At 53.4% G+C, this 68,743-nt stretch overlaps 4 protein-coding genes across 8 annotated transcripts; 1 reads left to right on the top strand and 3 right to left on the bottom strand.

Annotated features, from left to right (window-relative positions):
• Positions 1–17,531: 17,531 nt before the first annotated feature.
• On the top strand, positions 17,532–24,518 carry LOC123369372 (ribosomal protein S6 kinase beta-2-like). Its single transcript, XM_045014889.1, has 15 exons — positions 17,532–17,641; positions 18,509–18,543; positions 18,807–18,927; positions 19,624–19,692; positions 19,784–19,931; positions 20,153–20,210; positions 21,195–21,295; positions 21,385–21,475; positions 21,678–21,768; positions 22,079–22,186; positions 22,516–22,578; positions 22,923–23,000; positions 23,467–23,574; positions 23,670–23,782; positions 24,231–24,518. Exons 1-15 carry the CDS (start codon positions 17,570–17,572, stop codon positions 24,400–24,402), a joined length of 1,428 nt encoding a protein of 475 aa, XP_044870824.1. The 5' UTR covers positions 17,532–17,569; the 3' UTR covers positions 24,403–24,518.
• Positions 24,519–25,146: 628 nt separating this feature from the next.
• LOC123369373 (protein tyrosine phosphatase receptor type C-associated protein-like) lies at positions 25,147–40,013 on the bottom strand. 2 transcript variants are annotated; one of them, XM_045014891.1, is made up of 2 exons: positions 39,906–40,013; positions 25,147–26,585 (listed from the first exon to the last, which is right to left on the bottom strand). In XM_045014891.1, exons 1-2 carry the CDS (start codon positions 39,906–39,908, stop codon positions 25,992–25,994), a joined length of 597 nt encoding a protein of 198 aa, XP_044870826.1. In that variant the 5' UTR covers positions 39,909–40,013; the 3' UTR covers positions 25,147–25,991. The 2 variants fall into 2 exon arrangements, with proteins under 2 accessions (XP_044870826.1, XP_044870825.1); XM_045014890.1 differs by lacking the exon at positions 39,906–40,013 and adding an exon at positions 34,597–34,663.
• A 1,819-nt stretch (positions 40,014–41,832) lies between these two features.
• Positions 41,833–66,776, bottom strand: LOC123369418 (coronin-1B-like). Of its 2 annotated transcripts, none has more exons than XM_045014992.1 (11): positions 66,731–66,776; positions 49,737–49,939; positions 49,196–49,318; positions 48,816–48,945; positions 46,959–47,140; positions 46,362–46,481; positions 44,480–44,584; positions 44,074–44,219; positions 43,865–43,922; positions 43,247–43,525; positions 41,833–42,813 (listed from the first exon to the last, which is right to left on the bottom strand). In XM_045014992.1, the coding sequence occupies exons 1-11, from the start codon at positions 66,759–66,761 to the stop codon at positions 42,688–42,690; spliced, it is 1,503 nt and encodes a 500-aa protein (XP_044870927.1). In that variant the 5' UTR covers positions 66,762–66,776; the 3' UTR covers positions 41,833–42,687. The 2 variants fall into 2 exon arrangements, with proteins under 2 accessions (XP_044870927.1, XP_044870928.1); XM_045014993.1 differs by lacking the exon at positions 66,731–66,776 and adding an exon at positions 50,860–51,015.
• LOC123369419 (probable G-protein coupled receptor 152) lies at positions 52,603–62,533 on the bottom strand. 3 transcript variants are annotated; one of them, XM_045014994.1, is made up of 3 exons: positions 62,355–62,532; positions 55,956–56,159; positions 52,603–55,222 (listed from the first exon to the last, which is right to left on the bottom strand). In XM_045014994.1, exon 3 carries the CDS (start codon positions 55,170–55,172, stop codon positions 54,216–54,218), a length of 957 nt encoding a protein of 318 aa, XP_044870929.1. In that variant the 5' UTR covers positions 55,173–55,222; positions 55,956–56,159; positions 62,355–62,532; the 3' UTR covers positions 52,603–54,215. The 3 variants fall into 3 exon arrangements, with proteins under 3 accessions (XP_044870929.1, XP_044870930.1, XP_044870931.1); XM_045014995.1 differs by lacking the exon at positions 55,956–56,159 and having other exon boundaries at positions 62,355–62,533; XM_045014996.1 differs by lacking the exon at positions 55,956–56,159 and having other exon boundaries at positions 52,603–55,219; positions 62,355–62,533.
• Positions 66,777–68,743: the final 1,967 nt, after the last annotated feature.

The raw sequence follows: 68,743 nt of genomic DNA, 5'->3' as shown, positions 1-68,743 counted from the left end.
TTTTTGGTGATTAAAAACTCCCCTGAGATGTATGATCTTATCTAGATTGAAGGTACCTTCTAGTGGACATTGTTTAGATGGATTTTCATGTGTGTAAAGATTCCAATTGTCTAAATACCTGCAGGTTTTAGGACCATAATGTATGTACATGTAATATGCTGGGGTACTCTTAGGTGGTGAGGGAGAATCCTTGGACTGTTCCCCCACCCATTTTCCAATCCCACACAGGGAAAACACCCTGTTCGCTAGCGGCTTTTAAACTAAGGATCTCACCCTACAGGGCACTCGCACAGGAGAGGCACACGGAGAGAAGAAGGGGGAGGGAAGATGGGTTCACACACTCCTAGACCCAGGTAGCTTCCTCACCGGATGATGCCAGGCTGAGTCAGCCCACCGTGGGTCGGATCTTCTACAGATCCTCTAGGTGGAGTTACCGGGCTTGCTTTAGAATAATTCTAGTCATAGAATCATAGAATCTCAGGGTTGGAAGGGACCTCAGGAGGTCATCTAGTCCAACCCCCTGCTCAAAGCAGGACCAAACCCAACTAAATCATCCCAGCCAGGGCTTTGTCAAGCCTGACCTTAAAAACCTCTAAGGAAGGAGATTCCACCACCTCCCTAGGTAACCCATTCCAGTTCTTCACCACCCTACTAGTGAAAAAGTTTTTCCTAATATCCAACCTAAACCTCCCCCTCTGCAACTTGAGACCATTACTCCTTGTTCTGTCATCTTCTACCACTGAGAACAGTCTAGATCTACCACTGAGAACAGTCTAGATCCCCCTTTCAGGTAGTTGAAAGCAGCTATCAAATCCCCCCTCATTCTTCTCTTCTGCAGGCTAAACAATCCCAGTTCCCTCAGCCTCTCCTCCTAAGTCATGTGCTCCAGCCCCCTAATCATTTTTGTTGCCCTCCGCTGGACTCTCTCCAATTTATCCACATACTTCTTGTAGTGTGGGGCCCAAAACTGGACACAGTACTCCAAATGAGGCCTCACCAGTGCTGAGTAGAGGGGAATGATCACATCCCTCAATCTGCTGGAAATGCCCCTACTTATACAACCCAAAATGCCATTAGCCTTCTTGGCAACAAGGGCACACTGTTGACTCATATTCAGCTTTTCGTCCATCGTATCCCCTAGGTCCTTTGCTGCAGAACTGCTGCCCAGCCATTCGGTCCCTAGTCTGTAGCAGTGCATGGGATTCTTCCGTCCTAAGTGCAGGACTCTGCACTTGTCCTTGTTGAACCTCATCAGATTTCTTTTGGCCCAATCCTCTAATTTGTCTAGGTCCCTCTGTATCCTAGCCCTACCCTCCAGCATATCAACCACTCTTCCCAGTTTAGTGTCATCTGCAAACTTACTAAGGGTGCAGTCCACACCATCCTCCAGATCGTTAATGAAGATATTGAACAAAACCGGCCCCAGCACCAACCCTTGGGGCACTCCACTTGATACCGGCTGCCAACTAGACATGGAACCATCGATCACTACCCGTTGAGCCCGACCATCTAGCCAGTTTTCTATCCACCTTACCGTCCATTCATCCAGCCCAGACTTCTTTAACTTGCTGGCAAGAATACTGTGGGAGACTGTATCAAAAGCTTTGCTAAAGTCCAGAAATAGCTCATCCACTGCTTTCCCCTCATCCACAGAGCTGGTTATCTCATCATAGAAGGCAATTAGGTTAGTCAAGCATGATTTGCCCTTGTGAATCCATGCTGACTGTTCCTGATCACTTTCCCCTTCTTTAAGTGGTTCAGAATTGATTCCTTGAGGACCTGTTCCATGATTTTTCCAGGGACTGAGGTGAGACTGACTGGCCTGTAGTTCCCTGGATCTTCCTTCTTCCCTTTTTTAAAGATGGGCACTACATTAGCTTTTTTCCAGTCATCCGGGACCTCCCCCGATCGCCATGATTTTTCAAAGATAATGGCCAATGGCTCTAAAATCTCATCTGCCAGCTCCTTTAGCACCCTCGGATGCAGTGCATCCGGCCCCATGGACTTGTGCTCGTCCAGCTTTTCTAAATAGTCCTGAACTACTTCTTTCTCCACAGAGAGCTGGTCACCTCCTCCCCATACCGTGCTGCAGAGTGCAGCTGTCTGGGAGCTGACCTTGTCTGTGAAGACAGAGGCAAAAAAAGCATTGAGTACACTAGCTTTCTCCACATCCTCTGTCACTAGGTTCCCTCCCTCATTCAGCAAGGGGCCCACACTTTCCTTGACTTTCTTCTTGTTGCTAACATACCTGAAGAAACCCTTCTTGTTACTCCTAACATCTCCGGCTAGCTGCAACTCCAAGTGTGATTTGGCCTTCCTAATTTCACTCCTGCATGCCTGAGCAATACTTTTATACTCCTCCCTGGTTATTTGTCCAATCTTCCACTTCTTGTAAGCTGTTTTTTTGTGTTTAAGACGAGCAAGGATTTCACTGTTAAGCCAAGCTGGTCGCCTGCCATATTTACTTTTCTTCCTACACATCGGGATGGTTTGTTCCTGCAACCTCAATAAGGATTCTTTAAAATACAGCCAGCTTTCCTCGACTCCTTTCCCCATCATGTTATTCTCCCAGGGGACCTTGCCCATCAGTTCCCTGAGGGAGTCGAAATTTGCTTTTCTGAAGTCCAGGGTCTCTGTTCTACTGCTCTCCTTTCTTCCTTGTGTCAGGATCCTGAACTCGACCATCTCATGGTCACTGCGCCTCCCAGGTTCCCATCCACTATTCCTTCCTCTACTATTTCTTCCCTGTTTGTGAGCAGCAGGTCAAGAAGAGCTTTTCCCCTAGTTGGTTCCTCCAGCACTTGCACCAGGAAATTGTCCCCTACACTTTCCAGAAACTTCCTGGATTGTCTGCGCACTGCTGTATTGCTCTCCCAGCAGATATCGGGGTGATTAAAGTCACCCATGAGAACCAGGGCCTGTGATATAGCAACTTCTGTTAGTTGCTGGAAGAAAGCCTCGTCCACCTCATCCCCCTCGTCTGGTGGTCTGTAGCAGACTCCCACCACGACATCACCCTTGTTGTTCATACTTCTAAATTTAATCCAGAGACTCTCAGGTTTTTCTGCAGTTTCATACTGGAGCTCTGAGCAGTCATACTGCTCTCTTACATACAACGCAACTCCCCCACCTTTTCTGCCCTGCCTATCCTTCCTGAACAGTTTATATCCATCCATGACAGTACTCCAATCATGTGAGTTATCCCACCAAGTCTCTGTTATTCCAATTACATCATAATTCCTTGACTGTGCCAGGACTTCTAGTTCTCCCTGCTTGTTCCCCAGGCTTCTTGCATTTGTGTATAGGCATGTAAGATAACTCACTGATCATCCTGGTGTCCCAGTATGGAGCAGGAGCCCTCCCCTCTTGCACTCACCTACTTGTGCTTTCTCCCGATATCCCACTTCCCCACTTAGCTCGGGGCTTTGGTCTCCTTCCCCCGGTGAACCTAGTTTAAAGTCCTCCTCACTAGGTTAGCCAGTCTGCTTGCAAAGATGCTCTTCCCTCTCTTCGTGAGGTGGAGCCCGTCTCTGCCTAGCAATCCTTCTTCTTGGAAGACCATCCCATGGTCAAAGAATCCAAAGCCTTCTCTCCGACACCATCTGCGTAGCCATTCGTTGATTTCCACAATTCGACGGTCTCTACCCTGGCCTTTTCCTGCCACAGGGAGGATAGACGAGAACACTACTTGCGCCTCAAACTCCTTTATCCTTCTTTCCAGAGCCACGTAGTCTGCAGTGATCCGCTCAAGGTCATTCTTGGCAGTATCATTGGTGCCCACGTGGAGAAGCAGGAAGGGGTAGCGATCTGAGGGCTTGATGAGTCTCGTCAGTCTCTCCGTCACATCATGAATCCTAGCCCCTGGCAAGCAGCACACCTCTCGGTTTTCCCGGTCAGGGCGGCAGATAGATGCCTCACTCCCCCTGAGGAGAGAGTCCCCGACCACCACCACCCTCCTCCTCCTCCTCTTGGGAGCGGTGGTCGTGGAATACCCAAACCTAGGACGGTGCATCTCATGCCTTCCAATCAGTGGAGTCTCCTTCTGCTCTGTTCCCTCAGATGTATCATCCACTCCATTCTACTCTCTGCACTAGTACCTGCGGAGAGAACACGAAAACGGTTGCTCACCTGCATCTGTGTTTCTGGTACATGGACGTTTCTGGTACTCTTTCCTCTTCTGGAAGTCACATGCCGTCAATTATCCTCGCTGGCCTTCTGTCCCCGCTGCGTAGCCTGCTCTGAATCTTCAGAACATTGTGCCCGCTGAAGCTGATCCTGACGTCTATCCAGGAAATCCTCATTTTCTTTTATGGAACGCAGTCATGAGTTTACGCTTCATAGAATACTCTGGGCGTCTTCCGGCAACTCTCATTCACACTGTGTACACACAGACACACACCAAGGCCTCTATTCTAAATACCATGATGCATCTGTACCTTATGTCCAGACTCAATACTCTTTCCCTTATGAGGTGGTAACAACCCCTCTTGAGGTGGTAAAAACCCCTCAGCACTGGTGCATACCTAATGCATTTCCCTTATGCATTAACCTTATTGGGGGCAGCCAAACTAACAGTTCCCCAGCACCGCATAAACTAACCTTATTGGGGGCAACGAAACAGTTCCCCAGCACCGCTCTGCATCTGATCTTGCTGCACAGTCAATAAGTTCAGATGGCATAAGCCCAATAGGGACAGACGGCCCCACGGACGGTCCTCCTCCGATACCCGAATAGAGATTTCAAAAGGTCTCATACCTCTATTGTGGTGCCATGGGGTTTGAAGGGGAACGATCCGTAGCAGCTGCCTGTGTCTCCGTGGGCGTTGCCATCCCGGACGAGCCCCCCAGTTGTCGGAGAAAAACTTAGTTCTCGCTTTTTGGTTGGGTGCAGCAAAGTCAGATACTTTATTTTCTCAAGCAATTGCATAGAGGGAGAGAGTGCGCTAGGACACACGGTTTCCCCCTCCTAGGCAGGTCTCTCTACAGGTAAACAATTCCAGCAGCATTTATACTTTTTGTTACAGACAATAATAAGCAACAGCTGCATTTTGTTTATACATAGGCCATCCTGATATCTTATTTTTCTCACTTCTATTTAGATGCTAGTCTACATTCCTCATGATCGACACAAGGTCCCAACAACTTCTCACACAGTTCTTTCCCACTCGCCTCACACAATCCTCGCTTCTACAAATCTCACCTTATTAGGGTTACAGCTAGCCTGACTCTTGCTCTACTTCCACCCTGCTGCTGAGCTGAAGTGATGCTGTGTTTCACAAAGGCTCGTTTAGGTTCCAAAGGCCTGAATACAGCTGGCCCTACTGGGAAATCACAGGTGGTACAGGGGACTGCCGCCTCACGATTACATCTAGATGATGGTGCAATTTGACCCCAGGGAAGTGAAGGCAAGGGAATAGTGCAGGGGCAGTGTGTGCAAGCCCCCCCAGCAAGGAGGATGAGTGACCCATTGTTCCTGTGGGTCCATCCCCATGTCAGCACAGTCCCCCATGCAGCCAGTCTGTGATCCCAGGCAATGCAATGAGCAATGTCCCTCAAAGGCTGCCCCTGGCCCCAAAGCAAGGGGAGTGTGCTCAGGGTCAAAGGAAAGGGGACAAGCCCAAGCTGGGGGCAGTGAGGGGGAGATGGGTTGGGCTGGACTGACAGACCCATTCTCCCCAGCCCTGAGAGTCACAGGGACTGAGCCCCAAGCTACCAGTTCGAGTCAGCAGGAGCTGGGAGAACCGTGATGCTCATACAGGGGATTAGTCCCCAAGCCTCATGCAGCCCCAAGCTGGGTGTTTTACTGTGACAGTCTGCACTCTTATGTTCACCACTTTTAGAGGACTATGATAAATCTTGTACGAAGTAGGCCTTGTGAGGTATTGTGACAGGACCCCCGGGGTACAACTGGAACTGTGGGACCGCTGTGCCCATTTAACTCTCCAGCCTGGGCTGTCTCTCAAAATGCTATGCCAGTGACAAACAGCACACTCCTCCAGGCGCTGTGCTCACTCAGCCATCAGAATGTGGACACCCACACCCAGCTAAATTACATGAAGGCTCTCCAAGCTACTCATGAATTATACAGAGAGATATCCTCACACACAACTATTTCAAATTTAATGACAATATATATCTCCAGATCAGTGGCACCGCTATGGGCACCCGCATGGCCCCACAATATGCCAATATTTTTATGGCTGACCTGGAACAACGCTTCCTCAGCTCCCATCCACTCATGCCCCTTCTCTACCTACGCTACATTGATGACATCTTCATCATCTGGACCCATGGGAAGGAGACTCTGGAAAAATTCCACCATGATTTCAACAGCTTCCACCCCTCCATCAACCTCAGCCTGGACCAATCTACACGGGAGGTCCACTTCCTAGACACCACGGTGCAAATAAGTGATGGTCACATTAACACCACCCTATACCGAAAACCTACCGACCGCTATGCCTACCTTCATGCCTCCAGCTTCCATCCCGGACACACCACAAGATCCATTGTCTACAGCCAAGCACTGAGGTACAACCGCATCTGCTCTAACCCCGCAGACAGAGACCAACACCTAGAAAATTTCCACCAAGCATTCTCAAGACTACAGTACCCACACGAGGAAATAAAGAAACAGATCAACAGAGCCAGACGTGTACCCAGAAGCCTCCTACTGCAAGACAAGCCCAAGAAAGAAACCAACAGGACTCCACTGGCCATCACATACAGTCCCCAGCTAAAACCCCTCCAACGCATCATCAGGGATCTACAGCCCATCCTGGACAATGATCCCACACTTTCACAGGCCTTGGGTGGCAGGCCAGTCCTCGCCCACAGACAACCTGCCAACCTGAAGCATATTCTCACCAGCAACTGCACACCACACCATAGTAACTCCAGCTCAGGAACCAATCCATGCAACAAACCTCGATGCCAACTCTGCCCACATATCTACACCAGCAACACCATCACAGGACCTAACCAGATCAGCCACACCATCACCGGTTCATTCACCTGCACATCCACCAATGTAATATATGCCATCATATGCCAGCAATGCCCCTCTGCTATGTACATTGGCCAAACTGGACAGTCTCTAAGGAAAAGGATAAATGGACACAAATCAGACATTAGGAATGGCAATATACAAAAACCTGTAGGAGAACACTTCAACCTCCCTGGCCACACAATAGCAGACCTTAAGGTGGCCATCCTGCAGCAAAAAAACTTTAGAACCAGACTTCAAAGAGAAACTGCTGAGCTCCAGTTCATCTGCAAATTTGACACCATCAGCTCAGGACTAAACAAAGACTGTGAATGGCTTGCCAATTACAGAACCAGTTTCTCCTCCCTTGGTTTTCACACCTCAACTGCTAGAACAGGGCCTCATCCTCCCTGATTGATCTAACCTCGTTATCTCTAGCTTGCTTCTTGCTTGCTTATATTTACCTGCCCCTGGAAATTTCCACTACTTGCATCCGAAGAAGTGGGTATTCACCCACGAAAGCTCATGCTGCAAAAACATCTGTTAGTCTATAAGGTGCCACAGGATTCTTTGCTGCTTCTACAGAACCAGACTAACACGGCTACCCCTCTGATACTATACAGAGAGAGGCACCACACATCACCCCAGCCTTAAGCCTTGCATCCCAGAAATATATTGTCTTACAATGCTCAAGACTCCCTTAGACAGTGCAAGCTCATTAATTAGTTTGCCACTCCAACAAAGGGTAGTGGACATGCAACAACCCTCGTTAAGGTCTTCTTTAGGTTTTGACAATATAACTCCCAAGTGTTGCTAAACATTGTATTGTTACCTATATGCTCTTGCAAAATTCTGTGGACCTTTTAACACTTTGTGGATCTGTTTAGTGATGTCAAAAGTTAGCAAGTGTGCTTTCTCTGAGTTGCTAGGAAGCTTCTACTTGTATGTTTGCAGCATTGTTAACGCTTCTGCTTCTCCAATTGGTGTTATCTACGTTGAGTTACTAATGTTTTCTAAAGTGTAGATACCTTGGCATTTAGCCATCAAAGCAATGAAGTGGTGTGCAGGGACAGCGAGTTGTATAGGCCTGTGGTGCCTGGGCTCCAGCAAATTCGGGGGGCTGGCCCTGCCTGCCACCCCCACATGCCTCCCTCGAGCATCCCTGCCTGCCCCAGGCAGCAGGCAGCTGCCCCAGGCAGCTCTGTGTTGTGGTCCCTCGCTGGCTGCTACTGCGGCTGGCTACAAGGGAGTGGCGCCTGGGGCAGGCTGAGCATGGCAACCCCCTCGCCCCCCAGCAGGCAACTTCGAGGTGATTCCAGGGGCAGGGGGTCTTATCCTGGCTGGACCTCCTGAGCAACAGCCTTGGGGGACTTGAGTAAGTATTGCTGCTGCCAGTGGGAGAGGGCTGGGGAGAGTTCTCTCTGGCCCCACATCCCAGCCCCAGGGCAGCCTGTGTGCTGCACCCCAAATTCCTCATCCTCAGCCCAGCCCCATGCCCTGCACCCCCTCCTGCACCCCAACCCTCTGTCCCAGCCCAGAGCCTGCACCCAGCACCCAACCCCGCCCCAGGGCCTGCACCCAAACTTCCTCCCAGAGCCTGCATCCCAAACCCCCTTCTGCAACCAAACTCCCTCTGAGCCCACACCCCAACCCCCTGCCCCAGTCCAGAGCCTGCACCCAGCACCCAAATTCCATCCCAGAGCCTGCACCTCTCCCACACCCAAACTTCCTTCCAGAGCCTGCACCCCAAACCCCTTCTTGCACCACCGGTTCTGGCCACCACCAAAAATTATACAAACCTGCCGCCCCTGGTGGTATGCTTAGGTTTCCCCTTTCACACAGCAAACAAGGTTTACTATGGCTCCAACTTTGTTCACAGGTATTAGCTGAAAAGCAGCATTACCATAGGTCTTCTTAACACACAGTGTGATCTTATTTACCACTCCGAGCATATTCAAAAGCTTTCTCCCAAAATCATGCATATTGCACTTTTCACCAGGTTTACCATCAGCCCCAAAATTTTTGTCATCAGGTTTACCATTAGCATCCACATTTTTATCAAGAGGTTTAACAGTAGCACCAAACCCTGTAACACAGATGGGCCTTTACAGGTAGCTTTTGTCATATTACGCCTTCTGTTTAGACAGTCTGGTTTGTTCAATTCCAACTGTGTTTTTCAACTCCTTCCTGAACCTTAGCATGTGTTCAGTTCCTGGCTTTTCTTTCCCTTCAGTGTCGGTTTTCAATCCAGTGATATCTCTGGGGATTTTGTCCTCCAGAGTCTGGAGAGGTAAGGCTGTAGGGAGATTCTGCATATTGGCTGGCCCTGTGTGGAACTGTCTCCCAACCCCAGGACTGCCCATATGCAAGAAATCCATCTCCCCTCCTGAGGTTACCCTGTGTTCCCCAGTCCCAGCATTAGCACTTTCCCAGCCCCCTTTTTCTAGATGGTTGTGATCTGTCCTCTCTGGGTTAAGAGTGTCACTCTTTGGTCAGATGCACCTTCTCTCAGCAACTCTCCCTCAGCTGCTTTCTATGAGTTACCAGACTGGAGGAAGACACCCTCCTCTCTGCCAGCTTGGTCATTTGCATGATCACAGACAACCACCACTTCCTCAGTAGAATCTGCATCCTGTCTTAAAGAGAGACAGTTAATTTCCACAAGCATATTAGGACTGGTGTCGTGGAAAACTGGGACTGGATTGGAGTACCCTCCATCACCCCCTTCTCTGTCCCTGAGAAGTTAGCCACGTGACTGCTATCCTCTAAAAGGTCAGTTACACAGTCCCCTCTTTGAACCTGAGTTACAGGTGGCATGCCTGGGTGCACAGCTGCTGAATCAGTCACTCAGTCCTGGGCATCCTCTTCCAAGTCACCTGTAAGGCACCATCATTGGGGGGGAGGGATAGCTCAGTGGTTTGAACATTAGCCTGCTAAACCCAGGGTTGTGAGCTCAATCCTTGAGGGGGCCATTTAGGGATCTGTGGCAAAAATCTATCTGGGGATTGGTCCTGCTTTGAGTAGTAGGTTGGACTAGATGAGGTCCTGTCTAACCCTGATAGTCTATGATCATGTGCTCCCACTATTCTTTCCCCATGTTACTGGCTAGACAATGCCAATTGCTAAAAGGTGTGCTTATCTCCCACAGAAATCCTTTCCCCATTTTCCTTCTCTGGGCCCCCATCTAGGACAGCTCTCTAGAGCAGGATCTTCTCTTTGTTCAGCTGCAAAGGGTTTGCAGCTAACAACGCAAACAGTTCTCTCAGTGACAGGCACTCCCCACCCTTTGGAGGAGGTGCTGCCTTCAGGTGCAGTGCAGGAGCTGGTCTCAAACTCCACCCCCACCCCCAAGGCCTGCTTATTCCCTTTGCTGCAGAAAAATCAGAGACTTTCCTTCAGCAGTTTTTGGGACTTTACCCTTTCCCTCTGGGGCCCCAGAATAATATTCCTTCTTGCTGCAGGAAGACACCTTAACAGCCTGAGCTACAGGGAAAAATCATTTCCCATAGCATGTCTATGGGGATATCATCCACTATCCCCCGCTTTAATTCACATTCTAACACACCAGTTTCTATGCACATTCTGGCCAAAGGCACAAGAATCCTGAAATCTCCTACTAATAAAAGCTCTGCCATCTGTCCTGGCAATGTGTCACCTTCTTGAATTACACTCTGCTTAACCACAGAAATCTCTGCACCTGTATCTTCCCATCCCAAATATTCCCCACCATTAATTTTGATAACTTTTATGTGTTCCATGTCTCTTTCTGCAGAGGCTAATCCCACAGAACCAATATTACAAGTGTCAGGCGCCTCAGGGGCTCCTGTGCTGAGGACAGCAGCATTAACATGGCTACTTGTTGCCTGCTTCCTCCCAGCAGGTGATCAGTAGAATTAGTTAGCATCTTTTGGTCTTTTCTATTTCACAGGCAGTTTGGGATGTGGAATAGAGGAATGGTTTTGGGGAGGTGAGAGCCCAGCCATCCTTTTTCTTCCCAGAGGAAAAACAGGATCCTCTCTTCCCACCAGGTTTAACCCCCCCTTTCTGTGACTTATTCTCAATAGGTGCCTGGGTCTGCTCAAAGCCATCAGGCAGAGATGCCATCTGATCCACAGTTTTCAAATTTTTATCCCATAGACACTGTTTTACATCATCTTTATATATGCTTAGGAAATGCTCCTGAGCAACAAGGTCAAACATTTGTTCAAAAACTTTCATCACCTTTTCCCCTCCCCTATTTTCCCATTAGATTCCTCATTATTCATACCAGCATTTCTCTTAAGATTTCTAAATGTCACCCTGTTTCAGGGGTAATCTGAAGTCATTTCAAAACTGTTTCTTTGAATTTACAATAATCTAAAGCATCCTGAATTGGCATTGCACTGAGTATATTCAGAGCTTTACCAGTTAATTTTGCAGTCAGGGTGGGGACTTGTTAGCAGGAATCACATGAGCTGCACACTGCTTCTCAAAAGTAGTAAAATATTCTGTGACATCACCTGTCTCTTTATGTACAGGACATAACTGCTCCCATTTGTGGATTTTTGGAGAGATGGGAATCATTAGGGTGGGATGGTTCTAGTTCTGCGTTTCTAGCAAGTCTAATTGGTGCCTCCGCTCTTTTTCCATTTCCTCAGCTTCTTTGGCTTGGAGTTCTAGGGCTCATTTGTGGGCTGCTTCCTTTCTGCCCAGCTCTCTCTCTACCTCCACCTGCTTTAGCTCCAAGATTTCTACCTGCAGTACAGCTCTAACTTTGCAACTTCACCACTATCACTATGCCTTTCTGCTGCTATTTCCCTTTCCTGAAATAAGCAAAGAGAAAATAACAAACTTGTAATTCTCTCTTGACTGTGTTCAGGCAACCCACTTAAAGTCTCACTTAAAATATGGACACTAGTGTATGAAGTGCAAATCTTGATTAGAACAACAAGCTGTGCATTTCACCTAGGGTGACCAGACGTCCCGATTTTATCGGGACTGTCCCGATATTTGCTTGTTTGTCCCGCGTCCCGACCGATGTTTGGTTGGGACACTGGACAAACAAGCAATTTTGCCCTCCGCTCCGGCAGAGGCAGAGCCTGGAGGGGCTCTTGCCCCCCCTGGCCCCGCCCCTTCTTTCCCCATTGGATCCCTCCCCAAATCCCTGCCCTGGCCCCACCCCCAGCCCCGCCCCATTGGATCCCTCCCCAAATCCCTGCCCTGGCCCTGCCTCTTCCCCAAGCACACCACATTCCTCCTTCCTCCCAGGCTTGCGCCACCATATAGCTGATCAGCACAAGCCTGGAGGGAGGGGGTGGCCCCCAGCACTCACCCTGCGAACTGCTCCAGTCCAGCTTCTAGCGGCTGCGACAGGGGGTGTGCGCGCTCCAGCGGCTTTTTTTTTTCCTCCACTCCCCCCACCCCACACGTCCTGATATTTCATCTTTGTCATCTGGTCACCCTAATTTCACCCTCCTTGCTGTGCCACTGTGATGGGATCCCCAGGGGTACAACCTGGAACTGCTGTGCCACTTTAACTCTCCAGCCTGGGCTGTCTCTCACAATGCTATGCCCATGACAAACAGCAAAACCCTCCAGGCGCTGTGATCACTCAGCCATCAGCATGTGGACACCCATACCCAGCTGAATTGCATGAAGGCTCTCCAAGCTACTCATGAATTATAGAGACAGAGGCATCAGCAAATCACCCCAGCCCTCAGCCTTGCACCCCAGAAATACACCTCTACCTCGATATAACACGACCCAATATAACATGAATTAGGATATAACGCAGTAAAGCAGTGCTCTGGGGAGGTGGGGCTGAGCACTCCGGTGGATCAAAGCAAGTTCGATAGAACGTGGTTTCACCTATAACGCGGTAAGATTTTTTGGCTCCCGAGGACAGCATTATATTGAGGTAGAGGTGTATACCATCTTACACTTCTCAAAACTCCCTTGGACAGTGCAAGCTCATTAATTAGTTTGCCACTCTGACAAAGGGTAGTGGACATGCAACAGCCCTTGTTAACCTGCTCTGAGATTCTCTAAGCACTTCAACCACAAACACACTGTTTTAGATAAAATAGGAAACAGATTTATTAATTATAGAAAGATAGATTTTAAGTGATTATAAGTAGTAGGCATAGACATTAAAGTTGGTTACATAAGAAATAAAAATAAACTCAGTCTAAATTCTACAGACTAAGCAAGATTTGAATCAAGCAGTTTCTCACCCTAAGAGAGATTATAGGCAACTTACAGTTCTTTATATATAGGCTGCATTCCCTCTCAAAGTCTTTGTCTTCCAGAGAGTCTTCCAGGTGTTGAGATGGTTTAGATCAGGGGTCGGCAGCCTGCGGCTCCCGGCTCGCCAGGGTAAGCACCCTGGTGGGCCGGCCCGGTTTGTTTATCCACCGCGTCGGCAACTTCGGCCGATCGCGGCTCCCAGACCAATGCGGGAGGCAGGAAGCGGCGCGAGCCGAGGGATGTTCTGGCCGCGGCTTCCTGCCTCCCGCATTGGCCTGGGACCGCGAACCGCAGCCAGTGGGAGCCGCGATCGGCCGAAGTTGCTGACGGGGTGGATAAACAAACCGGGCTGGCCCGCCAGGGTGCTTACCCTCGCGAGCCGGGAGCCGCAGGTTGCCGACCCCTGGTTTAGATAATGGCATAGAGAATACATTTATAACCTTTGCGGATGATACCAAACTGGGAGGGGTTGCGAGTGCTTTGGAGGACGGGATTAAAATTCAGAATGATCTGGACAAACTGGAGAAATGGTCTGACATAAACAGGATGAAATTCAATAAGGACAAATGCAAAGTACTCCACATAGGAGGGAACAATCAGTTGCACACACACCAAATGGGAAATGACTCCCTAGTAGGGAGTACTGCAGAAAGGGATCTGGAGTCATAGTGGATCACAAGGTAAATATGAGTCAACAGTGTAACACTGAAGCGAAAAAAGCAAACATCTGAGCGCCACATTTCAGGAAAGATGTGGACAAATTAGAGAAAGTCTAGACAAGAGCAACAAAAATGATTAAAGGTCTAGAAAACAGGACCTATGAGGGAAGATAGAAAAAAAATTGGCTTTGTTTAGTCTGAAGAAGAGAAGACTAAGAGAAGACATGATAAGTTTTCGTGTGCATAAAAAGTTTTTTTAACCTCGCCTTAACCTCTGAGGACAGGACAAGAAGTAATGGGCTTAAATTGCATCAAGGGCGGTTTAGATTGGACATTAGGAAACATTTCCTGTCAGGGTAGTTAAGCACTGGACTAAATTGCCTAGGGACGTTGTGAGATCTCAGATTCCTCACTCTGGCATTCCGAGTGCAGAAGGTGGGGGCCCACAAGGATTCTAAAAATTAATACTGGCCACACCAGGCTTGTATTAAACCCCCAAGGTTACAGTTTCTCTCTGACCTTGGATGGTAGATGCTGCCATCACCCAAATGCAAAAACAACAACAAAACCCTTTGAATCCAGGAAGGCATTCCTCCCTGTGGGGTACCCTCAAGCTCTTTCACACACACCCTGGGGAAGATCTGAGAAAGAAAACAAAGGAAATCAGCTTTCCACCAGCTAATTCCACCAGCTAATTACACAACATATGCACAAACCTCTTAGGGCGCAAAAACCCAGTCCTGTTCTTTAAAAAGGTAAATTTTATTAAAAACAAAAAGAAAGAAAATACATCTGGAACTTAGGCTATTGCTAGATTTTAAAAGAGGAAATATAATAATTAAGCATCAAGAATGGTTTTCTTGAGGTCCAGCTTAATGGTTACCAGCAAAACAAAAGCATTTGGGGGTTAGTACAAAGGAGTCCACAAGCCTTACAGAAATAAAAAAGAGAAACCTAATCACATCTTCCTAGACATTTCCTGATCTACTTACATAGCTGGGGTTTCAAATGAGTAATTCTAAGTATGATTTGATGCTTTTTCATACCCGGCGCAAGCTTCTTACAGCACTGCTGGTCTGTATCTCCTCTCCCAAGACAGCAACAACAGACAGACAAAGGGAAGATTTTTCCCAATTTTAAAGAGTTCTAGCCCTCCCATTGGCCCTTTTGGTCAAGTTCCCACTCCCTTCCTTTTACCTGTGGGCTTTTTTGTTTTAACCCTTTATAGGTAAAGCAAGTAGAGAATAGCTACTAACAGGAATTCTGTAGCTAACTGGCTGGCTGGGTGTACAACCATCCCTCCCCACCCCATTTATCACACCATTGTTGGAGATTTTTAAGAGCAGGTTAGACAAACACCTGTCAGGGATGGTCTAGATAATACTTAGTCCTGCAATAAGTGCAGGGGACTGGACTAGATGACCTCGCAAGGTCCCTCCCAGTCCTATGATTCCATTGGGGAGCAGAATGGCCAAGCGGTGATGTCATCAACCCTCATTTAGACTTTCTTTCCAGGGGCTAGAAAGATCCAGGCTGTGACTTGAGGGCTAAGCAGCCCCCATTGCGTACATACCCTCTCGAAGGAGTCATCAACACCTGTCTGGCTGATTCTGATGTAAATCTGCCTTATAGCTGCTCCTTTGTTGCCACTGAAAGGCTGTCTGTGGGCATCTCCCAACGTCACAACATATTTCAGTACCACACACATAGCAAAACTTAATAACTTCACATATAATGATAGAACACACAATCAAATGGACTTTCACCTAAATCAGCCATTCTTTGGTAGGAAGAAGGGTGTGAGTGAGAAATTTACATCTTGACAGACTGGCTGTCCCTGAACCCCAGCTGGAGATGATTCTCATAGAGGAAAAGATATAAAAATGAGGAACAGAGGCCTCAAATCACCTCTCTCCCCTCATCTCTCTCAATAATGTTTAAAAGGCAAAAGAAGCATCATTGAACTGGGGGAGGGCTGAAGGAATCCAGCCAGACCACTGTAAGCATATGGTGAGGGAAATCTTTTGCTTTAAAGTCACTTTGCTTGTTAAGTTACATATTAGTTTTTTACTTTTTATTGCTTTGTAACCAGTTCTTACTTTTATGCCTCATCACTTATCATTAATCTATCTTCCTGTAGTTAATAAACTTGCTTTATTGTTTTATCTAAACCAGCATGTGTTTGAATGGTTTGGGAAACTCCATTTGAGATAAAAGAGTTTGTGCATATCATTTTCAATGAATGAAATGACAGACTTTCTATGAGCTTGTACTGCCCAGAAGGAAAGAGCTGGACAGTACAAGATGCACAAATCTGGGACTGGGAATTTACTGGTGTTGCTCTGTAACATAATTCAGGAGTGGCTGGCTAGAAGCTCTCAGATAATGCAGCGGGGAGTGATTTTACATGTTGGAGGCTGTGCGTAAGCAGACCGGGAGTGGTTGTTCTCACAGTGAAGCACCCCTGGTTGGAGAGTTGAGAGGGCAGAGCTGTTCAGACCCAGATTGTACCGTGGGGAATATCACAGTTACCCCTTGCTCAGTCAAGGCTTTTGCTGGGTTAGATAGGCAGGCCAGCAAAGCCTCACAGCATTGGCACCCAGGGCATCTGTTTTTGTTACAGGCAGGGCCGGATTAATGTAGGGGCTGCAGCCCAAAGCCTCAGGCTAAGGGGGAGCGCCACGGGCCAGGATGCGGTCCGTGGCTTCTTTTCACCCAGACTGTGGCAAGTCTCCGTGCCAGAGGCCGCACACCGGTCCCTGAGCCTCGACACCCCCCCAGCCTGAGGCAGGAGCAACATGGAGCCAAGGCAGGTAGGGATCCTGCTGTGCCACCAACCAGGAGCTGCTCGAGGTAAGTGCATGCTGGCCAGAGCCTGCACCCTAGACCTCAACCCTCTACCCCAGCCCTGAGCTCCCTCCCACACCCAAACTCCCTCCCAGAGCCCCCACCTGCACCCCAGCCTCCTGTCCCAGCCCTGAGCCCCCTCCTGCAGCCAAACTTCCTCCCAGAGCCCCCACCTGCACCCCAGCCTCCTGTCCCAGCCCTGAGCCCCCTCCTGCAGCCAAACTTCCTCCCAGAGCCCCCACCTGCACCCCAGCCTCCTGTCCCAGCCCTGAGCCCCTTCCCGCAGCCAAACTCCCTCCCAGAGCCCTCCCCCCACCTGCACCCCAGCCTCCTGTCCCAGCCCTGAGCCCCCTCCCGCAGCCAAACTCCCTCCCAGAGCCCTCACTTCAAACCTCCTGTCACACCCAACCCCGCTGACTCATCCCAGGCCCCAGCCCCCACCCCACTGCCCCCAGGGGCCCCACAAAACCGGAGCGCCCCGGGCCCCAGGAGAGTGAATGCAGCCCGCGTTACAGGACCCCCGGCACGTGGCCGGGCTCTCAGCCGGGGCAGAAACACGGAGCGAGCCCCGCCCAGGGACGGGAAGAGGCAGCGGTGGGTGGGGGGACCCCTGCGGCAGGGGGCTAAGCGCACAGCTACACACACTCCGACCCCGAGGTCATGTTTCCCAGAGGCCCCCGCGGCCGGGTCTCTTCCCTTTCCGAGCCCCTCAGCGAGCCAGGACTACAGTTCCCAGAAGCTTTGGGGACGTCATCACACTGCGCCCGGGACGGTGGCGGGCGCGGGGCTGTAACGCAGCACTAGGAAGGAGGGGGCGGGGCCCGGCCGGGGAGCCCGGGGCCGCTGCCGCCGCCATGGCCGGGGTGTTTGACATCGACCTGGAGACCGAGGAGGGGAGCGACGGGGACGAGCCCGAGCTGGGGGTGGTGAGAGCGGGGAGTGGACAGAGCCACGGACCCGGGACCCCCCACCTGCCCCCTAGGGCCCCCATCTGTCCCCTGACTGGCCCCCAACCTGGTGCTCCAGGGCCCCCATGTATCCCCTGCCTGAACCTCTGGGCCGCGCAACCTGCTCCTCAGCCCCCCCTCTGCCCCCCGGCACCCTCATCTGCCTCTCAACCCTGCTACCTGCTCCCCTACAGAGTCCCCAGCCGCCCTGCACCTGCCCCCGCCCCCACCCGCTGGGCTTCTGGGCTCCTCTTCCCCCCCGCCCCTTAAGATCTCCCTCTGCACTTGCCCCCAGTGTCTGGGTAGCATGTGATTTCCCCCCCCCCCCCCAAGGAAGGGGCGCGAGCAACTCGGCCCCCTGCGTCTTGTCCCATCTCCCCACAGTCTGTGACTCTGGACAGCATGATGAGTAATGTCCTTGGAAGGTGACTGCACCCTGATCACGGAGCATCCTTGTTACCTGTGACTAATAACACCCCAGCGAAACCAGCACCTCACCCTGCCCCTGGGGAGGCTGTCATCTCCCTGTCCCCTTGCTATGCCACAGCCTGACCTTAAGCCTGGCACCTCCCAGAAGCCAGACCTGAAAACTGGTGCCGCCCACCCTATTAGCACTCTCTGGCAGTCTGCTCCTAGCCCTGGTACACACCTCACCTCTCTGCCCCATGGCCAACCTCTGGCTGTCTGCTCCTAGCCCTGGTGCCCCGTTAGACTCCAAGTGCCTGATCCTAGTTCTGATGCCACTAGCCCCTGTGCACTTGGGAGACTGCCCCTAACCCCTGTGACCCCTTGTCCTTGTGGGGGTTGTCAGCATGTGCTTGTCTGATTTCCCCTCCTCTGTCCTAGGAGATGGATTTGGAGCTGCGGGGGAATGGCCTGGAGTAAGTAGCCTAGGGAAGGGGCTGGGCGGGTGAAGGGGCTTTGGCCAAATGTCATTCTTTCTTTGGGGAGCTGATGAATCGAACCAGCCTCCCTGGGTGGAGGGAGCGGGCACTCAGGAGCCAGAACCTGCCCTATTCCCAGGGGCTTTCCCCCAGCTGTTCACTGGCCCAGTATGCCCTCTCCCTGGGTGGCTCTTCCTCCCTGTTCCCTATGGCATCTCCAGCATGTGCTCCCTGCTCACGTCTCTGCCCATCTCCTTCAGGCCGGTGGGGCACTATGAGGAGATCGAGATCTCAGAGAGCAGCGTCAACAATGGCCCTGAGTGCATCGGGCCCCACTGTTTCGAGCTGCTGCGCGTCCTAGGCAAGGGTGGCTACGGCAAGGTAGGGAAGGGACAGGTGCATGGGACTGATGGGGCTAGCTGCGGGGGATAAGGGTGTGTGCCTCACATGTCCCTACTACTCCACCTCTCTCTACTGGGGGATGCCACTGTGGGACTGACTCACCCCTATTTCTCTCCTGGACCCCTGCTAGCCAGAAACCTCTATGGAGGAGAACAAGAAGGGTGGGAGGGAGGGATTGGGACCCATGCCAGGGTCTGCTCTAGGGCTCTGTATTGGGGAAAACTTGTCTGGTGGAGAGAACTGGTCAGAAATTTAAATTCTGACGTGCCATTGTAGTGCCACATGGGTAGTGTAGTTCAGATGCTTCCTGGCCCTGTTCTCCTCTGTGGACTTGGGTCCTTAGCTGGACTACCTCTCCCAGGATGCACCATGAACTCAATTCTTGTGGAGGACAGGCGGTGCAAAGTGGCTCTCGTGTGGCCCCAGTGCATCATGGGAAATGAAGTGTGGTTGGGGAGCTTGGCTTATAAAGGGGCTGCATAAGGCCACTGAGCTACAACTCCCATGAGGCCCCATGGCTGCATTTCTGAATCCTGTCATGTTGTTTCCATCGGGGCATCTCCTCCCAGATGGTCCCCTGAGTTGCCGGAGGAAGCTGCCTGCCTGCCGTTGGCACAGCACTGGGGATCTAGCTGTACAACCGCCTGCCCTAAAGATCCCTCTCTTCCCTTGCAGGTGTTCCAGGTACGGAAGGTGCAGGGGACCAACGCTGGGAAGATCTTTGCCATGAAAGTCCTGAAGAAGGTAACTAGCTGGCCAGCCCTTCCTGCTGCTGAGCTTGGAGCTACCCTCTGCTGGTACCCTAATGCCCCTCTCTTTGTCTGCCTCCCCCCAGGCCAAAATCGCCTGCAACGCCAAGGACACGGCTCACACCAAGGCTGAGAGGAACATCCTGGAGGCCATCAAACACCCCTTCATCGTGGACCTGATCTACGCTTTCCAGACGGGTGGCAAGCTCTACCTCATCCTTGAGTGCTTGAGTGGTACGGGGCAGGGCTGAGCTGGGGGTGGCTTGGGAGGGTTCAGCCCTGGCAAGGGTTGGGGGAGAGACCAGGCTGCATGTGAGTGACCTATGTGAGAACAGTGTTGTCAGAGACTGTATAGTGCTGTCGGCCTGCAATCTGGCCAGAGCTGGCCCCTCTCTACCCTCATGACCTCTCAGGTGTGTGGGGAGCTCAGGTACCTCTTTGTTTTGGGTTTGTAGGTGGCGAGCTCTTCATGCAGCTGGAGCGTGAGGGCATTTTCCTGGAGGACACAGCATGGTCAGTGACTGGAGTAGCTGGGAGCACACTGTCCCCCCCACCCCCGCTCCGGCTGTGTTGTGATTGTTTTTGTAGGCTCCCGATCTCCAGCCCAGTGCCCGTCCCACCCTTGCTATGTTGACCAAAGTCTGTGTGGAAAGGACGTGCTCCCACTGTGCAAACACACCACAGAGCGGGGCTCTTCAGAGGGATCGCTGAGCTGTTGCCGAGTGCAGAGCTGTGTTTAAAACCAGATGGTGCCTCCGTGCCAGAGCACCAAGGCAGAGCCAACCTGCTGGTGCCAGGACCTGAGGGGAGGTGGGGGTCTGTGTGCAGCAGGGAATGGGGGCAGGTTGGAATACATAATAACTGGCATAGCTTAGCATCCCATGTTGTGTGCACACTGCCCGGGGCAGCCCGGGGCTCACTGTGACCTGCTGACGCCATGGTCAACACCACAGCCTTTGGTTACACAGTATCGGTCACCACTGGTTCGAATGGCAGCCAGTCTCCTCCAGGTGGAGACAAGCAAGGGCTGGGAGGAGGTAGTGGGGGTCTGGGGGGAGCATGGGGGTCCCAGCAAGGGAGAATAGTGGTGGGCTGGGGGGGGGGGGCAGGGGTCCCAGCAAGGGGGAGGCAGGTACGGGGGGAGGAACTGGGCCGCACAGGTGCAGAGCTAAGCAGGAGGGAGGGCACAGGAAGGCAGAGAGGAATGCCAGCCGGGGCCCAGCCAGCCTGGGAGAGGGGGACCGTACTGGTCTGTGAGTGGTGAAGAGGTTCTTCTTGTGCCATGGGGGTGCCCACCAGCATTTCCCAGGGCCTGACTGTAGCCCCTGGGCAGTGCCCAGTTCTCTGGCACGGTGGGAGCCATCCCACTGGTTTGATCGGGCATGTCAGCTGCGGCTCCCGCTGGGGGAGCTGCATGGCTGGCACATTAGGGAGCAGTGCCCCCATGAGCTGCGGGTGTCAGTGGTACTGACTGCTTCATTCCTGCTTGTGCCACAGCTTCTACCTGAGCGAGATCACACTGGCCCTGGGCCACCTGCACTGCAACGGCATCATCTACCGGGACCTGAAGCCGGAGAACATCATGTTGAACAGCCAAGGTATGGAGCCCGGGGGCAGCAGGGTTCGATGCGGGGTGCAGAGAGCCCTGGCTCAGGAAGTCTGATCCATGGAGTCTTGTCTCCCTCAGGACACATCAAGCTGACGGACTTCGGACTGTGCAAGGAGTCGATCCATGAGGGAGCCGTCACCCACACCTTCTGTGGGACCATTGAGTACATGTAGGTGCACCAGAGACACTCACCTCCCCTCACACTGCTTGCTTGTGGGACCTGGCCCCAGAGACACCCACCTCCCCTCGCACTGCTCCCCCATGCGACCTGGCCCCAGAGACATCCCCTCTCCCCTCATGCTGCTCTCCTGGAGGGCCTTGGGGTGGTCAGTGGCTGGCCCAGCAGCTCAGGGTGTCTGTGCTGCACCTAGGGCTCCAGAGATCCTGATGCGGAGCGGACACAACCGGGCCGTGGACTGGTGGAGCCTCGGGGCCTTGATGTACGACATGCTCACTGGATCGGCAAGTCCTGCTCATGCTGTTAACGGGGGGGTGGGGGGGCCGGAGCCACAGGCCGAGTGTTTCCCCTTTCCCCAGGTATAGTACTGGGCCTGGCTGTCGCTCTGTCAAACGGCACCTTCCCTCACACCAGCGCGGTCCCTCACTCTGCACCCTCTGCCCCAGCCCAGACCCTTGTTCTGCACCAGGTTCAGTGCCCCTCCCCCCGATGCTGAGCCATGCCTTGCCCCCACTTGCCCCTGGATCCCCCTTTTGCTGGTGCTCACCCCCTGCCCCATCCCCGTGCTCAGCCCCCTCTGTGCTTCCTTTGCAGCCGCCCTTCACAGCTGAGAACCGGAAGAAAACCATCGACAAGATCCTCAAGGGGAAGTTGGTGCTGCCACCTTACCTGACCCCTGATGCCCGGGATCTACTCAAGAAGGTACTGCTTGCATGCGCTCCCCCGCCCCAAACTAGGATACCGCCTCACGCTCCTGACCTGTGCAAGGAGGTGCCACTCCCCTAATAGGTTACCAGCATCTGCCCCTGTCTGACACTGTTGCCATCTCCTTCACTTCCGCTCCTCAAAGTTGCTGACCCATCAGCTCCAGAACCAGCAGGGCATGATCTTGAATCAGGGCTTTTGTGTGGGTCTCACCAAAATGGCTGCCACTAGATGTGGAATCAGGATGGGGGCGGGGAGAACCCTCTGTCCCATGTCCGTCAGGCTGTGTTTCCTGAGGGCCCCCTGACTCGGTTCTCTCTTTTCAGTTCCTCAAGAGAAACCCCAGCCAGAGGATTGGGGGCGGGACGGGCGATGCAGCTGATGTGCAGGTAGGTAGGTGGGGTGGGAGGGTGCCCTCTGGAGGTGGGGGAGGGGCAGTATGCAGCGCTCTGAAGGGGGGATTTTCTCCCCTAGCTGCACCCATGGGTACACTGGAGTCAGTGGCAGGAGGCAGCTCCCTTCCATGGCTCTGGGGAGGGGCCGGAGCCTCCTCTCCACATGGGCACAGTCTCGTGCCCCGCCTTGCCATGGCCTTCCTGGGACCAGGACTCGCCGCACCACAGGGCGTCTGCATGGGGAGCCCAGGAGAGGGCACAGGCCTGAGCTGGGCAAGGGGGGAGAAGGGAGCAGCTGCTGGGCTTCTGACTTCCTGCCTACGTATCTGTCCCTACAGAAGCAGCCATTTTTCCGCCAAGTCAACTGGGATGAACTGCTGGCGCGCAAGCTGGACCCACCCTTCAGGCCTTGCCTGGTACTGCCCTGCCCCCAGCCACCCCCCAATGGCAGGAGAGAGCCAGCCCATTGCTCCCTGCTTGCCTTGCCCAGCCCAGCCTGAGCTCAGAACAGGCCTGCCTTGCTCTCTCCCACGTGGCAATAGATGTCTCACCCCTAGGGGGCCTTGCAGCTCCCAGCACCCTCCCCCGGGTGGCAGTGCAGAGCACTTGCACCTAGGGCTCCTTGCAGCCCAGCCCTACTGACACAGTGTTGGAGAATGGGACCCAGATGTCCAGGAAAGCTGTGCAAGGCGCTCAGCCCTCATGAGGCCCTGCAGCTCCCAGCCCCTAGGGGGAGGAAAACCTGGATGGCAAATGGGAAGCCAGATCCTTTATGTGGCAAGCCTGGTTGCCATCCCCCCCTGCTGGTGGATGGCGCTGATGCCAGGCTGCCCCTCCTGTTCTGGGCTGACCCCTCTTTGTCCCCTCTCTCCTGCCCTGCAGCAATCGGATGATGACGTCAGCCAGTTTGACACCCGCTTCACTCGTCAGACGCCCGTGGACAGCCCTGACGACGCCTCCATTAGCGAGAGTGCCAACCAGGCCTTCCTGGTAAGGACTCCCAGCAGGGGGTGCTGTCACAGCTGGGAGGGGGTGGAGCTTGCACTATGGCATCCCTGCTGCTCTGACCTCTGTGCTCTCTGCAGGGCTTCACGTATGTGGCCCCGTCGGTGCTGGAGAGCATTAAGGAGGGCTTCTCCTTCCAGCCAAAGGTGCGCTCCCCTCGCCGCCTCAATAGCAGCCCCAGAACGCCTGTCAGGTACGGCTAGGGGCATCTCCAAAGGAGGTGACCAACAGGCATGGCTCCTTTCCCCTCTAGGGGGCACTGGCTCCAATCCAGCACCAGGCTGGGGGAACTGGTTGACTCGGGCATGGGGAGTGGGATATGAGGCCTTTCCCCTCTAGGGGGCAGTGGCTCTCGCATTCCCTTCCTGGGATTTCCCAACAGTAGATACCCCTCTCTCTGTATGGTATTGCCATGTGGAGCTGGGTGGGCAGGGAGGCAGTGCCAAGATGTGGGGTTGCTAACGGTTCCCGTGGAGGGGTTGGGATGCGGGCTGTGGATTGGGGTTTGGGGGAGTTGAGTGCCAAAACTTGGGGCTATTGATTGCAGGGTTCCCAGGCCTGGCCCCCTACGGGGGTTGGGATGGGGCCAGCTCACTCCCTTTCTATGGGGGTCTCACTCCCAGTTCCCTTGTTGCTTTCAGCCCGTTGAAGTTCTCTCCCTTCGAGGCCTTCAAGCCCAGCCTGGCGGTGGAGCCAATGGAGCTAGGGCTGCCGCTGCTGCCGCCCCAACCAGAGGGCACGGCCCCCCTGCCCATCAAGACGCCGACAGGCACCAAGAAGCAGAAGGGGGGCCGGGGCCGGGTGGCAAGGTAGCTTGAGGCAGGCATGGTGCCCCTGCCTGGGCAGGAGACTCAGCTTGGGCCGGCGGGAGGCTCCCCGTGGAGGTGCCCAGCCTGTCGGTGACCCATGGGGTGGACATAGCCCCCTGACAGCTGAGTGAGGCTGGGGGGTGTCGGGGTCCCCAGCCTGGATGGACTCAGGAGGAGATGCTTTGTCAGGGCTGCAATTCCAGCGGGTGGGGCAGCCCCGGCTGGGGAGGGCAGGGGGTGATGGGCATGTTCTGAGCGGCCCCATAGCCCCCAGGCTGCAGCTCCCACCCATGGGGCTTTTAACTCTTCCTTGGTGCTCTGTTTTTATTGCTACAAATCATGTTTCGGGTTCAAGGGGCTGAGCACAGCGGGGTGTGTGTGTGTGTGTGTGTGTATGCGTGTGTGTGTCAGTGCGAAATCATGTTTCGGGTTCAAGGGGCTGAGCACGGCGGTGTGTGCGTGTGTGTGTCAGTGCGAGAGGAGAGCAGAGCGTGGGGGGTAGAGCGTGGCAGGGGCATTGTCGGGGGGGGGGTCAGTGTGTGTTGGGGAGGGAGCAGAGCATGGCTGGGGGGCCTGTTATGTGGTAGGGGTTAGGGTGCTGGAGTGAGGGGGTGGGGCTCAGAGCCCTGGGAGTCTGTGGGGGCAGAGCCTAGAGAGGCATGGTGCGGGGTGGGGACAGTGGGGGTACTGAGTATTAGGGAAGTGACCATGCTCTGCCCCCTCTGGGTGGGAGAGTTGCTGGCTTGTTTGCTGTACGCTGTGTCACCTTGTGAGGTGTGGGGGCGCAGACAGCCCCTCTCTGCGGCTGGGTCTGTGCCAATTAAAGCCTGGATATGGCTGTACTGTGGCCCTCCCTTCTTGTTGCTGGGGGAGAGGAGGTAGTTTGCCACCACCCCCTTGCCAGTTGCTCCATGGTGTTTGGGGGAGGGGTGTCACTTCAGCTGGTGGGTAGCCAGTTGGGGAGATTGTCCAATGGGGAAGCCTCATACTCTGCTCCCACCATGTTGTAGGGCAGGGGGGCCTGGCGAGCCTTCCTTGAGGCCAAAAGGCTGGGGTCACCCTCCCTTCCCCTTCTTCCAGGAGTGTGGTTCACAGTGGGTTCTGCCCCTCCCATGCAGCCCCACCCCCAGCATTCCCCTCTGGGGTAAATGAAGCTGCAGATTGTGGCAGGTTATGAGCAATGCCGCTCCTTTATTGGTGCCTGTAGCGCTGCCTGTGGGCCAATCAGCAGCTCCCCATGGGTGTGGAGCCACACCCTCATGCCATGGTGTCACACCCTATATCCTGGTGCAGGTGGGGGCCTGGGGGGGGAGGAGTGCTAGAGTCAGTGCAGAGTCTGGGGGGGAGGGGGCGCTCCCTGCTCTGCTTGGGCTGGCTCTCCTGGTGTGAGGGTGGTGGTGGGGAGAAGTGGGGTGCAGGGGGGGCCATTGCAGCCCCATGGCGAGGGGTGAAGAGCTCTGCAGGGAGGGGTGGGGTGTGGGGAGCAGTTCATCCCAGCTCCTTGCAGGGGGCTGGGAGCAGTTGCAGTTGCTCCCCAGTGAGCAAGTGGGGGGCTGCAGTCCCCCCATAGTCTGTGTCCTTCCCTCAGCTCCCCTAGAGGGCAGTGACATGCTGGCGGCTTCCTCCCTCCGCGGCGCTGTCCTCCCAGGCAGCCGTCCCGGAGAAGGAGTGCAGGTCACTGAGCAGGCCTCCGGCGCTGGCACCCTCTGCCTCCCCTCCCTCTTCTAGGGCTCCCTCAGGGGCATCGTGGGGCGGGGTGCCCTCTGGCACAGCAGTGCCCTCCTCCTCGCTCTGCTGCTCCTGCCCTCCTCCACCTTCCTCCTCATCCCGCTGAAGGGTCTCCTCATCCTCCTCCTCATCGTCCTCCTCCTCGTCGTCCTCCTTGCCTTGCCAGTGCCTCTCAGGGGGCACCTGCCCTCGCAGCTCACGCCAGCGCCTGGCCAGGGCTGCTAGCAGGTGGTATGGCTGGCACAGGTGGCGTGGGTGATACCTGCCATCTGAATCATGGCTCAGCTTGCGCCAGGCCAGGGCCAGCACCAGGAGCAGCAGCAGGAGCAGGAAGACCAGGAAGACCACAGCCACGGAGTTGCTGTCTGGGTTGGAGTCTGAGCCCAGCGCGGGTCCCGGAAGCACCAGGAGTGCCAGCCCTGCAGAGAGCAGGCCCCATGGGGCACGAATGGCAGAGTGCTGGGGAAGGAGGGAAGGGGGATGAGGTTAATGACTGAAGATGTTCCAGGCTTGTGGGCATGCCAGGGACCTTGGCACTGCATGGATACCCCTTCCCCGTGCTCAATACAATCGCTTTGTGCTGCTGTAAGACAGCACCCTGGACCTCATATTCACCACTGGGATATGATTGTGATATGTTTTGTGCAAAGTACACCTTGCGAGGTATCATTGTTCCATTGAACATTGCCATTCAGTTGGATTGTCTGTACTATCATGGCATGCGAAGTTATGAAGTATTGCTCTAGGTTTGGTACTGAAATATGTGGTAAGTGGGACATGCGCACAGCCAGCCTTTCAGTGGTAACATAGGAGCAACTGACAAGACAGATTTACATCAGGCCACTGAGGGTTGATGGCATCACCACTTGGCCTCTCTCCTCCCCCATGTCAGCACCTGGAAGATCATTTGGAAAGCAAAGTCTTTGAAATGGGGAGATTGGTCCCAGGCTGGGAAGCAAATTCCCCCAGTGTAATAAGAACCATAAACTGCCTGAAACATCCAGTGGGGTGAGAAACTGCTTGATTCAAATCTTGCTTTAGTCTGTAGAATTTAGACTGCGAGTTTTTTTTATTTCTTACATAACTAACTTTGATTTCTATGTCTGCTTCTTATAATCACTTAAATCTTATCTTTCTGTAGTAAATAAATTGTTTTAGATTTTTCCTAAAACTGTTTTCGGTTGAAGTGCTGGGGAAATCTCAGGTTAACAAGGGCTGGTGCATATCCGCTATCCTTCATTGGAGTGGCAAACTAATTAATGGGCTTGCACTGTCCAAGGAAGTCTTGAGCTTGTAAGATGCTATATTTCTGGGGTGCAAGCTGAGGCCTAGGGTGATTTGTACAATTCATGAGTGACTTAGCATTCATGCAGTTTAGCTGGATGTAGGTCTCCATGTGCTGTTGGCTGAGTGATCACAGTAGCTGGAGGAGTTTGCTGCTTGTCACTGTCATAGCCTTGTGAGAAACAGCCTAGGTTATAGAGTTAAGGGGGCACAGTGGTCCGAAAGTTCCAGGTTGTACCCCAGGAATACTGTCTCAGTGGCACAATGAGCAGGATGAAATGCACAGCTTGTTCTGACCGAGATTGGCAATTCTTACACTGGTGTAGAGATTTTAAGTGGGCTGCCTCAGTGCAGTCAAGAAAGAATTACAATTTTATTATTTTGTGTTTGCATATTTTGGGAAAGGGAAATAGGAGGAGAAAGGCATAAGAATGAGTGAGTGACACAGTTGCCAGGTTAAAGCTGTACAGACTGCAGGTAGCAGAAAAAGAGAGAAACTGAGCATCAGCTGAAAATGAAAGAACCAGAGCTAAAGGAGAGGGGGAAAAGGCTGCCAGAGAGGAGACAGCACATCAAGTGACTGGAGCTGAAAACCAAGGAGGCTGAGGAAGGAGAGAGATTGAAAACACCAACTGGACTTACTAGAAAAGCAAAACCAGAACCATCTCACCCCACTGATTCCTATCTCTCCAAAAATCTACAACCAGGAGCAGTTATGTTCTGCACATAAGGAGATGGGTGATATCAGAATATTTTACTACGTTTGAGAGGCTGTGTGCAGCTCATGTGATTCCTGATGACAAGAAAGTCCCCAACCTGATTGCAAAGTTAGCTGGTAAAGCTCTTAATGTACTCCAATGAAATGCCAATTCAGGATGCTTTAGGTTACTGTAAATTAAAAAAAACAAAACAAAAAAAACCCTGTTTGAAATGATTTTAGATTACCCCTTAAACACAGAGGGTGACATTTAGAAATTTTAAGAGCAATGCTGATATGAGTAATGGAGAATATGTAAACAGGATGAAAGATCTAATGGGAAAATGGGTGAGGGAGAAAGGTGTTGAAAGTTTTGAACAAATGTTTGACCTTGTTGCTCAGTATATAAAGATGATGTAAAACAGTGTCTATGGAATAAAAATGTAAAAACTGTAGATGAGATGGTATCTCTACCTGATGGCTTTGAGCAAACCCAGGCATCTATTGAGAGTAAGCGGGTGGTGTGGGAGGTTAAACCTTTGGTGGGAAAGGAGAATCCCATTTTGCCCCGGGGAAGAAAGAGGGAGGCTGGGCACTCACCACCCCAAAACCATTCCACTAATCCCCATCCCAAACCTCCTGTGAAGATAGAAGAGCCCAAAAGGTGCTATCATCAGTGGAATTACTATCACCTGAGAAATAAATGCCCTATGCTGAGAAGAAGGCAACAAGTAGCCTATGTTAATGCTGCTGTCCTCAGCACAGGATCCTCTGAGGCACCTGACACTTCTTATATTGGTTTTGTGGGATTAGCCTCTGAAGAAGCAGACATGGAACTCATAAAGGTTGTCAAAATTAATGGCAGGGAAACTTTAGGATAGGAAGATACAGGTGCAGAGATTTCTGTGGTTAGGTAGAATGTAATTCAAGAAGGTGACACATTGCCAGGACAGATGGCAGAGCTTTTATTAGTAGAAGGTTTCCAGATTCTTGTGCCTTTGGCCATAATGCACAGTAATACTAATAGGTTAGAAAGTGAATTAAAGATGGGAGTAGTGGACGATATCCCCATTGATATGTTTATTGGGAATTATTTTTTCTGTATAGCTCTATTGTTGTAGCCTGCAGCAAGAAGGAATATTTTGCTGAGACCCCAGAGAGAAAGGGTAAAGTCCCAGAAACTGCTGAAGGAAAGGGAGAAAATCTCTTTGATTCCTCTGCAGCAAAGGGAAGTAATATTATTCCAGGTGTGTGGGTGGGGTGGGGGTGGGGGGGAGGGAGATTGAGACCAACTCCTGCACCACAGCTGAAGGCACCTTTTCAGGAAGAGAGGGGTGGAGTGCCTGGCACTGAGAAAACTATTCCAGCTGTTAGCTGTGAACCCTTTGCAGCTAAACAAGGGATAGATTTTTGTTCTAGAGAGCTTAGAGAGATGTGTCCTAGAGGGGACCCCAGAGAAGGAAAATGGGGAAAGAATAGTGGGAGCACGGATATCTCACTGGTCACTTGGGAGAGGATGCCCAGGACTGAGTGGCTGATTCAGCATCTGTGCCCCTAGGCATGCCACCTGTAACTTAGGTTCAAAGAAGGGACTGTGTAACTGACCTTTTGGAGGGTAGCAGTCACGTAGCTAATTTCTCAGGGAAAGGGGTGATGGAGGTACTCCAATCCAGGTCCCAGGTTTTTAGGACACCATCTTTATATGATTGTGAAAAGTCCAGTCAAGATGCAGCTCCCATGCCTGTAACAGCCAAGAAGCTGAGTCCCGGAAGCTTCCAGGCAATGGTGGTCTGTGAGCATGCAAATCACTCAGCTGGCAGAGGAGAGCTGGTAAGACACACAAAGCAGCTGACAGAGAGCTGCCGGAAAAAGGTGTGTCTGACTAAAGAGCAAGCACTTGTAACCTAGAGATACAAATCATGAGCCTCTAAAAAAGGGGGGTGGGGAAGCTCCCAAAAGGGGAGATGGATTCCTTGCATATGGACATACTGGGATTGGGAGACAGCTTCACACAGGACCAGCCAAAATGCAGAATCCCCTTACATCCTTACCTCACTAGACTGTGGAGTACCAAAGCCCCAAAGATATGAATGGATTGAGAACCCATACTGAAGGGAAAGAAAAGCCAGGAACTGAACACATGCTAAGGTTCAGGAAGGAGTTGAAAGACACAATGGGTGTTGAACAAACCAGACTGTCTAAATAGAGAACATAGTATGACAAAGCTACTTGTAAACACCCATCTGTGGTAAAGGGTTTGGTGCTACTCAAACCTCCTGATAAAATTTTTTATGCTAATGTTAAACCTTGTGAAGAAGAATTTGGGGCTGATGGTAAGCCTGATGAAAAGGTACAATATGCATGATTTTTGGGAAAGCTTTTGAACATGCTCGGAGTGGTAAATAAGATCAAACCATGTGTTAAGAAGCTCTGTGGCAATGCTGCTTTTCATACTTCCTGGGTAAGTATGCCCAGTGGTCTGTGATGGGATGTTAGATGGGTTGGGATCTGAGTTACTATAGATAATTCTTTCCTGGGTGCTGGCTGGTGAGTCTTGCCCACATGCTCAGGGTTTAACTGATTGCCATATTTGGGGTTGGGAAGGAATTTTCCTCCAGGGCAGATTGGCAGAGGCCCTGGAGGTTTTTCGCCTTCCTCTGCAGCATGGGGCACGGGTCACTTGCTGGAGGTTCTCTGCAGCTTGAAGTCTTTAAACCACAATTTGAGGACTTCAATAACTCAGACATAGGTTACGGGTTTGTTATAGAAGTGGATGGGTGAGATTCTGTGGCCTGCATTGTGCAGGAGGTGAGACTAGATGATCATAATGGTCCCTTCTGACCTTAAAGTCTATGAGTCTATGAGCTCATACCTGTAAAAAGACTTGGAGCTTGTCACAGCAGAGAAACCATAATAAACCTGTTTTGCTATATGGAAGGGGAAACAGACAAAGTTTTATCTTTTTAATAGCTAAATGCCAAAATATCTATGCTATAGAACACATTAATATCTACATTGAGCTAACACCAATGGGAGAAGCAGAAGGGCTAACAATGCTGCAAAAATACAAATAGATGCTTTCTAGCAACCCAGAGAAGGCACGGTTGCTAACTTTTGAGATCACTGGACAGGAAGAAAGTCAAGGAAAGTGTGGGCCCCTTGCTGAATGAGGGAGGGGGGGTGATGTGGAGAAAGCTAGTGTACTCAATGCTTTTTTTGCCTCTGTCTTCAAGACAAGGTCAGCTCCCAGACAGCTGCACTCTGCAGCACGGTATGGGGAGGAGGTGACCAGCTCTCTGTGGAGAAAGAAGTAGTTCGGGACTATTTAGAAAAGCTGGATGAGCACAAGTCCATGGGGCCGGATGTGCTGCATCCGAGGGTGCTAAAGGAGTTGGCCGATGAGATTGCAGAGCCATTGGCCATTATCTTTGAAAAATCATGGTGATCGGGGGAGGTCCCGGACGACTGGAAAAAAGCTAATGTAGTGCCCATCTTTAAAAAAGGGAAGAAGGAAGATCCAGGGAACTACAGGCCAGTCAGTCTCACCTCAGTCCCTGGAAAAATCATGGAACAGGTCCTCAAGGAATCAATCCTTAACCACTTAAAGGAGGGGAAAGTGATCAGGAACAGTCAGCATGGATTCACCAAGGGCAAGTCATGCCTGACTAACCTAATTGCCTTCTATGATGAGATAACTGGCTCTGTGGATGAGGGGAAAGCAGTGGATGTGCTATTTCTGGACTTTAGCAAAGCTTTTGATACAGTCTCCCACAGTATTCTTGCCAGCAAGTTAAAGAAGTATGGGCTGGATGAATGGACGGTAAGGTGGATAGAAAACTGGCTAGATGGTCGGGCTCAACGGGTAGTGATCGATGGTTCCATGTCTAGTTGGCAGCCGGTATAAAGTGGAGTGCCCCAAGGGTAGGTGCTGGGGCCGGTTTTATTCAATATCTTCATTAACGATCTGGAGGATGGTGTGGACTGCACCCTTAGCAAGTTTGCAGATGACACTAAACTGGGAGGAGTGGTTGATACGCTGGAGGGTAGGGATAGGATACAGAGGGACCTAGACAAATTAGAGGATTGGGCCAAAAGAAATATGATGAGGTTCAACAAGGACAAGTGCAGAGTCCTGCACTTAGGACGGAAGAATCCCATGCACTGTTACGGACTAGGGACTGAATGGCTGGGTAGCAGTTCTGCAGAAAAGGACCTAGGGGTTACGGTGGACGAAAAGCTGAATATGAGTCAACAGTGTGCCCTTGTTGCCAAGAAGGCTAATGGCATTTTGGGTTGTATAAGTAGGGGCATTTCCAGCAGATCGAGGGATGTGATCATTCCCCTCTACTCAGCACTGGTGAGGCCTCATTTGGAGTACTGTGTCCAGTTTTGGGCCCCACACTACAAGAAGGATGTGGATAAATTGGAGAGAGTCCAGCGGAGGGCAACAAAAATGATTAGGGGGCTGGAGCACATGACTTATGAGGCGAGGCTGAGGGAACTGGGATTGTTTAGTCTGCAGAAGAGAAGAATGAGGGGGGATTTGATAGCTGCTTTCAACTACCTGAAAGGGGGTTCCAAAGAAGATGGATCTAGACTGTTCTCAGTGGTAGAAGATGACAGAACAAGGAGTAATGGTCTCAAGTTGCAGAGGGGGAGGTTTAGGTTGGACATTAGGAAAAACTTTTTCACTTGTAGGGTGGTGAAGAACTGGAATGGGTTACCTAGGGAGGTAGTGGAATCTCCTTCCTTAGAGGTTTTTAAGGTCAGGCTTGACAAAGCCCTGGCTGGGATGATTTAGTTGGGTTTGGTCCTGCTTTGAGCAGGGGGTTGGACTAGATGACCTCCTGAGGTCCCTTCCAACCCTGAGATTCTATGATTCTATGATCCACAAAGTATTAGAAGGTACACTGAACTTTGCAAGAGCTCATGTGGGTAATACTACAATGTTTAGCAACACATGGGTATTATATTGTCAAAACCTAAAGAGGACCATGGCCACACTGTCTCTGCTTTAGGGATTAACACTCTTGCAGTAGGGGGAGGTGTGACACTCTGTATCTCAAAGTAGCACCCTGGATCCCCATATTCACCACTGTGATGTGATTGTGATATGTTTTTTACAAAGTATGCTTTGTGAGGTACCATTTATAAAGTCTTGATCCATTGAACATTGCTATTCGGTTGGATTGTCTGTACTGTCATGGCACATGAAGTATTGCTCTATGTTTGGTACTGAAATATGTGGTAAGCGGGACATGCCCACAGCCAGCCTTTCAGTGGTATCAAAGCAGTACCTAGTGAGACAGATTTAAATCAGGCCCAGCCAGACAGGAGTTAATGGCCCATCAAGAAGAAGCCACTCTCCCAGAGCCTCCTCAGAGAGGGCATGTAGGCAATGGGAGCTGCCTAACCCCAGTGTTGCAGCCAGGATCTTTCTAGCACCTGGAGAGAAAGTCTAAGTGAGAGTCGATGACATCACCACTTGGCCTGTGTCCTCCCCCATCTCAACACCTGGAAGCTCGTTTGCAAAGCAAAGTCTTTGAATGGGGGAGATTGGTCCCAGGCTGGGAATCAAATTCCCTCGTGTAATAAAAACTGTAAACTGCCTGAAACATCCAGTGGGGTGAGAAACTGCTTGAGTCAAATCTTGTTTAGTCTGTAGAATTTAGACTGTGAGATTTTTTATTTCTTATGTACCCAACTTTAATCTCTATGCCTGCTACTTATAATCACTTAAATCTATCTTTCTGTAGTAAATAAATCTGTTTTATATTTTACCAAAAAGATCACTTCCATATTGGTGCACATAACAAAATTCATGTGGTGGGGGTGGGGCTGAGGGGTTCCGAGTGTGGGAGGGAGTTCAGGGCTGGGGCAGAGGGTTGGGGTGAGGGCTCTAGGGTGGGGCGGGGGATGAGGTGTTTCAGGTGGAGGAAGGTGCTCTGAGGCTATGGTGGGGAGAGAGGACTCCGCTCAGCAATCTCTCTCCCCCACAGCAGCACCTGGGCTAGTTGGGACAGGCACCCTTCCTGGGCCATGGCAGATTCAGGCCGGGTGTTGGGTTCGGGCCTGGCTGCGGCAGGTCTGGGTCTGAGTAGGGGCCAGGGAAGGGGTGCTCCAGCAACGGCAGGTCTGGGCCAGGGCTGGGTCCAGGGCTGAGTTGGGGCTGCGGGAGGGGCACCCCAGCTGTTGCAGGTTCAGACTGCCCCTCCCCCAGCCATGGGAGGTCCAGGGCTGAGTTGGGGCCGGGGTAGAGGTGCCCCTCCCCCAGCCACAGCAGGTCCCAGTGTGGGGGTTCCTTGGGTGCCTGTGTGGTGCTAAATTGGCTGCTTTGCAGCCATGTACCTTACAGGGAACTTTGGCTGGCATGGGGGTAGGGGGGCATTAGGCATGGTTGAGGGGGAGGTCAGAGTTGGGTGCAGGGGGCTGTGGGTTGGCACTGGGTGGGGAGTTAGGCAGACTGTGTGAGTGTATGGGGTGCCTTACCCCCCTGTCCTCAGGCAATGGGTGCAGGTCGGGCTGGTGCATTGTTGTGTCCCATGCCCCTCGCAGGCAGTTGCCAGGCCGTTTGTGTCGGGGGAGGGGAGCGGTTTCTGCTCAGCTCGTTCTGTGAGTCTTGCTCTGGTGTGGCTTCCCCACCCTGCCGTGTGTGTGTCTGGGGGGTAGGGGAGGGCGGCGGTGGGTGGCGTGTATCACATGCTACATGGCCTGTGTGGGTGTCTCCTGGGGGTGCAGGTCTCACCAGGCTGACAAGGGTAACAGGAAGCTGCGGTCAGGCAGGTGACAGCAGTAGTGAGAGAGAGGTGGCTTTGCAGCTGGCAGCAGCTGCAGGGCCCAGCCCCGCTTGTTCCGAGCTCCAGCTCTCTGGGCTGGTACTGGGCCCAGCGCAGCAATCCCGGGCTCTCAGTGTGAGCTGAGCCTGGCTCCCTGGAGCAGCAGGCCAGAGTACTGACCACTGCGGAGCTGGGCCCCACTTGTCCTTGCCCCAGAGAGCAGCCCTTCCTAGAACTGCAGCCAGCCAGGCGGCAGGGCCCTGCCAGCGGGCACAGGGTCACCCATGTTGCCAGGGGGCTCTGAGAAGCAAGGAATAGGAACATAAAGAGCTGCCATAGTGGGTCAGGCCATGGTCCATCTATCCCAATATCGTGTCAGTCAACAGTGGCCAGATGCTTCAGAGGGACTGAACAGAACAGGGAAATTATCCAGTGAGCCATCCCCTGTTGTCCAATCCCAGCTTCTGGCAGTCAGAGATTTAGGGACACCCAGAGTGTGGGGATGTGTGTCCCTGACCCTTTTGGCTAATAGCCATTGATGGACCTATTCTCCATGAACTTATTTCTTTTTTTTAACCTAGTTATGCATTTGGCCTTCACAAGATCCCCTGGCAATGAATTCCACTGATGCATTGTCTGAAGAAGTGCTTCCTTTTGTTTGTTTTAAGCCTACTGCCTATTCATTTAATTGGGTGACCTCTGGTTCTTGTATTATAGGAAAGGGTAAATAACATTTTTCTAGTCACATTCTCCACATCATTCATTTTCTAGACCTCTATCATATCCCCTCTTAGTCATCTCTTTTCTAAGCAGAACAGCCCCCGACTTTTTAGTCTTTCCTAGTACGGAAGCTGTTCCAGACCCTCCATCATCTTTGTTGACCTTCTCTGAACTTTTTCCAGTTCAACCATATCATCTCTGAGATTTGTGGGTGTACCATGGATTTATTTAGTAATTACGATATTTTTGGTGTTAATATCTATTCTTTTCCCAATGGCTCCTAACACTGTTAGCCTTTTTGACCACTGCTGTGCATTGAGCAGATGTTTTCCGAGAATTGTCCACAATGACTCCAAGATCATTTTTGAATGGTAACAGCTAATTTAGACCCCATCATTTTGTATATCTAGTTGGAATTATTTTTTTCCAGTGTGCGTTACTTTGCACTTAGCAACATTCAAGTTCATCTGCCATTTTGTTGCCCAATCGCTACCCAGTTTTGTGAGATATCTTTGTAACTCTGCACAGTCTGCTTTGGACTTAACTATCTCAAATAATGTTGTATCAGCCGCAGATTTTGCCACCTCACCGTTCACTTTCTTTTTCTGGTCATTTATAAATATGTTCAACAGCACTGGCTCCAATACAGATCCCCAGGGGACCCTTCTATTTACCTCGCCTCATTCTGAAATTGACCATTTATTCCTACCCTCTGTTTCATGTCTTTTAATCAGTTACTGATCCATGAGCAGACCTTCCCTCTTATCCCATGAGTGCTTGGTTTGCTTAGGAGCCTTTGGTGAAGGGACCTTGTCAAAGATTTTCTGAAAGGCCAAGTACACAACATCCATTAGATCACCCTTGTCCACGTGTTTGTTGACACCCTCAAAGAATTATAATAGATTGCTGAGGCATGATTTCCCTTTGCAAAAGCTGTGTTGACTCTATCCCAACATACAGAGTTCATCTATGTGTCTGATAATTCTATTCTTTACCACAGATTCAACCAATTTACCCGAAACTGAAGTTAGGCTTACTGGCCAGTAATTGCCGGGATTGCCTCTGTAACCCTTTTTAAAAATTGGTATTACATTAACCATCCTCCAGTCATCTGCTACAGAGGATGATTAACGCAATACCACAGTTAGTAGTTGTGCAATTTTATATTTGTGTTCCTTCAGAACTCTTGGGTGAATAAGATCCAGTCCTGGGGACATATTACTGTTTAATTTACCAATTTGTTCCAAAGCCTTTTCTACTGACACATCAATTTGGGACAGTACTTCAGGGTAGGAGGAAGCAGGGTTTGAGCATTGGCCTGCTAAACCCAGGGTTGTGAGCTCAATCCTTGAGGGGGCCATTTCAGGATCCGGGGCAAAAATCTGTTTTAGGATTAGTCCTGCTTTGAGCAGGGGGTTGGACTAGATGACCTCTTGAGGTCCCTTCCAACCCTGATATTCTATGATTCAGATTTCCCCCCCCAAAAGGCTAGCTCTCAGGGCAGGATGGAGCAATCTCCCCCACATCCTCTGCAGTGAACGCCAATGCAAAGAATTCATTTAGCTTCTCTGCAATGGCCTTGTCTTCCTTGAGTTCTCCTTTAGCACCTGTCTCATCTCCTCACTGTTTTGTAGGCTTCCTGCTTCTGATGTACTTCAAAAATATGCGTGCTGTTATTTTTTGCTTCTTTAGCAAGCTGTGGCTCAATTTTTGGCCAGCCTAGCTACACTTTCACACTTAACATTTTGCTCGTTCCTATTAGCCTCACTATGATTTGATATAAAGGATGCCTTTTTGCTGCTGACACCTCCTTGACTCTGCTGTTTTGCCATGGGGCTGCTCATCTGGCCCTCAACTGGCTTTGTGGCATTGGGGTGTACGTTTAGTCTGAGCTGCTCGTGTGGAGGTTTGATATAGTTCCCCTGCTGCTTGCAGGCATTTACCCTTGGGAGAGCTTATTGCAATGTAATGGAGCAGTAGGGAAGAGTGAGGGGAGGGTGTGTGTATGTGTGTAGTTGCTCCTCCTTAGACCTGCATTTGAGAGGCTGTAACTGCCCGCTCTCCTCTTGACCCGTGCTGGGCCTGGGGGGTGCCCAACAGTGCAGGTGCTGGGAGGCCTGGTGGGACTGGATGGTATTCCTCACCTAGCAGCTGCTCTGCTGAGCTCCTGTGGCCCCCAAGCCCACCGCACTGCCAGCCACTGGGGCTCAGCCAGCCCCTTGGGGCCCTAGCCAGTGCCCAGAGAGGCAGAAGATCCCAGCTGGCTGGGAGGGAGCAGGGCCAAAAGCTGAGCTGCTTGGGATGGGAGGGCAGCTGTCCCAGGGCAGGCCCAGGAGCCCCTAACATTGAGGGCTAGGGTTGGGGGGAGGCCAAGAGAGGAGGTGGGGCTGCCCAGTGGGGGCAGAATGGGCTGCAGGGGGTCTATTGTAACACTTGGGAGCCTAGAAGGCCTATCTCTAATGCAGCTTTATCACCTTAACTTCGACTGCCCCCATGCCCCAGCCTGTCTCTGCCTCCAGCTCCCTCCTGGGCAGCCGCCTTGTGCAAGGGGTGAGACCAGGGCTGGGCTAGCAGGAACTTTGGCAGAGGGGGCAATTGATCTTTGCCCAGATCCGCTTCTGCTTTCAGTGGACAGCAGCCCTGTCCTCAGTGGGGCAGGTGACTCTGGCTAGGGCTCTGGCCTGTCTTAGGTGGCTCGGTCCTTTGCTGGGCCAAGCAGAATAGGTGTGCGGCCAGCCCGAGAGGCAGGGGCAGCGCTGGCACTAACTCATCACAGCGCTGGGGGCGCAGGGGAGGAGGTGGGCTGGGCTGGGCTGCTGAGAAATGAGTCTTTACAACCCATGGCCCGGAAATGGCCTGAAGAGCAGGGTGCCCCGTGCTGGCTTGTGCTCTTCCTGGGCAGGGAGAGACTAAACTTCAGCCACTGCCAACCAGGAGCAGAAGCACCGAGCTACCCACCTCTCTGCCATGCAACCAACTAGTTGCCTTCTGAGCAATACCCCAGGACCCCCGGGCTGGTGCTCGCTGCTCTCAGGTCGGCACTCGCTGGGCCTCAGGCCAACAGCTTCTCTTTAGGACAGCGACTAGGAGCTGCCTACCCTGGCTGCTGTGCCACCGCTCAGCTATGCTAGGGCTGTTATCTCCCCGCCTGGCCCATTCCCTTGAAGCATCTATGGCACCACAGAGTGGCCAGACCCCAGGGCAAGACACCCCCTGCCCAGCTACTGCAGAACTCAGCACTGAAACCAGGCAGACTGGTGCCTTCATGCACCCCAGGCACACATGCATTGAAAGGGGGAGGGGGAGCAGGGCTCAGGGTACCTCAGGGACATATATCACAGCCTGCCAAGCTGCTCCAACTAACCCCCCCTCAGCACAGAGACTGCACGTCTCTAGTGAAAGCTGGGGAGCACAACACAAGCACAGGCACCGTCCCCTCATGTTTAAGGGCTACAGATTACAGTCCCCTCGCCCCACTTCCAGAGCAGCTCCCGAGGGCTAGCAGCAGCTCCCATGGGGAGGGACAGTTAATAGGGAGCCGGGGGAGGGGGAAGAGGAGCAGACCAGCGAGCAGGGGAGGGGAGGGAGCAGTAGGTTTGGTGGGAGCCCGTTGGTGTTAGCAGAGCAGCCCGTGCTGTGGTGAGGCACAGGGAATGGCAGGGGCAGAAGTGGCCATTACACAGCTCTTTCCTCCACAGACCCAGGAATGGATCTCCTTCCCATTTTACAGAGGGGAAACTGAGGCACAGCAAAGGCAACCCCCTCCACCCCCCCGGTACATGGTCCCTTCACCTAGATGGGGGAAGGGGGGACAAACTTTGGGCTGAGTGCCAGACCTTGGGAGCAGGGCCTCGGCAGGGATGGGAGAGGAGTTAGGATACCCCATACTCTACCCCACTGCCCTAGAGTTCCAGCTCCAGCCTCCTGACCCAAAGGAGAGGCCTGGCAATCAGGTGGCAGCCTCTGTCCTCCTTTGCCAATGCTCCTGCATGGGGACGGCCCCGCCCCAGCTGTCACTCTGTCTGGGGCAACACAGACCCAGGCCAGTCCCTGCCCCTGTTGAGTTCCCAGCTGGTTGGTGTGTGTTTGTGGGGGGTGCCCATCTCTACCCTCCCCCCCGGACCATTCCTGGCTTGAAACCAGCCCCCTGCCTCGTTTCCCTCCAAACATACCTGGCCCAGCCAGGGGAAGAAGCCCATTAACCTCATCTAACTTCTTGCTCCCGATCGCCCCTGGAGTTTTCCCCCCTCCTACCCTGGGGGTGGTGGTGGTGGGGGTTCAGCCCCCAGAGAGGGTCCTTACCATTGTGAGGTGATGGCAGCTGGCAGCTCCTGGCAGGGTGGGGGACTGTGCAACTGGCGGGGAGCAGCAGAGGCGCGCAGGCGTGGGCGGGCGTTTCCTGCCAGCCCATCCAGCCCGCTGCGCTGAGGAGCAGCTGCAACAGCGGCCAAGGGCTGTGCAGCCCTGATTTGCATCGAGCCCTCAACTGCTGATAGACCACAGGTTTCATTCACCTCCAGGGAAGGCAGCCAACTCCCCCCCCCCCCAAAGATCTGGGCAAGGGGGCTTGGTCGTTGGCATCTTTGCCCATCCCACCCATTTGGGCAGTGCCTGAGGCTGAGAGCGTAGGAACTGAGGCCCACCCAACTCCTCATATGTAAGGGGTTTTCCCAAAAGCCAGTAGAGGGGCACTCTACTACCACCCAAGCAGGGCTGGATTCAAACCAGTGACTGGCAGGGGATGGGGTACAACTCATCTGCTGTGGCCTCTGCCAGCCCAGTCTGGCCCATGTGGGGAAGGTGGAGCTGCAGAAAGACAGGGCACAGAGGAAGCCCAGTATCCTCCAGGTTCTGCCTTTGGGAAATTGCTGGGTGGAGGACAGGACACTTCTCAGGGAGTTGGGGCTCAACTACCCACAATCATCCCATAGCCCTCCCATCAGCTCACACCCACAGGTTCCCCTCCGGACCGACAGCTGCCATGGGGGGGAGGGGGAAAGGCAAGGCAGATGGTGCCCACAGACAGAAGCTGGGAGGTGATGCTCATTTCCTCTTTTTTCCCCTCCTAGGCTGGTCAAACCCCCACCACACATCTCTTCCCCTGGGCACAGAACAGGCACGGGTAGCAGCAGCAGGCTGTTATCCTCTAGTCTAACAGGTCCAGGAGAGGGACAGGACAGACTTGCCCAGGGGGATAAACAACTGTAGCTGCCCCAGGGAAGTAAGATGGCTGGGTTCTGTCCGGGTGCCACAAGGGAGGCATGGGCTACTGCTTAGAGACAGTGCTCAGCAGATGGGCCCTGAATTCACCCTCCCAGCACCACACTATGCTCACTGCAGCCTCCTTTCCTGCCTGCCCCAGCCCTGCTGCGTATCGGCTCGTTAGCCCCAACCACTGGTTTCCTGTCTCCCCTGCACGGCCCCTGCCTGCGCCTGTGACAGGAAGGACCCTGAGCTCAGCACGCGGGGGGGGGGGGGGGGGGGAGCCATCTCTTCCCCCTTGTTCTCATGGCCCTGAGGGGCTGGGGGGTGGGGTGGAGGGGAAGAAAGGGGGACGATGTGCTTGCCAGCCACTGCATCTCTGCCAGCCCCAGTGGTGGGGGCACACTGCCCTGGGGGCTGGAGCTGAGCTCTCCTTGCAACAGACACAAGTCAGCCAAAGTGGGAAATGGTGCCAGAGCTCCTAGGGACTGGGGAACAGCCCAGCCTGAGTAACAAATGAAATCAGGAGGCACCTGCCACTGCCTCCCTGCTCAGCTGCCCCCAACTGGGCACTTCTGGGATAACCAGCCCCGGCAGGAAGGATCTAGTCCCCCCCCCTCCCCACCACCACATTCACCTGTGGCAGGAGGGGGGCTACCCCTGGCAACGCACTGCCTGTTTTCATTCTCCAGCAGAGCAGGCCTTTGCAACTGGCTAAGCACTTCTGTGCTGTCCAGTGGCAGTGAGTTACACACGCCCACATGGGCAAAGCAAACCATTTCTTTTCAGCTCAGCTATATGGGTACTGCCTTCCCAGGGCATCAGGCGCCCCTTGCTGGTACAAAGGTCTCCCCTCCTGCCTTGTATATACCCACTGTCTGCCCCCCAGCCAGCTCTCCTGCTCATGTCCCCCTCTGCCCCGGTTTCCCAGCAGGGCCCTGGTTAGCTGCTGCAGCTCTTGGCCCCCAGCACAGTGGCTGAAGCATGGGGCCCACAGGCGCACAGTAAGACATACCCAGCCCAAGGGTTTATTATAAAGACCTTTTATTTGGAATGAAAATATAGATCTGGCCCTGCACAGGGCTCTGTGTGTGGTTTTTTTCTTTTCCTTAATTGCATCTAGGCAGAAGCCACTTTGCTGGGTCTGAATGGTCCCTGCTATGACTGCCCCCCTGTGGCTATTAAAGAGGGCACAGTCACATAAAAACAGGGGTGGGTTCCAGGGCCCGTGCCATGCTCTGACCCCACTGCACTGGCATGGTGGTGGCAGCTGCAGACCCAAGTCTGATTTAAAGGGGAGGGCTGAGCACAGCGACCCATCGATCTCGCCCCCTGTGCTCCCATGGGCACAGGAAGACGGGGGTGGAGCCAGGCTGCACCCAACCTCCGCCAGCAGCATGGGCAGATGGGGGTGGAGCTTAGCATTTGTTTCCCCTAGATGTGTGCTGGGAGGGGAGGGGGTTGCGCAAGCAGAGAGGGGCCCCTGCATGAGGCTGGGAAGAAAAGGACAGAGCTGAACCCAGCACCATCCCCCACCATGGGGCTGAGAGGCAGGAAACCACCCCCCAGCACATCAGCTTCTTGGGGTGAGTGACCCCACTCACTGGGAGGAGCTTCCAGGAGGGGGTGATGCTGCCTAAGGCAGGGGGGGTGTGAGAGAACCAACCACTCCTTTAAGAGGTGGGGTGTTTTGGTCAGCCATATAAAAGAGGGAGAAGTTTCCCCATGGCAGAGCAGAAAGGGAAGAGGTGGGAGTGGGGCCCAGGGCCCCCCCCTCACCTCAGGGGGGGGCAGTTACTGGCAGCGCCGAGGTGAAGAGTCAAAACCCTGGTTTATGCGATCCCTTTAAGGAGGGGGGCACCGCGCCCCCCCCACCCCCACCCTAGACATCCCCATTCTCGATGCGGCTCAGCTGCTCCTCCAGCCTGCTGATGCGCTCACCCTGCTCCTTCACCTGCAGCCGCAGTGCCTGCAGTTCCTGCAGCACCTCCTCCAGCCGCCCACCACCCTGCAGACAGACAGACAGACCGACCATCAGCCACGGAGCCAGAGCCCAGCCCCCACCCGCCCGCCTCCCTGCAGACCGACTATCAACCATGGGGCCAAAGCCCAGGACCCCACCCCATGGGCAGTGGGTGAACCAGACATGGGGAGGCTAGCCCCCCCAGCCCCGCCCCCCTGAGGCCCCGCCCCTTCCATACCCACCAGAGCCCAGCCCCCACTGTAGCCGCTGGCCCCTGCCCCAGGCTAGCGCACCCAGACCCCCGGCTGGCCTCCCCGCCTCTGAAGGCACAGGCCCAGGGTTGTGGCTGGAGCGGCCCCAGGTCAGCATCACAGCCCCGGTGTCACAGAGCGGGGCCAGACAGCACAGGCTCATGTCACAGGGTTGGGCTGGGCAGGCTCGAACCCAGGTCAGGACAACAGTGGGATGCTGTACATACCCCGGGGGCAGTGCTGATGCTGATGCTGGGCACCGTGGCGGGCGCGGCCGTGGCACTGAGGCGTGTGGCACTGCCGGTGCTGGAGGCAGGAGCTGGGTGGCTCTCATGCAGCACATTCTTCTTGCTGATTTTCAGGTCCCGCTGCTTGCTGGGCACATAGGCTTCGCGCAGTGAGATCAGCACGGGACCTGCTGTCTTCCCGGCCACCCATTCCTCGGCCTCCATGGCTGCATCTGGCCCAGCCGTGTCTGGGTACAGGTCGTCCTGGAACAGGTCCGACTGCAAGGGGGAGAGACACAGGGTCAGCCATACAGCACCAGCCTGTGGATCTCCCAACCACTGGGGAGGAGGCAGCCCTCCTACTATGGGCAGCCCCATGCCAGCAAGAGCTGAGGCTGGGGATTCCCAGCTCCAAGACGCTGGCTTGGAAAAGGACTTTGTTGGGGGGAGTTAACTCCTTCCTGTGAGGGGCAGCAGTAGCATTCCAACCGGACCTGCTACAGCCACTGCTCTGCACCCAGCCCTGCTCCCAAGGAGGGGGACAGAACAGGGATGTCCCCCACCCAGTCTGACCCCCAAACACAGTATTCCTCTCCCCCTGCCATGCCAGGCACTCACCTTCCTTGGCACTGTCATGATGATGGGCTCACACTTGCGCTCGTGAAGCTTGTAAAACCTGCACATTTGGGGAGTATAGGAGTTAGCGGAGCAGAAGTCACCCCCCCCCCATTTCCTCTAGATTTCCCCCATCTCCAGGATCACTGCCACCCCCCATCCCTCTATCACTGCCAGCCACACCCCACATGCCCTGTTTCGGGAGCCCGCACCTGGCGATCTCACACTTGCTGACGTCCAGACCCCGCTTGGGCATCCAGCCCATGCCACGCTGGGGCTCCTTGCTGGTGAAGGTGTTCAGGAAGTGGATGTAGGGTGGCTCCTCTGTGATCTCAAAGTACCGGATGCTTGAGTCCCCCTGTGGGTGAAGAGGGAGGCAGAGAGAAGTGTACATGCATGTTTGGGTGGTGGGGGGCGGCGGCATATGGGCATCATCACACCACCCAATCCCCATGGACACTGGCAGTGCCACCTGCCCCCACCCCCGACCCATCCTCTACTTGTAAGGATCAGCACTCGCTGGTCCCAGCCCCTTCCCTGTGGGGCCGCAGGCTGCTCCTAACAGCGTTAGCCTGGGGTCAGCAGGGGCATGACATCCCCCGACGGTTGGACCCCTACCTTGCCACAGACATAGATGACATTGGTATCGGGGTCGTAGAAGGGCAGCAGGGCTCCGTTGCTGGAGTCCAGCTCCTGCAGCGCCATGGGCTCTTCCAGGTTCTCCTGCAGTGGAATGGGGAAGGGAGGAGATGGTGATGGAGAGAATAAGCCCCTCCAGACTCCTCCTGTCCTGAGACCCCCTCCCTCCCTCCCGTCAAAGCCAAGATATTACCTACAGACATGCTTCAGGGCTCTGGGGTCAGGAAGGGATCTCATCCTTATGGAGAACTGGCTTGGGGAAGCCAGCATCTCCAAGATCACTGCAGCCCCCTCCCATCTCCCCCTCCAGTCCCCTACATCCAGGATCACTGCCCTCCCCCAAACAACTCCCCCTACCTCTAGGATCACTGTCCCCCCTCTCTCTCCCCACCTCAAAAGGGAGTCCATCAGCCCCTCTCCAGCATTATCACCAGTATAGCTGCCAATGATGGATCCCTGGCTCCAAGTGGTTTTGGGAAGGGGCAGGGCTGGGCTCCTGGCCTTGCTGGTAGCAGGAGACGGCGGGTCAGCATCTGTGCGGCAATCCAGGACCTTGCAGGGCAGCCAGGACATCACTACTCTGCCCTGGGGCAATGCCATGCAGCCCTGTTGGTGCAAACTGGCATACCTCCCATCCCAGGGGACCCTCATAGAATATCAGGGTTGGAAGGGACCTCAGGAGGTCATCTAGTCCAACTCCTTGCTCAAAGCAGGACCAACCTCCAATTAAATCATCCCAGCCAGGGCTTTGTCAAGCCTGACCATAAAAATCTCTAAGCAAGGAGATTCCACCACCTCCCTAGGTAACCTATTCCACTGCTTCACCACCCTCCTAGTGAAAAAGGTTTTCCTAATATCCAACCTAGACCTCCCCCACTGCAACTTGACACCATTGCTTCTTGTTCTGTCATCTGGTACCACTGAGAACAGTCTAGATCCATCCTCTTTGGAACCCCCTTTCAGCTGCTTTCAACTACCTATCAAATCCCCCCTCATTCTTCTCTTCTGCAGCCTAAACAATCCCAGTTCCCTCAGCCTCTCCTCATAAGTCCTGTGCTCCAGCCCCCTAATCATTTTTGTTGCTCTCTGCTGGACTCTTTCCAATTTTTCCACATCCTTCTTGTAGCGTGGGGCCCAAAACTGGACACAGTACTCCAGACGAGGCCTCACCAATGTCGAATAGAGGGGAATGATCACGTCCCTCGATCTGCTGGCAATGCCCCTACTTATACAACCCAAAATGCTGTTAGCTTTCTTGGCAACAAGGGCACACTGTTGACTCATATCCAGTTTCTCATCCACTATAACCCCTAGGTCCTTTTCTGCAGAACTGCTGCCTAGCCATTTGGTTTCTAGTCTGTAGCAGTGAATGGGATTCTTCCATCCTAAATGTAGGACTCTGCACTTGTCCTTGTTGAACCTCATCAGGTTTCTTTTGGCCCAGTCCTCTAATTTGACTAGATCCCTCTGTATCCTATCCCTACCCTCCAGCATATCTACCACTCCTCCCAGTTTAGTGTCATCTACAAACTTGCTGAGAGTGCAGTCCATGCCATCCCCCAGATCATTAATGAAGATATTGAACAAAACCGGCCCCAGGACCGACCCTTGGGGCACGCCGCTTGAAACTGGCTGCCAACTAGACATGGAGCCGTTGATCACTACCCGTTGAGCCCGACGATCTAGTCTGCTTTCTATCCAGCTTATAGTCCATTCATCCAGCCCATATTTCTTTAACTTGCCGGCAAGAATACAGTGGGAAACCATATCAAAAGCTTTGCTAAAGTCAAGGAATAACACATCCACTGCTTTCCCCTCCTGGGCACCCCTGCCCCCTGTATTCACGAAGCCCCCAGCTCACCGGGTCCCAGAGCGCCAGCTGCCGCTCGCTCATGCGGCTGAAGCCTGTGGTGAAGATCTTGCCGTCAGCCAGGAAGATGGCACGCATGGGCCGTGCTCCCTCATGTGCACGCTCCTTCTCCTGTAGGGTGTGTGTGTGGGGGGGAGACAGCAGGGTGAGGGACGGACTGACAAACAGCCCCCCGCCAACCACCAGCTTCCCCCTCCACCCACCAACTGTTGCATGGCAAGAAGAGTCCTGGGGCCACCCCCCCAGAACTTCAGCTCCACTAGGGTAAAGGAGTCAGGTTCACCCCCACCACCAGGGGGCAATGACAAACTTACTGCCCACCTCAGCATTGATGGGAGCAGCTGGTGCCTTTAAATACTCCCCGCTCCCCAGATCAGGCTTCTAACATCTCTGGGCCCCACATTCAGCCAGGGGGCAGAATGGGTCTGCAGAGCACAGGAGGGAGGGGAACCCCCAGGCAATGCTGCCAGGGTGAGGGAGAACCCAGAGGCCATCATGTAGGAACTGGGGGTCTGGGGTCCAGGGTGGATCTGTCCCACCAGCTACAGCCCACACCGGGGGGGGGGGGGGGCCTGGAGGGGGCCGTACCGCCACGACCACCCCTCGGCGGGGATCCACGATGCGCACGCTCTTGTCCTTGCAGGCGGAGCAGAAGAGACTCCCGTCGTGGCTCCAGCTGACGTTGTAGATGAGGTCGGGGTGCATGCTGTCCAGGTGGTACAGCTCCTCAGCCGTGCCCACGTTCCACACAATCACCATGTTATCACAGCCTGTGGGGACCGGTCCATCACTCCTCGACCCCCAGAGACAGCTCCCCCCAATCCCCAACTCCTCGGACATGCCCATGTTCCACACGACCACCGCATTACCCACCCCCACTGTCCCCACTCCAGAGAGCACAAGAATGGCCACTGGGTCAGATCAATGGTCCATCTAGCTCAGTATCCTAGCCACTGCCAGTGACCAGATGTTTCAGAGGGACTGAACAGAAGAGGGAAATTATCGAGGGATCCATCCCTGTTGTGCAGTCCCAGCTTCTGGCAGACAGAGGTTTAGGGACACCCAGAGCATGAGGTTGTGTCCCTGACCATCTTGGATAATAGCCATTGATGGACCTGTACTTTGGCCTTCACAAGATCCCCTGGCAATGAGTTCCACAGGTTTGACTGTGTTATGTGAAGCACTTCCTTATGTTTGTTTTAAACCTGCTGCCTCTTAATTTCACTGGGTGACCACTTGTTCTTGTGTTATGTGAAGGAGTTGGTAACACTTCCGTATTTTCCACATCATTCGTGATTTAATAGACCACTATCATATTCCCCCTTAGTTGTCTCTTTTTGATATCTCCTTATATGAAAGCTGGTCCAGACCCCTCGTTGTTTTTGTTGCCCTTCTCTGTATCTTTCCCATTTCTAATTTTCTTTTGGAATGGGGAGACCAGAGCTGCACACTGTATTCGTGGTGTGGACATACCATGGATTTATATAGAGGCATTATGATAAGACAAACTATCTATCCCTTTCCTAATGGTTCCTAACATACTGTTTGCTTTTTTTGGCTGCTGCTGCACATTGAGTGGATGTTTTCAGAGAACTATGCACAATGATCCCAAGATTTCTTTCTTGAGTGGTAACAGCTAATTTAGACCCCATCATTTTGTATGTATAGTTAGTATGTTTTCCAATGGACGTTACTTTGCATTTATCAACATTGAATTTCATCTGCCATTTTGTTGCCCAGTCACCCAGTTTTGAGAGATCCTTTTGTAAATCTTCACAGTCTGCTTTGGATTTAACTATTTTGAGTAATTTTGTATCGTCTGCGCACTTTGCCACTTCCGTTTATCCCTTTTTCCAAATCACTTATGAACATGTTGAACAGCACTGAACACAGTACAGATGCATGGGGGGGCCTGCTCTTTAGTCAGTTTTCACAGTGAAAAACAGTATTTATTCCTACCCTTTACTTCCTCTCTTTTAACCAGTTCCTGATTCATGAGAGGAACTTCCCTCTTATCCCATGACTGCTCAGTTTGCTTAGTTTGGTGAGAGACTTCTGACAAAGGCTTTCTGAAAGTCCAAGTACACTATATCCACTAGATCACCCTGGTCCATGTTTGTTGACCCCCCCGCCCCTAAGAATTCTAATAGATTGGTGAGGCATCATTTCTCTTTACAAAAAACGTGTTGACTCTCCCTAACATATCATGTTCATCTATGCGTCTGCTAATCCTGTCCTTTACTAATTTGCTTGAGATTGAAGTTAGGTTTATTGCTTCAAAGCCATTTAAAACCAAAGCAAACAAACAAGGCTTTACATTAACTATCCGCCAGTCATCTGGTACAGAGCCCTCCACATACAGCCCCACCTGCTCCCCTTGCTCCCCTGCAGGGACCCTGCCCCACCCCACCCCACCCACAGAATCATGGGGAGGGGAGGCTGTACCTGCGCTGAGAAGGACATTGCGGGCGGTTGGGTGCCAGGTGACGATGCCCACGCGCTTCGAGTGCCCCTCCAGGGCCACCACGGGCTCTGTCAAGGGCTGTGTTAGTCCATTCTCTGGGATCTGCCAGACCTGTCAGGGCACAGAGGTTAGAGGGGGCCTGTGGGAAGCCTGCACACCCCCCCCCCCACTGTGCCCCCTCACCCCACCAGAGAACGCTCTTGGCTGACACAAGCATCTGCTCCACCTGCCACCACGGGCATGCCCTGACACACACGGGGAGGAGACAGATTGCTAATCACACCGAATCCAGACAGAGCTGGCTGCCCCTGCCCCAAACCCTTCTCCCACATAGGGCCACCCCTGCCCTCAGCCCTCTCACCATGACGGTGCAGTCCTCGGAGCCGCTGGCGATGACATGGTCATTGTGCGGGCACCAGTCGATGTCCAGGACAGGGCCCGTGTGCCCACACACTGTGGGGTACGACTTATCGATGCGCCCTGTCTGGGGGAGAAGGGCAGAGTCACAGGAGATTTCTTCCCAATCTACCCTGACCCGCAGTCCCCTACTAATCCAACCCTGGACTCCTCCTATACACTTGCAATCCTGTTGATTTTGGGGGGGGGTCGAGGGGAGGGGCATATTTGCAGGGATGCACATGTGATGCAGCTGAGAACAAACTCATTACATCTGTGAACTACAAAATTCCAGGACATCACCTTCCCAACTACACTGTCCCCTTAATGCCAGGGGCAAACAGCTGGAGGCACGGGGGAGAACAGTCCCTCACAGACCCATTCTCCACCCACACTGCTAACCACAGCTCTCCCATTTCCATCTGTCCTGAGGCTTAAAGCACATTAGTGTCACCAGTGCAATGAGCTGGTAGGACTCAGCTCCTGCCCCCCGCTATCCCAGTCACCTTGAGCACTGGCAGCACCATGAAGGCCCCTCCCCCGCTGGCCTCCACGATCACTGCCACGAACTTGGGGTTGACGGCACAGAAACTGCTGTCCCAGGTGACGCGGGAGACGCGGATGTCATCATAGCACTGGTCATTCTTGACGGGCTGCCCAAAGACATGGCGGAACTTGCTCTGGCGCACAACCTTCCTGAACGACATGGCTGGGGGTGGGGGGGGCAAGAGTCAGAGAGGGCAGGCCTGAAATGCAGCCACTTCTGGGGTAGGACACGGCAGTCGATTTATAAGCACAGGACCCTTCACCCAACGCTGAGTGGCAGCTGTCTCTGAGGTGGAGTGCATCTGCTTTATATACAGGATCCCTTGCTCAATGCCAGATGCAGCTGCCTCTGGGGTGAAGCCCGGCAGCTGTACCAGCACAGCCATATTATACAAGAGTCTAAAGAGCAGGAAGTGAATGAAGTATCTGGTGCCACAGTATGGGGGAATTGGGAAGCGGAGACAAGGTCTCCTAGAAACTGCTGCTGGAGCCTTGTGTGGGCAGTAGGGTTGGGCTAGGTCCCGCCAACTCTGATCTACAGGATGTGTGTGTGTGTGTGGGGGGGAGCATCAATCCTACTACTTGGGGCATAGCCAGGAGCATGGGGCCCATGGGAAAGGGCAAGGGGTGAAGGCCTCCCCACAAAATAACCCCAAATTCCTCCCTTACCAGCCCAGAGCTTCGCAGGGCAAAGGGGCCTGCTGGGTCCGGGCTGAAACCCAGCCTGATTCCCACCCGCAGCAGAAACCGATGCCCAGGAAATCAGACACGCCCCAGAGCCAGCCAGGCAAACCCCGCCCCTGCCCCAGCCGCGGGGGGCACACCCTGGAGACGGGAGGGCAAAATGCCATGAACTCTGCTCGGCCAGAGGGAGCGAAACTCAAGGGTGGGGGAGGAAGCACGTTGTAACCTGCGGCCCCCCCCCGGTTTCACCATTTACCCGCAGGATTTCATTTCCCACTTCCCTGTACACCCCCCCGCGGGGCCGGGGCCGCCCCGGAACGCTCGGCGACCCCGCCCCGGAGCGGGATTAAGGGCCCCCCAAAACCCCAGCGCCCCCCCTCCCCTGGGGGCCGCACTCACCGGCCGTGCGGGGGGCTGAGGGTCGGGGCCGCTGCCTGGCGGATGGAGGCGCCGGGCCAGGCCGGCAGGAAGTAGCGGGGGAGGCCGCTCCCTCCACCTGCGTGGGCCGGGCCGGGTCTGGGACTGGCTGCGCCGAGATCGGCCCGCCCCGCCCCGGGCAGCGAAGGGGGGGTCAGCTGGAGGTGGGGATGGGCCAGCAGGAGGGGCAGGGAACAGCGATGGGCCAACGTGGGGGGATGGGCCAGGACAGTAGGAGGAGGATGGGGGGCGGGACAGGGAATGGGGATGGGCCAATATAGAGGGATGGGGTCAGGACAGTGGCAGGGGGATGGGCCAGTGAGCGGGGGATGGATCAGGACAGTAGGAGGGGGATGGGCAGGGCGGAGGGAATGGGGATGGGCCAGCAGGAGGGGTGGGGAACGGGGATGGGCCAACATAGGGGGATGGGTCAGGACAGTGGGAGGGAGATGGGCCAGTATGGGGGGAATGGGTCAGGACTGGGAGCAATGGGTCAACATGTGGGGGATGGGCCAGTTCAGGGGAGCCACAGGGAGGTGAGGATGGATCCTGTCATCTCAGACACCCATGGGGGGCTGGGACTGACTGCTGTGAACCGCCCCACACCCCAGGGACTGAGGAGATGGAGCATCCCCTTCTGGGCTCCCTCTGTCAAACCACGGGGGGAGAGAGGCCAGTCTGTGATGGGGACTGGTTGGCTCCAGGAACCAGGGAATGAGAGCCAGGGCTTTTCCCCTCCAGGCGACACTGGCTCCAATCCAGATACGTGGCTCTCCACGTCCCTTTGCGGAGGTCCCCAAAGAAGCACAGGACACCCTCTCCAGGAACACATTTAATAAAACCAAAAAGAGGACAAACGACATCACACCCGTGGAGCCTGGGCCAACAGGGGGCAGACCCGCTGTGGGCTGTCAGACACAGGATGTCCCTCTCAAGACTGGCGTGTGATGCCTCCTCCCTGGGGGTGACAGCAGCTTTATTGCTACCGCGTCCCTAGCTGGACTGGCATAGCGACCTCAGAGCAGAGCAAAAGCTTACTAACATATGGGGTGCAGCAGGTGGCCAAGCAGCATCTGTACCAGTCACTCCGAGCCACATAGCTACCAAATCCACTGGTGCTGGACATGGCAGCACAGCAAATGCAATGAACGATCCCAGTCTCCTTGCAGACCAGGAGGACACACACAGATGGGGTCCTCACCTTAGCTTGGCATCACTGGGTAAAAGGAACCCTGAGATGGGGCCGTGAAAGTGCAGCAACTGTGACTGTAGCAGGCGACTGGTGGCCTGTGGGATGCAGGGGGCAGAATATGGCCCCAAGGAGGGGAGTGGAATTGGACTGTGGGGAGCTGTTGTGACTCAGGTCCGTTCTGCATGGTGCTCTGCTCTTGCTGGGGTGCCTGGGCCTTAGCTACAGCTCGCTGGGCCTGCTCCACCTGTGCTAACAGAGTAGGGGGCAGGTTTAGGAGGGGCAGCTGTGTTAGTCTGTCTCAGCAAAAACAACGAGTCCTTGTGGCACCTTAGAGACTAACAAATTTATTTGGGTATAAGCTTTTGTGGGCTAAAACCCACTTCATCAGATGCATGGAGTGAAAAATACAGTAAGCAGAATATAATAGCACATGAAAAGATGGGAGTTGCCTGGGTGGGAGGGGTCAGTGCTAACAAGCCAATTCAATTAAGGTGGAAGTGGCCTATTCTCAACAGTTGACAAGAAGGGGTGACTACCAAGGGGGAGAAGGGAATTACTTTTGTAGTGCTAAGGAGGCCAATTTCAAACAGTTGACAAGAAGGGGTGAGTATCAGCAGAGGGAAAATTACTGTTAGTAGCAACCCCTCCCCTCCCAGAGTAGGGAGGTTAGCTCAAGCAGTTGAGGTTTATGGTTTTAGCTCCCAAGGTCACGGGTTCAATCACTCCTGCCAATGGCCTGTGTGGGAAAGAGGGGCTGTTGTCCTGCTTCCTCATTCTTCACTCCAGGAATGAATTTGCAGCTCCTGTCTTGTCCTACTGGGGTCACTGGGCAGATCCAGACTAACTGGGGTCTGGATCCCAAGGCCCCCGATGGATCCCCTTTTGCCATGCAATTGGGCAGTTCCTTGGAAATGTGGGTGAGCCCCCAGCTGGAGGTAGGAGAAAATCACTTCCCCCTCCAACACCTTGTGATGCAGCTCTCAGCCCCCTAGCCCAGTGTCAGTGTGGCTGAGATTGCTCAGCAGGGGGAATCCTCCTCCCCTTGATCCCCCATGCCCCTACCTGCGGTCACTCACCTGGGAGCCCCTGGGCTGACATGAGCTCAGCGCATCTCCAGGGCACCTCTCTTACCCCACTCCCGCCTGGTGGGGGCAACGGTGGCTCTGAGTCGCTAGCAGGAGGTGCTGGTGGGCAGCCAGGCCCACACAATGGACACCCTGCTTGGGCAACTGGGGGGAGCACTGTGTGTGTTGGGGGGAAGGTCAGAATTAACCACATGCCCAAGGGGTCAGAATTAAAGCCATGGGGTGTGGCCCTCTTTGGTGTGTCCTGCCCCCATGGAGTGGAGGGGGGGAGCAGTACCTGTGCCCTGGTGGGTGTGGGAAGGTGGGGATCCCCAGGACAGCCCCGTGGCCTTAATTCTGACCCTTCGGGTGTGTGGTTCTGATGCAGCCCCCTCCCCCAACATACACTTGGGCTGCAGCTTCTGTGTCATGGTCATGTGTGCTAAGAGGAGCCTGGGCCTGCTTTTAGCAGGTCAGAACGGTCAGGCTGCAGGGGCTCAGGGGGACAGAGTTGGGGGGCATCTGTACCCTCAGCGCTGAGTATCTGGCTGTAGTGTGCAGAACAGCCATTGTATTAGAACACAGTGACCTTGGAGCCACACCTAAAGGCAAGATTGCTAAGCACAAATAGGCCCAAAGGGGCAGAGTCCCCTTCACCGCAGTGTCTCCTGGCACCTGTGGGTTGGCAGCTGCAGCCACGTCAGTGTTTACATTGCCTTGCCTAGGGCCAGGTGTTCCTGGGCCATTGACCTGTGTGGAGCTGGGCCTGCTTTGCATCTGCTGAGGATCTGTCCCTGCTGGAGCTTGTCTAAGCTGGGGAAATGGGGCAAACTGGGCCTTGGCACTGGTGTGACTTCTCCTGGTAGCTTCCAGGAGCTGATTGCTCCTAACCAAACCCCACCTTGCACCAATTTACACAAGTCTTTGCACTAGTGAACCTACAATCGTGCACAGAGCCCACCCCCCGCATTGTGGCCAGGCCCTGTGAGGGGAGCCAGTGATCACTCGACTGGTAACTGGAGCTGTGCCAGAGCAGAGGCTGGGCCATGGAGGGAGAGGAGAGCAGGGTCTTGTTGGCAAGGCTAGGCTGAGAAGGACATGCTGGGCGTGTCCCCAGGGCTCCTCCCTTGCTCCTCGGTGAGGGCCGTGGCAAGGGAGGAGGTTGTGTGGCGGCCGCAGCCCGTGCAGAGGTTGGAGCCGAAGAAGATGTAGATGAGAGGGTTGATGCTGCTGTTGAGGTTGATCAGGTAGCTAAAGTAGACCATGAAGGGGAAGATGCGCTTGTTGAACTCCTCATGCTCCCAGGAGACCAGGAAGAGCAGCTGGACGATCTGGAAGGGGAGGTTGAGCAGCACATAGGCTGACAGGGTGGCGGCCACAATGCGGTAGAACTTGCTGGGGGGCCGGGTGTGGCGCCGGAAGGTGCGGGACAAAGTGGCGACATGGGTGGTCACCATGACAACGAAGGGGAAGAGTCCCTCCACCAGCACCTCCAACAGGCGCAGGGGCCACTCGTACTCTCCCCGGTCGCTGTAGCAGACGAGCATCCCGTCTGGATACCGGATGACATCGGCGAAGACGAAGCTCTTGATGGTGAGCAGGGCGGCCACCAGCCAGGCCCCCAAGCAGATGTAGCTGGAGAGCCGCAGGGGGCGGCGGCAGCGGTACCAGAGGGGCAGCAGCACCAGCAGGCAGCGGTCCACGCTGAGGACGGCCAGCAGGAAGAGGCTGCAGTGGTAGGTCATGTCGTAGAGGAAGTAGCGCAGGCGGCACATGGAGGTGTCCAGCACCCAGTTGTCGTCCAGCAAGGTCTCCATGATCTGCATGACCGTGGTGGAGAGGAAGAGGAAGTCAGAGGTGGCCAGGCTTAGGATGAAGACGGACAGGCCCCGGCACCGCAGCCGCCACCCTGTCAGCCAGATGATGAAGGCGTTGGCTGGCAGCCCGATGCCCAGCGTGGCAATCAGGAAGGCTGCTCGCCATGATGCCGGTATAAAGAGTTCCGTCTGGTTGGAGTGTGAGGTGTTAAATGGCTCCATCCACCGCTCCCAGCAGTTTCAGTGGGGGCAGCGCCAGGCAGGCCAACCTGCTAATGGAAGGGACATGGAAGGAATCAGGGCAGGGCCTCTCACCCAACCATTGCCCCTAGGACATGGGCACTGCCAGCTTCATCTCCTGCATCGGAAGTGTGGTCTAGTGGCTAGATCACCAGGTGGAGACCTATTTCTGCCACTGGCCTGGGCCACCTTAAGCCTATAACTTCCCCCTGGTGCCTCAATTTCCCTTCCTCACTCTGAGTCTATATACCTTGACAGCTCTTTGCAGGAGGGCCTGTCTATCACAGGCTCTCCAAGTGCTAGGAATAGTAATCACACCCCTGTCTCCAGGGGAATTTTCCCCAACTCACTATCAGGGAGAGGCTGGCACATGTCCTGAGAAGGGAGGTATTGGGGGTTGGGGAGGTCAGTACTCCTGGGTCCTATTCCCGGCTGCTTCGTTGCAGCCAGCTGCTCCTGTCATGGATCCTGTGTAGCTTTGACACCACAGGGATTTCCATCCAACAGCGCCACCCTTTTCACTCTGATGCCTGTGGGATTAACTGGTTTGTCAGCCCCTTTGGGGCCTCTACAGGGTGGCAGTCAGGATTAGGAATAAATGTTTACCTTGTCAATGGCATTGTGCTAGCACCCCAGCTGAGATCTGCACCTGACTGAACCAGGCACTGTGCAGAGCGACAGTTCCTGCCCTTAAAAACTCTCAACAACCCAAAGAGACAGTTAGAGAGGGGAAACTGAAGCACAGAGAGGTGGGAAATGACTTACCTGAGATCACCCACTGATTTGGTGGCAGAGATGGGTCCCTGAGTCCCGATCCACTGGGCCGCGTTGCCACCCCACAGCCCTCTCATTATGGTACTCAAATAGCCATGTTGTCTCAAAACACTCCCTGGCCAGCAGAGGTCGCCCCGTCCTAGGGACATGGACCTGTCTGGAGGGATCCAGCCATTGCAGCCTGGGTTATTTTGACTGGGGGACAATGTGAAAAGATTTCAGCTGTAGCACAGCTGCCTGGCTGTACAGCCACACAGATCACTGCAAATGCATCACCCTAACCTTCACAGGATATGTACCCCCAGGGATCCCAGAGAGATGCCAACACATATCGGCCATGGTCCCGTAGGATAACGGCACTGTGAATGGATCCAGTGGAACTTCCTGCCACTGGACATGTGGAACTCTGGGCCTCATCATGTACAGGGCTGGCTCCAGGCACCAGCGCAGGAAGCAGGTGCTTGGGGCGGCCAATGGAAAGGGGCAGCATGTCTGGGGTCTTCAGTGGCAATTTGGCAGCACGTTCTTCAGTCTCTTTTGGAGGGAAGGACTGGCCGCTGAATTGCTGCTGAAGAATGAAGTGGCATGATAGAGCTGCCGTCGAAGTGCCGCTGATCATGGCTTTTATTTATTTATTTATTTTCTTCATCACTTGGGGCGGCAAATAGCTGGAGCTGCCCCTGACCGTGTGCAGAACCTAGTTTGGAGACTCAGTTTCTCCTCAGTTCCTCCTTCCACGCTTAGATAGACCCATGCCCGCCTGCCTGGCAGCCGATCGAGGTATTTCTCCCCAAGGCAGTGACTGATCTGTCTGAGCCCCTCAGAGGCCTTGTATCCCAGCAGTGGGGGGAGACCTCACTGGAGCTCTCTAGCTCTCATCGCCAGTGTGGGGGAGGTGTCCTTTCCCAGGCTGTGGTGGGGCAAGGCAGGCTAATCCGTGCTGGTCCTGGCCTCACGCCACTGCTTCTGCTATCAGCTAAGATTCCCCGTCCCTCAGGCGGATCAGAATGTGCCTCATGCCTTGGGAGGCTGCCCCTGATGAGCTGCCTGGAAGCAACGGGGCTGGGGAAAATGGTGAGGGGAAGCAGGGGCTGTTGGGGGAAGAACCGCCAGAGCCCAGGGAGAGGCTGGGGCATTTGCCATGGAGTTCTGGCCTTGATGTGCGGGAAGCTCCCAGGCTGTGTCACCAGGGGGTCTCGGTTGGATGATCACAGCACCCACTTTTGCCTTTCCATGGGGACCATGAGACCATGGGGGCCCAGAGCCTGCATCCTCTGTCCCTCCTCACCACACGCCGAGAACAGCCCCTCCACTCCACTGCCGCAGACACCGGTCGTCACATAGAAATGCCAGCGGGTGTGACCCTGGCAGGCCAGATGCCAGCTCTTGCCCAGGCTGCTGATGTTAGCGAAGAACTGACACCCTCGCAACTGGAGCCCAGATCAGGTCACACCTGTACAGTAGTTTTGCTCAAAACAGGGATTAGTTTTGCAAGAATATACTTAGTGTTTAGACTCTGTGAAATGCTTGTGAGTCGCTGCTTACATTCATCTCACTTGCCATGGCAGCATTCCTTGCTATAGGGAAATATGTAAGTTTTACTTTATAACCTTGAAAATGTTTGGTCTGAGCTTGTGCACTCAGGCCTGGGAATTGTCCTCACAGCCCCCCCACCCCCACCCCCACCCCCCGGATGGGGAAATCATGGACCCTTGCAATACAAATGATTCATTAATGGCCCTGTCAGACCTGGGAAATGCTATGTGCCAGGAAGCTGGTCATGTGGGCTTGGAAGCTGAATGGAAAAAATAAAAGCCATAGGAAAATTTTCCATCTTTTTTTTTTTTAAGCTGTTTGAACTCTGAAGTCAGAGATCCCTCGGGCTGCCTCCTGGATCTGCCCTGAAAGACCCTTTGAAATGACCAGGTCCGGCTCCAGGCACCAGCATTCCAAGCTGGTGCTTGGGGTGGCAATCTGCAAGGGGTGGCAGTCCCTGTTGTTTTGCCCCCAAAGAGCAGCTGAATTGCCGCCGTGGACAGCGGGGGCAGTCCGTGTGCCCTTAGCGCGGCAGGCGCGTTTCCGCGGCGAGGGCAATTCGGCAGCAGGTTCTATGTTTAGCTGTCCGCGGTGGCTTCAGCTAAACATAGAAGCTGCTGCTGAATTGCCACCGCCGCGGAAACACACCTGCCGCCCTAAGGGCACATGGACTGCCCCCGCCGTTTGCGGCGGCAATTCGGTGCGCTGCTTGGGGCGGCGAAAACTGTAGAGCCGGCCCTGGAAATGACAACTCTCAACAACTCTGTCACTTTTAGGATTTAATCGTAACTCATTGGTGTGTACATGTTTGGGTAACCCTTCTGCCAGGTGGAGCCAGCAGCAACAAGGGCCGGGTTCAGTAACTAGGGTTTCCTTTTCAACAATACAACACAAAGGCGGCTCGAGCCCCCACCCAGTGACCTGGGACAATTACACACCACCCCTGGGGCGCCTCTAAGAGCCAATACTTCCCCTCTCACGAGCACAGAGTCTGAATGTAGCGAAAACATTTAATAAAAGGAGGGAAATAACTCAGCATTAATTTGGGAAAACACTGCAACTAGGGTTCATAAACACAAACAACCCACCCCCAAGTAAGTTGGTCAGTGTCCTCAGGCTCTTAAGTCCAGCAACCTAAAAGTCCTTTTAACGTGCCCGTCCCTTCTCTGTACCCCACTTGCAGTTGCTGTCCTTGGCCAGTGCAGCCCCAGAGGTCAGAGGTTCATCTGCAGAGCTCACCTGCTACCCTATCTGTATGTGTGTGTGTCGGGGAGAGGTGGTGGTGGTGGGGGGATGGAGTAGGGAGTATTAACCTGGGAATGTTGCATGGGAATTTTACTAGTTTACTGTCTGCATTGATACTAGATGATGGTGGGATATCAGGGTGTGACTTCACTTGAGGGATGATACTTGAGCAAGTAACCTGAGCCCAGGAGAGGGTTGGAGACAGGTGACACCTTCTGCCCAGGAAACTGGACAAAGTCTGGAGGAGGAGCCAAGGGGGTGTGGCTGGGTGAGACTGCTGTTGGGGGTTTCAGTTAGGAGCTGGCTGTGGAAATGGAGGGAGGCCCAGAACTGGGATCTGGGCTCCCTACCCCCAAGATGGACCTGACTGAGGGGTCCTGTTCCCTGTACCTACAAGCTCTGTTTTACACTGTGTTCCTGTCGTCTAATAAACCTTCTGTTTTACTGGCTGGCTGAGAGTCACAATGAATCACAGGAAGTGGGGGGTGCAAGGCCCTGACTCCCCCACACTCGGGAGGGGCAGGGGGAGAAGTACCTTACATGCTCCACTGCTCAGATGGCCACTTGCTAAGATGTCTTCAGGCTCCCCCTTAACTCAGCGCTCAGTGATTTCAGCTGTTATTGGGGGAGCCTCATTGTCAATGCATACTGGATAGGCATTTACAATAGAGACACTGTCCCAAACTAGGTCTAAAGTACACTGCTACCTCGATATAACATGAATTTGGATATAACATGGTAAAGCAGTGCTCTGGGGGAGGAGGGGGGCTGCACACTCCAGTGGATCAAAGCAAGTTCGGTATAACACAGTTTCACCTATAACATGGTAAGATTTTTTGGCTCCCAAGGACAGTGTTGTATCGAGGTAGAGGTGTTTCAGTGTTAACAAGACACTCAATTAACCCTTTTATTACATCATCAAGAGAAAAAAAAGGCCAAACATTACCTACAACTCCTACACACAACTAGGGTGACCAGATGTCCTAATTTTATACAGATGGTCCCAATTTTGGGGTCTTTCTCTTATATAGGCTCCTATTACCCCCCAGCCCATTTCTTGATTTTTCACACTTGTTGTCAGATCAACCTACACACAACCCAAAGCACTAGAGGCAAACATTCACCTGCAGCCACTCTCAATTCATTGGGCTGTGGAACCTATGTCCCTTGCCTAGCAAATGCTATTTAATTTGAGGGTGAGTCCCTCCATTGGGCTATGCCAGGTTCACACAATAAGGATAACAACTCTTTATTACTCCTCAGGGCCGGCTCCAGACCCCAGCACGCCAAGTACGTGCTTGGGGTGGCATGCCACGGGGGGCGCTCTGCCGGTCGCCGGGAGGGCGGCAGGCAGCTCCGGCAGACCTCCTGCAGGCGTGCCTGCAGAGGGTCCGCTGGTCCCGCGGCTTCGGTGGAGCATCCCCAGGCGTGCCTGCGGGAGGTCCACCAGAGCTGCGGGACCAGCGGACCCTCCGCAGACACGTCTGCGGGAGGTCTGCCGGAGCCGTGGGACCGGTGACCGGCAGAGCGCCCCCCGCGGCGTGCCGCTGTGCTTGGGGCGGTGAAATCGCTAGAGCCGCCCCTGTTATTCCTGCCCAATAACAAGGAGACTGGGGATCCAACACCACCATCAAGTGATCATTTGGGGAAGCAATCCCATCATGCTGAGCGCCTTGGCAGGGTGGGTGTGTCCATGCAAGATTCTGAAGTCTTTTTCCACATCTCACCACTAGATGTCAGAGGAGAGCTCATTCAGACTCTGCTTACATCTGCTTTGCTTGAACCTGTAAATAACTCTCTTATTTCTCTTTCCTAGTTGATAAACCTTTAGATAGTTTATTGCAGGGCGTTGTCTTTGGTGTAAGATCTAGGGTACCAACTGATCTGGAGTAAGTGACTGGTCTCTTGGGACTGGGAGCAACCTGTGATTTTTGGTGTAAGTGACCATTTATCACTAAGTCCAGTTTGTCTGGGTGACAAGATAGAGTGGAGTGTCTGAGGGACTGTCTATGACTCCGGGGGAACACTGGTATAGTGATCCAGGAGATTACATTTGGAACTTGGTTGGTGAAATCTAATGATAGATACTCCACCAGTTTGGGGTGTCTGCCCTGTGTTTGACAGCCTGCCCTGAGGTTGGCACTCACAATCTCATGAGCCATTCCAGACAGCGTGACGGGGGCAGCTGGGCTTGCGGCTGATGCACTGGGGTGGGACCCAGGAGATCTGGCTTCAATGTCTGCCTCTCCCACAGGCAACCATAGGGAATGATGAGCCGTCCTTTGTCTAGTTAAACCATGAGCTCTTTGTGGAAGGGACTGTCTCTTACCCTGCACAGCCCCTGGCACAGCGGGGCTCTGATCTGAGACCTGCCCTAGGTGTGCCAGGCTGTGCCAGCCTCAGGGCTGCTCTAACTAGCTCCCAGCTGGACAGCACAGAATGGCTCTGACCCACTCCCTCCCTCCCATTGCAGGGCAGCATAGACCTGCCAATCAGGGACTGTTGGCCCAGTGAGGGGGTGCCCAGGGTATGGAGAACAGAGAGACCTAGCCCCTAACAGTGAGCGAGCAGTGGTGTTAGGAGTGAGGGGAGGGTGTGGTCAGGACTCCTGGGTCCTATCCCCAGCTCTGCTGCTGATGGGCCAGATGAGCACTGTGCATCAGTTTCCCCCTCTGGAGAGCAGGAGCTGCCCTGCCCCCATGCTGAGTGAGGTCTCCTGTGGGTGGGAGGACTGCAGCAGCAGGAGGCACAAGGTCCTGGGTGGAGAGGTGCCAAAAGGTGGCTTGCAGGGGTTCCCCATCTCGGGGTGGGGCCGCCTTCCTGAGCCAGAGCAGGAGGGGTTGGGATGGGGCTTCCCCTCCTCCCCTCCCACATCCAGGGCCATCCTTAGGCATATGCAGCATATGCAGCTACGTAGGGCACCAAATTGCCTCATATTTCACGATGCCCTAGCCAGCTGCGTGCTGCATACGTGCCAGCACCAGTCCTGGTGACCAGCCCCATCCCTCAGCCGGCCCCTCCTGCAAGTGGCAGGGCTTTCCCTAGGAGGATGTGGGGCCCCAGACAACTCCCTCTGCCCTGCCTCTTACCATTCCCCCTGCTCTGCCCCGGCCTGCCCCCATTCCACCTCTTCCCCCAGTGAAGCCCGCACTCACCGGCAGTGGGGGGAAGCGGAGCAACCTGGCCCCAGCCCGCTCTACTCCACCAGCTCCCAGCTGCGGCACTCCGCTTCCCGCCGCCGGTGAGTGCAGGGAAAGGATCGCCCCCCGCACTCACTGGCGGCGGGAAGCAGTGCGACGCAGCCCCAGGCCGCTCCACTTCCCTTGCCCTGGCCCCAGCCTTGTCGCCCCCTGGCTCTAAGTGCCCACCAATGCCAAGATGCACTGTCTGGCCCTGAGATGGAGACCATGGGCAGGGCCACCTGGGCATCAGTCACACGCTTCCTGGTCATGACTTGTCAGAGCAGGACAAGGCTGCAGAGCCAGCCAGGCAGGGTCCGGTGCCAGCTAATTAGTGCCATTAACGAAGTGTGAGTCTCAATCCCCCCTGCAACCTGCCACCAAAGGCTGGGAGGTCACCCACGGGAAGGGGGGATAAAGTAGGACCTACCTGAAGTGTCTGCAGCGACAGTCAGGCAGGGGTTAGGATGGAGTGAGCCCCCGCCTGGTGTCCAATTGCTGCCCGGTCACTGGAGAAGGAGGAAAGCCAGCAGGAGCAGGACGCTGATTTATATCGGTGGCAGGGGAGGAAGCAGCAGGGGAGGGGTGTGGGGTGGAGGCACATGGTGTGAGCCAGTCGGGAGGGGAGGCAGATACCATCTAACACTGTGGCAGTCCAGCTAGCGCTTGCCGCAGCCCACCTCCAGGCCCCACCCCCAGGCCTCAGGCCCCCTGGGTCCAGTTGGGTTGGGAAGAGCTGACGTCCAGCCTGGGATCCTGTGCTCACATGTCCAGCTAGCTTCACCCATGGCTGCAGACTCCGTCTAGTGAAAGCCCAAGGATGGCCCCTGTGGACAGGGACAGGGCACCTGCCAGTCCAGGGTGGGGAATTCATGGGGTTAGGAGTGTGTGTCTGCAGGGACAGGCTGTTGGGACCAAGTGTCTTGGTTGGGAGAGTTGGGGAATAACATGAGTTAAGAGGCAGTGTCACCTAGTGGATAGAGCACTGGCTGCCAGGAGACCTGCTCTGCCCAGGGCCTACTAGGTAACTAGGATCAAGTCATTTCCCTGCCCTGCGCCTCATTTTCCTCTCCCGCTCTGTTTCTGGCTGGTCTGTTTAGACTGTAAGCTCTTTGGGGCAGCGGCTGTCTCACAGGATGGCTGTACAGCACCCAGCATGAGCGGGAGGGGAGGAATGGGACTGATCTCAGATGGGTCCTGGAGGTGCTGCCGGTCTGCCGCCTGCTCCTCTCCTCTCCTTTGGGGGTCCTGAGGCAGGTGAGTTAAAATTTGCCACCCGGCTCTGTCCATATCACGCAGCAGGCATGTGGTTAGACAAAACTGCCAACCAGCGAGACTGGGAAATGGCAGGAGGTTTTGATCAGCTGCCAGGGGTTGGCTCCAGGTGATCAGTGTGGGGTTAAACAAAGGAGCCGTCCCTGGCCTGGGGAGCATGCTGATCTGAGCTGTGGGCTGAGAGCAGAGGGAGAAAAGGAGGAGAAAAAACATGTGTTGCTCAGCAACCAGTGATGGAGAGAGGCAGGTCGAGAAGGGGTCATTTTGGGGAGGAAAATGTGGGTTTGGGTTAAAGGAAGAGGGAGCATTTCTGAGAATCATATCCCAGGGGGGAGCAGGTGGGTTTATTAATTGAGCAATCAAAGGGAAGCTCAACCCACAGGATCCTCGATTAGTGCCTGTTAGAAACCACTGCTACAGGCGGGGGGACAGCAATACAATGAGACCAGATTTGTCCCAGAGTTTGCTCCACCCTCCAGTATTTGGGGCCTTGCTGGGTTATTTCCAATTTCATTTCCTTGGTGCAGTCCTGTTTATTTACTGAATTCTCCCACACAGTCCTGTGCTCCTGCACCAACAGGAACAATCAGCAGCTGGCCATTTCCTTGCTCAGAAATCCCAAAACCTGCCTCTCCAACCAGTCCTGTGTCCCAAGGAGCTCAGCTCCTCACATCCATGCTCACAACTCCTGCCCTTGCTGTCTGCTGCCTTTCTGCCTCTCACACAATTTGCCAAGCAACCCCCCCTGTATTTGCCGTCAATCCCAGCCAGGGAAACCCTTCCAACCACACAGCTTAACTCAGTTCAGGCTTTGCCTGGTGACTGATTGCCTTGAGCGGTGGCTTCTATTGTCATGAGCTATCATGACATAAAAGGATAAGTGACAATCGGGGCGAGGCACCCCAGCGGGGATCTAAACCCCAAAGAATAAGCAACTGAATCAACTGGTTGCCTACAATATCATTGTACTTATAAAAGTGTAGTGAGTAAGGTATTTTAAGGAAGCCGGGGACACCCTGGTGATTAATATACCGGTAATTGTGAGATGTCTGTGTGACACTGTATGGAATATGGGTGACCATTTATAATATTATCGATACCAATATCACAAAATTGCAATGAATCTTATACCGGATAGGCGATGTAAGTGATCAGTGGAACAGGTACAATTTGTTAAATATGATAAGCTTGTTTATATGTATGTATCATCTTTGTATCATGAGTGCAAATATGTGATATCTCAAACTTGTGCTGTGTATCTGGGTGACACTCCCAGACAGATTAGCATCAGCACTATCTGGCCTGCTTGATGGCCTATCAAGCCTATGAGACAGCAGGACATGTAGGGACATGCCTGTGGACAGGGAACTGCAAATACTTTTCCATGCCCATATGCTGTGAGCTTGTGTTTGGGACAAAGGATGCACAAGCCACATGACAAAGGATATAAAAAGGCAGCTGCATCACATCCATTTTGTTTTCAATCCTGTGTCTCACCTCTGGAGCAACTTCTCTACAAACTGAAGTTTTGGACAAAGGACTGATAGACCTATCCAAGCTTTGGATGTGTTCCAGAGGGACTTTACAAGCCAGCAAACTCACCAATGCTGCTAAAAACCTGATATATGGACTCTGAAGTCATATGTCTGTATCTGATTGCTTTGACCATTTAACAACTCTCTTCTCGTTCTTTCCTTTTATAATAAAACCTTTGGTTTTAGATACCAAAGGATTGGCTGGCAGCGTGGTATTTTGGGTAATATCCAAAGTATTACTGATCTGGTAATGTAGCTTGCCCTTTCGGGATCAGACTAACATTTTGTATAATGAATAGAGTTTTAAGTAACTTCTTGCTTTCCCGGATCTATGAGCCAGTTGGGAGCCAGAGAACTGGAATGCAATAAAGAGATCTGTTTGATTTCTTTTTTGCAGCTTCTTGATAACCAGCGTGGGGGAAATCAGGAGCAGTTTGTGACAGGTTGGTGAATCTAACGTCACTGTGAACCACCAGTTTTGGCTGCCTGCCCTGACCCTGGCATTTTCAGTGTGGGCTACTCTAGGCACCTCGGGTCACAGTCTGTAATATCACTGCATGTGGAATCATGGATACTCATGGACATTAAGCTTTAAAGTCTGTGACCAAACAAAAGGAGAAACAGATTTTCCCGCAGGTGGGCAGGGAGGGCAGCTGTCTCCCTGTCTCTAATGGACATGGGTCATTGTGGACCCTAAACAATAGAAGCCCCAATTACATATGAGGCAGCAGGGGGATGGGAAATCCATAGGAAACACACACACAGGGGAGAAAACCCTCCAAAGAATACTGGTAAAATGTTTATTGGACTAGAAAAAGAAGGGGAGAGACCCCCTAGTTATCCATCACTTCAGAGGCATAGGGTAACGCGCCTTCAGAGCCTGTGAAAGTTGGAGCCATTAGCTTGTGGGGCTAGAGATACTGGCAACCTGGTGTGAGTAAGAAAACTGCTTAGACAAAGATTGTGACTGGCCAAAACAAAGGTTTGGACCCTAGGAAGCGGGTTTGTTTTGTTTTTTTGTACTCGTGCCCTGTCTTTTCCTCTAGCGTAGTATCATTAAAAGCAGGGCTCCCCAAATTTTTTCCCTGACACCCACCGGTACAACTGCAATAGGCGCGGTGATGCATGTGGGGTCATGTTCCCCCTCCCAATTTGCTGCTTGGCTTGAACTGAGCATGCTCACATGGACTGAACATGCTCAGTGACACTGCTGAAGCTGGCTGCCCTCATGCTGCCCTCCCCCTCCACTATTGGCATGCATCGGCCCTCTCTCCCTGCAGCTCACTTATTGGCACTTCTGGAGGGAAATTATGAATGTTAATTATTACTCTCACGCTGTAATGCAGGGATCGGAATCCTTTGGCATGTGGCCCATCAGGAAAATCCGCTGGCAGGCCAGGACAGTTTGTTTACCTGCAGCCACCGCAGGTTCAGCCGATCGCAGCTCCTACTGGGCACAGTTCACCATTCCAGGCTAATCAGGGCTACAGGAAGTGGTGGCCAACATATCCCTAGGCCCAAGCCGCTTCCCACAGCCCCCATTGGCCTGGAACGGTGACCTGTGGCCAGTGGGAGCTGTGATTGGCTGAACCTGCGGACACTGCAGGTAAACAAACCGTCCAGGCCTGCCAGCGGATTTCCTTGATGGGCCACGTGCCAAAGGTTGCCAATCCCTGCTGTAACTAAACAATATACGTGTTTCCTCTTCATTTCAATGGAAGCTCTTGTAATGAGAGAAGTCCTTAGTAATACGCCCCTGAGAAATGCTTCAAGATCTTTGAAACCAGTTTTAGTCAGACTACACTTTAAAAAAACCAGTTGAGCGCAAAATATGGTGTTCAAACAGGGGAAACACAAGTTCGTACCAAACTGAACAATAAGCAACCAAACAATGTTAACAACATGGTTAACAAAACACATTGTGTAATTATTTGTTGATTTTTAAAACAGAAGAGTTGTTGCCCAAGATTGTCAATAAAAGTATAAAATTACTCACGGACCAGCAGTCTTCTTAATAGGGTGGACATGCCTGTTTCTTCTTGCACAGCTTTTCCAGCTGGGTGTGTGTGTAAGTGAGGCTCATCCTGATCTCCTCTTCAATTTTCAGCCTTGCTTTTTTGATAGCTGCTGGTGCTGAAAATCCAGCTTCACAAAGACATGTTGTTGCAACAGGAAGGAGGACAGACTGAGGATGCCCCACCCTGGTGAGAGCTGGATGGGTGGGGAGGGAACCCTGCAATGGAGGGGGTGAGTGCCTCCTAGCATGGACAGCAGAGATGGGAGGGGGGAAGGAGACAGGTCAGTGCTCTGGGGAGGGGGATACCTGACCCCCCCCACTGCAAAACATTACACTCACTCCCTACCACCAGCAACCGAGATGGAGGGGACAGCTCGGTGCACCAGTAGGGGGATCCCCAATTCTCCCCACTGCAAAATAGCCGCCCCCTGCCCCGATGCCTGCAAGCCCGATGCTGAGGAAGGGAGGAGGAAACCTTCCAGCAGCAGCTCTGCTGCTCCCCTGACCCCAGCTTCCCACCCTGTAAAATCCCTTTCTTCCAGGCCATTCCCCTCAAACTCCCCCCACACATGGTCTCCAGGCAGGCTCTGTCAGGCAGGGCAGGTGGAGAGGGCTGTGTGCCCTGGAGCTGTGCTGAAGGGCCAGGGTAGTTTGGAGGGGGGGCAATGCCCCTACATGCCCCATCCCCCATCTCCACCCTTGCCAGCAGACCTCCCAGGACTGTATCGCATCCCACAGAGTGGGAACCCCTGACTTAACCCTCTGCTCTTTAACTTAATCTTCATTTTCCCATAAACCATCTCAGGGCTGTTGTACCAATGTAGGTGTGAGTCCCCAGCTAACCTATGAGGCTGGTGTGTGCTCTGTCTCTCTACAGGCAGCAAACATAGCGGTTTCAGTGAGTGTCCCGGGAGAGGGACTGGACGCTGCAGGGAGACATCCCTGGGGAACGCAGGGACTGGGGTGGACGGATTGTTACCAAGGCAAGGTTTGGACTGGCAGCCTCTTGAGGAGTTTGCCGGGAGAGCAGACAGGCTGGGAGCTGGCACATGGTCTCATTGCCAGAAAAGCTCACTGTTGCTGAGGAAGAGGGGTAACACAATGACTCTCAGTTCTAGGTGTATTGAAATACTCCTGCCATTAAACCATTCAGCAGCAATCAAAAAAGCTAACAGAATGTTAGGAACCATTGACAAAGGAATAGATAATGAGACAGAACTAAGTCAAATATGATGATGATTACTGAAAATCCTATTCATCATATAAAAAAGTTCTACCAATCCCAAGGACTGAGATCCCAGTACTGACTGGACCACCGTGAATATAAACATTGGACAATAACCTATGGACTAATTCTGAAAGAACTCTTTGCAACGACAAAGCTCATCACCTCCGCTATGAATTGGAATCTCAAGAATTGTACTCGTGCCTGTATGTATGCTGATCGTTTAACCATACTCTCTCTCTCTTTTCTTTTGAAATACATTTTAGTTTAGTTAATAAGAATTAGCTGTAAGCATGTATTTGGGTAAGATCTGGAATATTCATTAACCTGGGAGGTAATGTGTCCGATCCTTTGGGATTGGTAGAACTTTTTTATATGATTAATACAATTTTCATTAATCCTTATCATACCTGACTTGGGTGTCCTGGTGGAAGCCTGAGGCTGGGTTACTTTACGGAAACTGTGTTGTTGGTGTGACGCTGTACCCCATAATGCTTTATGGAAATATGACATAACTGGAATATGTTTTGTGCTGCCTGTGCCATGTAACATATCTCTGTAAAGATTATGGTCTACTATATCTATTCATCCTATTTGTACACATATATCCATTTTGTACTTGAGGTTAAGAATATTGGCTGTATATTTGCTTGATTTCTAAGGGTATGGCTACACTTGCAGCTGTACAGTGCTGTGAGTTAAACCCACCTTCGTACAGCTGAGTAGGGAAAGTGCTGCAGTCTGTCCACACTGACAGCTGCCAGCGC

This window comes from Mauremys mutica, chromosome 4 (assembly GCF_020497125.1).
Source record: "Mauremys mutica isolate MM-2020 ecotype Southern chromosome 4, ASM2049712v1, whole genome shotgun sequence".
Classification (NCBI taxonomy): domain Eukaryota; kingdom Metazoa; phylum Chordata; order Testudines; family Geoemydidae; genus Mauremys; species Mauremys mutica.
This window is presented reverse-complemented; position numbering and strand designations above follow the sequence as displayed.

Bases quoted from the DNA above. Each gene is read 5' to 3' on its own strand.
- LOC123369372 (XM_045014889.1), top strand. From the start codon at position 17,570: ATGGCCGGGGTGTTTGACATCGACCTGGAGACCGAGGAGGGGAGCGAC. The intron at 19,693-19,783 runs GTAACTAGCTGG...GCCTCCCCCCAG, and splicing joins CCATGAAAGTCCTGAAGAAG to GCCAAAATCGCCTGCAACGC. The intron at 23,783-24,230 runs GTACGGCTAGGG...TGTTGCTTTCAG, and splicing joins AGCCCCAGAACGCCTGTCAG to CCCGTTGAAGTTCTCTCCCT.
- LOC123369373 (XM_045014890.1), bottom strand. From the start codon at position 34,638: ATGCACCAGCCCGACCTGCACCCATTGCCTGAGGACAGGGGG. The intron at 26,586-34,596 runs GTAAGGCACCCC...CTCCTTCCCCAG, and splicing joins CATTGCCTGAGGACAGGGGG to CACTCTGCCATTCGTGCCCC.
- LOC123369419 (XM_045014995.1), bottom strand. From the start codon at position 55,172: ATGGAGCCATTTAACACCTCACACTCCAACCAGACGGAACTCTTTATA.
- LOC123369418 (XM_045014992.1), bottom strand. From the start codon at position 66,761: ATGTCCACCCTATTAAGAAGACTGCTGGTCC. The intron at 49,940-66,730 runs GTGAGTAATTTT...CCCCACCCCCAG, and splicing joins ATTAAGAAGACTGCTGGTCC to CCATGTCGTTCAGGAAGGTT. The intron at 43,526-43,864 runs GTGAGTGCCTGG...TCCCCCTTGCAG, and splicing joins TCATGACAGTGCCAAGGAAG to TCGGACCTGTTCCAGGACGA.